Source organism: Ailuropoda melanoleuca, chromosome 4, assembly GCF_002007445.2.
Source record: "Ailuropoda melanoleuca isolate Jingjing chromosome 4, ASM200744v2, whole genome shotgun sequence".
Taxonomy (NCBI): Eukaryota; Metazoa; Chordata; class Mammalia; order Carnivora; family Ursidae; genus Ailuropoda; species Ailuropoda melanoleuca.
In genome coordinates this window covers 69,156,312-69,222,898 of record NC_048221.1, presented here as the reverse complement: position 1 = coordinate 69,222,898, position 66,587 = coordinate 69,156,312, and the positions used below count along the sequence as shown (strand labels likewise).

The following is a 66,587-nucleotide window of genomic DNA, read 5'->3' as shown; positions in this document are numbered from 1 at the left end:
AAAAAAAAAAAAAAAAAAAAGAATACAGTATACAATACCTATAACATACAAAGTGTGTTCATCAGCTGTTTGTTATCCATAAGGCTTCCAGTCAACAGTAGGCTATTAGTAGTTAAGTCTTGGGGGAATCAAAAGTTCTATGCAGCTTATCGACTGGGGGGGGGGTCAGTGCCCCCAACCCCCACACTGTTCAAGGATCAACTATACTGGGGCGCCTGAGTGGCTCAGCCGTTAAGCCTCTGCCTTCCGCTCAGGTCACAATCTCAGGGTCCTGGGATCGAGCCCCACATTGGGATCCCTGCTCGACAGGAAGCCTGCTTCTCCCTCTCTCACTCCCCTTGCTTGTGTTCCCTCTCTCGCTGTCTCTGTCAAATAAATAAATAAAATCTTAAAAAAAAAAAAAAAAAAAAGATCGGGGCGCCTGGGTGGCTCAGTCGTTAAGCGTCTACCTTCGGCTCAGGGCATGATCCCAGCATTCTGGGATCGAGCCCCACATCAGGCTCCTCCACTGGGAGCCTGCTTCTTCCTCTCCCACTCCCCCTGCTTGTGTTCCCTCTCTCTCTGGCTGTCTCTATCTCTGTCGAATAAATAAATAAAATCTTTATAGAAGTAACAAGAACAGCGGCGCCTGAGTGGCTCAGGTCAGTTGAGCATCTGACTCTTGGTTTCCACTTCAGTCGTTATCTCGGGGTCCTGGGATCATGCCCCTGAGGGCTCCTCACTCAACTCAGAATCCACTTGGGACTCTCTCCCTCTCCCTCCGTTCCTCCCACTCATGCTCTTGCTCTCTCTCTAAAATAAATAAGTCTTTAAAAAAAAAAAAAAAGTAACAAGAACAGATGTCCTTGTCTTATTCCTGGTCTTAGAGTGAAAGCATTCAGTATTTCACAGTTAAGTAGGATGTTAGCTGAGGGTTTTTCATAGATGCCCTTTATCAGGTTGAAAAAGTTACCTTCTATTCCTAATTTGTTGAGTGTTTTTATTATCATAAAGAGATACTACCTTTTCTCAAATACTTTTTTTTACATCTATTGATATGCCCAATATGGTTTTTGTCCTTTATTCTATTTTTTTTTTAAGTAGGTTCCACACCCAACATGGTACTTGAACTCATGACCCTGAGATCAAGAGTTGCACCCTCTACTGAGGCAGTCAGGTGCCCCTGTCCTTTATTCTATTAATATGGTCTATCATATTAATTTTCAAATTTTAAAAGTTTTTATTTATTTATTTAAGTAATCTCCACACCCAACATGGGGCTCACACTCAGGACCCTGAAATCAAGGGGTGCCAGCCAGGCACCCCTTAATTTTCAGATTTTAAAGCAAATTGAATTCCTAGGATAAATACACATGGTTGTGGTTGGTTAGTGTCCTCTCGTATGTTTTTGTAAGAATTTTTGAGTAGAACTGGTATTAACTCTACTTTCTATGTTTAATAGAAACAACCAGTGAAGCCATCTGGACCTGGGCTTTTCTTTGTGAGTCATTTTTTGTTACTAATTCAATCTCTTTTCCTGTTATGAATCTATCCAAATTTCCTATTTCTTCCACTATCACTTTAACAACCAGTTATGATCTGGCAACCTCACGATGGCACAGGTAGTACCTTGGCACAGGCACTCCCAAACAGTGAAACTCTTGACTCACTCACCTAAACTACAATTCCTATATTGCTAACAGGGAAACTGAGGTTATGTTACTTTTAACAATTGGTCCTGATTTCAGAGAGCCAAGCTAAACTGAACTCCCTCACCCCCTCCTCAGATGCATTCCTGGTTGCTAATATTTTCCCCATATTTCCTCATGAACAAATGGGGCTGCAAGTAAGCTGAGCAACAAGGTCATGTGCTCTGGGGACAAGGAAACAAGAAACCAGAGAAACATTTTTACCACTACCTGGAGAGATCTGAGGAATTGTTCTACACCCCCTCCTGCCAGCTCCTGTTCTCCTAGTCCAACACATCTTTATGAGACATTTGCAAGTTTTTAAAAGGTACCATATTTGTCACCCTCTTCTTATGTACTCAGAAATAATAAAGCAAAATAATGAGATCGCAGGCTGGAAGCAAACCCTCTACCTGTGTGTCACGGAAAAATTTTTTAACCTTCCTGCACTTCAGTGTCTTACCCATAATGTAGAGATGACAATAACATCTACCCCGGAAGAGTTGTTACAATATATACAAGTGCTGGAAACAATGCATGGCACCTTTACGTATGATATCAAAGTAAACCATGCTGCCAGCAAAACGCACTTGATTTTACCCTCTAAAATAGTTCCAGGTTGTTGAAATGTAGAAAAGAGTACATTTTCTATACTCCCTGCACTGAATATAAGCTCTAAGAACTGAAATTACATAGGAGACGACCTGAGAATAATAAATGTCTCCACTCTGAAGGAAATCAACCTGGCAGAGGAAACAATGGACGGGAGGAGGCAGAGCAGCATAATTAAAAGCACAGCCTCCAGAATCTGGTAGACCTATGTTCCAAATCTGACTCCACCTTATATTGCCTGTGACCTTGAACAAGACACTTCTCTAAGCTTCTATACTCACTGGTAAATGGAGAAAAAAAAAATACTAACTCTAAGGAGTTCTGATGAGGATTAAGACAGTATTTGTAAAGTACCTGGCACATAATAGCCACCGAATAAACAGAAACCACTTTGATTAGTTTTCTTAAATGTCGTTTTAATAAACAAATGTGTTTAACAGGTAAACAACTAATACAGAAACAAGGACCTCATGTTGGTCCAGGGATTCCCAATCCTGGCTATACATGTGACTCACCTGGAAAGCTTTAAAAAAGTAAGGTTGCCTACACTACATCTAAGACAAACAGAATTATACTCTCTGAGGTTGGGGACTGGACATCAGTAATTTTATTATTTTATTTTTTAAAATATTTTATTTATTTCAGAGAAGAGAGATCCTGCACATACACATGGCGGGGGACACGAAGGGGGAAGGGAGAGAATCTCCAGCAGACTCCATGCTGAGCATGGAGCCTGACACAGGGCTGAGACCCGAGTCAAAATCAAGAGTCTGACGCTTAACTAACTGAGCTACCCTGGCGCCCCTGGACATCAGTATTTTTAAAGGCACTCGGCAATCCCAATGTACAGCTGGGAGTGAGAACTGTAACAGCTAGCCAGAAAAGAAGTCCCAATTTTTACCAACTGAAACTAATTTTATTGATTAACACCTACTCTTCTTACAAAATAAGCCCATTAGCTCTGCCCTCCCAAGTGAGAACTACTATTATCTGATGATGAAATGGAAGCTAAAAGAATCTGAACAATTTCTTTCTGGAAGAAGCAGAGAGCCAGGTTTAAAAGTCCAGTCAAGCCCGAAAGCCCATACCTCTTACTCAGATGCAGCTCTAACTACCACTATTTCCTCAGCACGACTGCAAACCTAGTCATGACATTCTCCTCATTAAAATCCTTTATAGCACTTTCCCACTTAGAATAAGGCCCGGACTCCTCAACAGGAATAACTTACTTCCGTATCTGGCCCCACAGTGTGCATGGTGAGGATGAGTCACGTGCATTCGGATGGCTCTGGTGCTGGTCCAAACAGCCAAACCACCAACCACCCGAAGAGACACCACCCAATTTCAGGGGCCAGTCAACTTGACCGACAGGGAACAATGTTAATACTAAGGACTGCAATGGGAATGGTGGCCCCTGAAAGTGTGCAACATGGCAAGACTGGCTCTGTTTTTCTTTCTAGCATCATCTCTCTCTGATTCCCCTTTCCCCTCACACTCACTGTCCCTTCTCTCACTTTATCACCTTAACACATGCTTTTCCCTCTGCATGGCACACTGGTTCCTAATTCTGCAGACTTCAATGTAAATGTCACTTCCTGGAGGAAAGCTTCCCCAACCACCACCACTACCACACTGTCCCGCTCCAGGTCCGACACGCCGCTGTGTCTTCTACGGCACCTCACAGTTCCCCCGGGAGAGCTCTCACACCTCAGTGCTACTGAGTGCGAGAACCACGCTGGTCTTGCTCACTAACTCCCGCCACCTAGAAAGTCCCTGATGTATGGTGAAGTGAGGAGGACCAGCGGGAATACGGAGAAGCTACTCTGTAACTGTCTCACAACCGAAGGTTATTGTCCTAACTCAGGTCTCCTGTTCCACCTCCCTATGGTGAACTCCGTGTGCCATGCTAAAAACTGTTGAATCTGGGTGTTGCATATATGATGATGTGTTCTTCCAATTTTTTTTAGTTTGCAATTTTTCATAAAAAGCTTTTAGGGAAAAAATAAAGAGTTCTATCTCCATCCTTAATCCTGCCTTTCTTGCTATTATTTAGCTACAGGATACCCATCAAGAACCTGTCATAATCACTTGCCCACCATCTGATGGCAGAGCCATCAGGCAAAGAATGCAAACCTGTTGGCAGTATAAGAAAGTACTGAAGAACCCCAGGGTCAGCCAACAAAAAGCAAGAAGTTTCTTCTGCCAACAGCCAGAAACCGAATTGCAACAAAATGCTGGGACTCCATCAACTTCCTTTTACAACCTTTCCTACAGGAGAAGAGAATTGCTGTTCGGGTCTCAAAACAGGAAGAAGAAAAGGATGCTAGAAAGAGTGAGCAAACTGCAGAAGAGAGCACAGCGGTGATCTACTGAGTCAGGGGAGCTGAGTTATATAAACTCAGCTTGCTCTGGTGTGGGCCTAGGAGCCAAGTCATCAACCAGCCATGCATGCTCAATCCCAGCAGCTACCTAGTGTGCACAAGACAACACTATTAACACTAAAGAAAAAGTCCCCAATCACAACAACCATTCCCAAAGGACTGTGCACCATAAACGCTTCTCTCTAGAACACTCTGACAGGGATATTAACTTTTCAAGTTCAATAGATGAAGAAAATAGAACCAAACCCCTCACTTTCTATCCCCTGTTCCCTCATGAACATTCCTGAGGCAAAGGACTATGATGTCAGTGCAGCTGACCTAAGCTCTGACACTTGCCATTACCTCTTGCTGCTTCTCCTCATTGGGGTACGTGTCTACAAATACTCCCAGCCCCACAAATTTGTCCATGTTTCCAAACACAGGCCCTAGAGAGAGAGAACAGATGATGAACAATGAAATAAAGCCAAGAGTTGATAAAGGACTAACATATTACTATGATGAAGGAAAAAGTAAAATTCAAATGACTCCCAGGCCTCTCTTTAAGATGAGAAAACATATGTAAAAGCACCCAGCAAAGTGCATGGCCCGTAACAAGCACCCAGTAAAGTCTGCAGCTGTTTGTTCTTAAAGGCAGGGGGAAGAGAGAAGGCCACTGCAATGCTGTTTAGCACTACAGCTGCTGCCTGGTCCAAACCGGTTGCTAAGGTGCCCCTAAAGAATTCTGCTTCATGAACGCTTGGTGACAACTATGCCCCTGAGAGAGAGCTGAATTCCCAGGTCCCACTTCTTGTAGCAAAAGAGATCAGGTCAAATCAGGTTGAATTTGCCATGTCCTTGGAATAACGGCTCCCACGCAACTCCCGACTCAAGGAGTTCTGAGACCGATCACTGTGCATGCTCAGAAGAAGTCAGGTCACCCAATCATCCGTGTTCGGGAGAGCCGGTGCTTTCACCCAGCCAAGAGGCCAAAGGGAAACCGGAAGGAACTAATAAGCAAGATCTCGCCCCAGGATGAGTGAAGGTCAGCTGCTTTATTAGGACTCAGAGGACTCAGACCCCATGCTAGAGACTAGACAGGCTGGTCTTCATCCGCAGACATCAAGGGAATGGGAAAACTGCTGGCACTGTGGGGATGTATGCTTCTCCAAAAGAGGGCACGTGAGAAAGCAGGCCTGTTGCACCCCACACAAGAGCACCGAGGGTCCCAATACCTGGCTGCATCCGATCCTTTGTGTACCAGATTGCCAAGCCATCCCCATGCAGATTCTTCTTCCCTTGTCCGTGGATTTTGAAGTGCACCTGCAACTCCCAGTCTCTCAGGAAGCACGGCTAGAATGAAAAAGACACTGGAATCAATGAAAAGCATGAAATCTAAAATCCCTCAAGCCCTCATAGCAGTCTAGAGACTTGGAAAATAAAAGTTCAGGTAACACGAGGCAAAGGGTTGAAACTAAAATCTATGACTTGCTAAGTATTTGCATCATAAAATTAAATAGGTTAGGCAGTCCAACTGCATATGATATTTAATATGAAAAGTGAATAAGCCTCCCAATTATTTTCAATATCTCCCATAGAAACAAGACAGTACTCCAAAGTTGGAAAAGACAAGAGACTGCTAAGTTAGACTACTGTGATCTTACAGCAAAGCCCCTCAGCCTAGAGAGTACAGGTGGCTCAATTAACACTCATCTGCAACTTCAGATCACTCCACTGACAGATTGTAGAAAGCCTGGATTTCAGGAAAGGTCAAAGCCTCATTCGTTACATAAGAATTAAAAAAAAAAAAAAGCTAAGTCACTATGCAAAGGTTTCCAGGAATAATTAGCAGATATGTAAACAACTCTAATTAGCTAGACTTGGCCCAATGCCAAGCTGAGGGGCAAGCCAGAATTCCCCAAGAAGGGTAAGTTACAGTCCCCCAAAACATGCCCATGGCCAAGAAGCATAAATGTACCAGAGGAGAACACCACTATCCCCATCGCAGGGCCAGCCTCTGGTGGAAAAACATTAAGGAGGTAGGTACTAATCAGACTCCTGTGTTTATTCTTTGGGGTTTTTTCTTTGTGTATCAAAAGCTCAGAAAAATGGCAAAGGAGGTTAAGCGGATGGTTACGTGCTCTAAATAGCTGAACGCTTTCGGGGCGCCTGGGTGGCACAGCAGTTAAGCGTCTGCCTTCGCCTCCGGGCGTGATCCCGGTGTTATGGGATCGAGCCCCACATCAGGCTCCTCTGCTATGAGCCTGCTTCTTCCTCTCCCACTCCCCCTGCTTGTGTTCCGTCTCTCGCTGGCTGTCTCTATCTCTGTCGAATAAATAAATAAAATCTTTAAAATAAATAAATAAATAAATAAATAAATAAATAAATAGCTGAACACTTTCAAGGAGAGAGCAGGGTAGGTATCTGGCTTAAAGAGGCTCCTGACTGAAGGTCACTATGAAGAAAGAAGGGAATGAGGGGCAGATAGGCCAACAGGTTCAGCCAGAACCTTTAACAGATTGTTCCGGCTCTTGAGCAACATATTGCTAGATCAGTTTTAGTTTTCATTTTTAATTTCTGGGAAATCTTCCAAAAGTGTTAGTATCAGGAGCACAGAGTCAAATGAAAGGGGGGTGAAGCTACTGAATTCACCCAAGAATACTGCAATCTCCAGTAGCTTACCCTACCCTGCGGAGCCCAGTCCCTGTGCTGTCATTCTGGGTTCCCCTCTTTCTACTGCTTCACTTAGATTGCAGGACAAGAGTGAAACTCAGTGGCAGGAAGCAGCCACAGGGACAGTGGGTGGCTGTTATTCCCCCTGGGACAAGGCCAGAGCCAGGGAGGTCCACACTGAGCCAAGAGGTGTCTGCCGCTTCTCCTCGGCCTTCTCTAGCACAGTGCCATACACCTTTGCTCAGGGCTGTGTCTCCTAGAGCTTCTAAGACTTGGCTGTACATTAGATTCACATAGGGAGCTTTTAAAAATCCCTGTGACCACAAGCATCATCAACTCCAGTGGACAGCTAAATTTGAGAACCACTGTTCTAACAAATACATCCTATTCAAATAACTCAGAAACAACTCCAAAGCTCATTCTGATAGATAACAACAACAACGACAACAAAAATACTGCATCAGGGAATCTGAAAAAAGATCCTAAACTAGAACTGTTGCTAAAAGAGTTATGTAGAGGCAGCTAGCAAGAGAGCAGCAGAGCATCTAGCCCTGGACATAGTCGTTTAGTAACCTGAGACCTCCATCACTGAAACTTACAACAGACGCATAATGTAACAACACACATTTCTGTAACCATTTTAACTTTCCAAAGTGTCTTCATGTCTTTTGTCTTACTTTCACAATAACCCTAGTGGGCGTGTAGAAGGTATTATGAAGCTCATCTGGCAGATGGAGAAACTCAGCAATGGGAGAATGAAGCACAGGGACGGCTCACAGTGGGTCTGCGATACAGCTAGATTTGGAACCCAAATTTGTCAACTGCCAGCCCTTTGCCTCTTCTACCAGAACACACCGCCCTGTACTCTGTCCAAGAATGAGTTCAACACTACAATCTGGGTTAAGAGGCCAGCTTGTGCAAATAGCTCACGTAGAAACTTCTCTTATGCCTCTGTTCTGTTAGAATTCTCTGCCACATAAAATGAACAGGAAAAAGAAGTCGTTCTCTTTGCTGAGGTGCATTTATCTATGACCATGAAAAGTCGTAAATCAAAAACCACAAAAAAGTGAAGTTCTTAGCTTATGAGAACCCAAGAGAAAGTATTAAAGGACGCCAAGGTCATTCCCAAAAGTAAAGTGGTTGTAAAAGATTTAGAAAGAGCCCTGGTAACCAAAAAGAAAGCATCATCTTACACTTGTACAAAATCACAGTGCAGCCACACCAGGAGTACTGCATTCACTTCTTGCCGTCATACCTCAAGGAAGACAATGTAGCTAGAAAAGGTCCAGAGAAGGACAAATAAAATGACCAAGGGGCTCAAAGTGGCTTTCACATGAAAATAAAATTTAAAATTAGACTCTTCAAAGTGAAATAACAAAGGGCGGATACTGGGATGAAGTTTAGGATAAATTTAAAAGAGCAGTCTTCTACTTTACAAAGTAATTAAATGTGAGTTAAGTTGTTAACCTCCAAGAAGTAATACTATCAGGTCAATCAGGAATAAAAGACATTTCAGAAAACACAGGGGTGCCTGGGTGGCTCAGTCAGTTAAGCATCTGCCTTCAGCTTGGTTTGTGATCCCAGGGTCCTGGGATCGAGTCCCACATCGGGCTCCCTGCTCAGTGGAGAGCTTGCTTCTCCCTCTCCCACTGTCGATCCCCCTGCTTGTGCTCTCTCGTTCTCTCTCTATATATAAAATAAATAAAAATCGTTTAAAAAAAAAAAGACATTTCAGAAAACAGAATCAAAAATGGATTATTTGCTATAATTGGAGCAATCGAGAGCACTTCCCTAACATATCTGATTTCACTATGAAGGTCATATTCTCTGAAATGAAAATCCTTGATATCCACAGAAGTCAGAGCACTAGGGATAAACAGTAAAATTGAGTCAATATGCCACTGGTAAACTTTTTAGGGCTTTCTGGGTCACCAACATAGGAGGGAGAAAGATTCTTACCACCCGGTTCCACAGGGCACCCTGTTTACTTTGCATATCTGGGGTAAGGCGGATATACTGGGTCATCACCATGGCATTGCCCATCAGATTCCACAGTGAGGAACTGCCTGTGCCCACACCTACGGGGAGGAAATAGATCAGTTCACACTCTTCAACACCAACCCTTTCTGAAACCACCACAGGCCCTCCTAAAGCTGGAGTCATGCTCTTTTTCTCCCTTTCACGACACTCGATTTCCTACCTTCTGTCTTTCATAAATCTCAAATCCTTACCATCTTGACAGCTTCCTTTCACTAAGCCCTTCTCAGGTGAAGACCCCAGTGCAGGCACACCAGAGCTATCTCTTTATCTGTGCTGCAATAACCATAGCTCAGATCCATTCCTCCCATTTTATATGTAAATTTTAGCGTAGAAGAAAAAAACTTTCCCCAGTTCTACCAAAAAGAGCTTGACTCTCAGGCCTCTGGGGCTTAATCACATTCTTTCTTTAAACAATTCAAGTGTGAAGGTACTTCTCCCAGTACCTCAGGCTATAAGCCTCTTGCAAGTGAGAACGCTGTGTCTGTACAATCCACAGTTATAGCAGAGACAGCACAGATGAGGCATTCGATGCATCTGCTGAGTGAATAATCACCCTTAGCAGCTCTGTATACACTCTTGCACTTTGAGCTTTGTCTGCTGTCCCACACTCTAGTGGGGAAACAGACTTCTGTGAGTTAAGCCATCTGCACTGATTTGATCCTCTCTTTGTAGCTATCATAAAAATTTTCTGGTCGATATGCTGTGCCTAAGAGCCTATGAACCCTAAACCGACCAAAGCTAACCAGCCTCTTTCATCAACAGGGTTCCTGGACTTCAGAACAGGTGTTTTAACCGGCAACAGAATTTTTATCTTCTTTCTCAGGCCGGCCGAGTTCTCACCCAGTTCTGCCTCCTGCTTCATTTCTAGCACATCCACAGCTCCATCGGGAGACCGGCTCTTTGCTAGTGGCCTTCAGTCACTACCGACCATTTGCAGTTCTATCCCTTCCCACATTCCTCCTGTCCAACTCCGAGCCCCCTTTGTCCAGGCCTAGCGCCAGTGGCATCCGAGCCCGTGTTGGACCTGCTGGAAACTTCCAAAACGGGGGGCGGGGACAGCTGACCGCTGCCCTTTGGACCCGTGGCTCCCTAACGCGGCAAGAGTCCCCGTGGGCCGCCACCCACCGCCCGCAGTTTCCTTAGGGCCACGAAGACTTTCGCCACCCCAGTCTCTACCCCTGAGCTCAGGTCCCGAAACCCTCCCCGTGCACGACCACCTCGCCCCGGGCGCCTCACCCTGGTAGGGCTTCGACAGCGAGTGCTCCCGTTTCAAGTACTCGAACGTTTGACCCGCCCCGACTTGCCGTGGCCCCTGCCCAGACCCCACCAAAAGAAGAAGGAGCAACATCCTGGACCCATTCCGAGCCGACAAACGCCGCCGCCACCGCTGCCACCACCCAGAGGGTCCCAGAGCCGCCGCCATCTTTCCCACTGCCGTCCCTTCATTAAAAGCCCGCCCCGTATCCCAAGCCATTAGCCCAGAGAACCATCTGCCCCGGGTCCCATTGGCTCTCCTCGAGCCCCCGCCCCCGCAGGTGAGCATCTCACCGATTGGCTGGCTTGGGTATCAGTTGCCTTGCCAACCCAGGAAAGGGGCGTTGGCTAATGCCTGGCCTCCCTTATTTGCATTTGTCCTGCGCTCCACTAGGCCTGTTGGGAGACGTAGTGATTCCCGTTTTGTCTCTGTGTTCTGGAGTAAATGTAAAGAGATAAAATGATTCTCCGAGTTTCACGCAAACGTTTTATCCTCTCTGCCGTTACATACTCTGTGCGGGGCTATCCATCGGATGTAGAACTGAACGGAGAAATAGACAATCGCACGATTACTGTAGCTGGACAATTTTCAGGAAAATTACCAAATTTCTAAAAGACTTGAACAGAACAAGGAACTTGACCTGATGAATTTATATAAACTCCACACAACAATAGCAGAAGACACGTTCTCTTCAAATGTAAAAGAAACATTTACCAAGATAGCCTGGGCAAGACAAGCAAAAAAACCACCTCCACAAATTTAAAGGGAAGGAAAGCACACAAAGGATGTTCTCCTATCATGAAGGAATTACGCTAGAAATTGACAACCGAAAGATTTCTGAGGAATCCCCAAATATTTGGAAACTAAACAACTCATTTATAAATAACCCATAAAGAAGTAGGAAGTGTTGAAGGACTGCAGTGAGTCTTCTAAGAAATGGGACAGGGTTATCAATCCTTGACCTGGGTGCACAGTAATCCACACAAAACAGTGTGAAACCAAAAGAGCGAGAGTCATCCCATCTTCCCACCTTTTCCTCACCAGTTCCATCACCCAATCAATAAATAATCAAGTCCTGATGATTTTATTCCTAATCATCTCTCAAAAAATCCCATCCTTTCCATCCCTTGCTTTGTCTTTCTCCCAAACCCCCAAACCTATGTGTCCCACCGGTTACTCTGATCGCCATGATCCACACGGCCACCCAAGTGATCTAAACCATCTAACCGTGCCATTTCCTGAATGTCAGGGGTAAATGAGTTGATACTGGTAAAGCTCTTAAATAGTGGCGGGCACGTAGTAAGCACTATATCATCATCATCATTATTATTATTATTATTAACTGAGCCCTTGATGGTTGCATCACCTGTGGGGAAGAGATTTAAGCCCCTCAACTTGGCACCCAAAGCCCTCTGTCACCTGGCCCTGGCCCTTCTCTGGCTTTATTGCCCACAGCTTCCTTTCTTCATCTATGTGCTGCAGCTTTCCCTCTTCCCCTCTCCTTTTCCCCAGCCCACTTCCTCCTGGCGGCCTTCCCTGACCTCCTCAGGCAGTGGCAGTTGCCCCACTCTGAGCTCCAATGTTGCCCAAGCACATTCTTACAGAGCACTTGCCAGGTCTGTGTCTGTCTTCCCACCGACTTAACCAACATTAATTCTCTCTTTCCTGAACATAAATATATTTAATAAGAGAAACATGAATGTAAGCCTGTTTTATGAGTGATCAACATTTTAAAATGAAAACTGTCGAGGCACCTGGGTGGCTCAGTCGGTTGAGTGTCTGCCTTGGGCTCCGGTCGTGGTCCTACAGTCCTGGGATTGAGCCCCATTGGGCTCCCTGCTCAGCAAGGAGTCTGCTTCTCCCTCCCCCCCCACCCCGCTTGTGCTCTCTCTCACTTGCTCTCTCTCTCTCAAGTAAATAAATAAATTCTTTAAAATCAATCAGTCAATCCATCAATCAATAAAAATAAAATGAAAACTGTCACAACCATCTGGGCACCTGATTGGCTCAGTCAGGGAAGCATGTGACTCTTGATCTCAAGGTTGTGAGTGCAAGCCCCTACATTGGATGTAGAGATAACTTTAAAATAAAATCTAAAAAAAAAAAATTTAAAAATCAATAAATCAACTGTCACAACCACTGATCAATTTACACAGTCCACACGAAGTAGATGTTTGGTAATACAACATAGGAAATTGCAATGAATCTATTCACATCATACCCTAGCTTTAAAACCAGTTGTAGATCCCAATTACCATAGGATAAAATCCAAACACCTTAGTGTAGCAGTCAAGGCCCTTCAACCTGACTCAAATCAGGCTGTACACATGTCTATTACAATGTGTGTCACCCTGAATTCTGTAGCTCAATTAACAGATTATGTGTTTGTCTCCCTGGCAAGGCTGGAAGCTCCTGGCCACAGGAAGCAGGTCTTACTCATTTCCTATCCCAGGCCTCACCCACTTCCCCATTCCCTAACCTGCACCCAGCACATAGTAGGAGTTCCAATTGTTTTTGAATAAAATTATTTCCATTATATTTCTCTGTCAGCTGGAATTTTTTTATTGTAAATATACATAAAGTCAAATTTACCATTTTTAAGTATATAGTTCAGAGGCATTAAATACATTCACGTTCCTGTGTGACCCATCAACTGGATTTTGGATAGCGTATCTCAGCATACCTCATTGTAAAGTTCACTGTGACAAAGAAAAGGGGAATAAAGGAGAGCGTGACAGACAAAATACACAGGACAAAAAATCAGATGATTTCGTTCAGATTATTGCAATAGGGAGAATGCTCATTAGTGAGGAACATATCAAAGAGAAGGAAGTGGAGGGGGGTGCCTGGGTGGCTCAGGTGGTTAAGCATCTGCCTTCAGCTCAGGTCATGATCTCAGGGTCCTGGAATCAAGCCGTGCATAGGTCTCCCTGCTCAGCAGGGAGCCTGCTTCTCCCTCTCCCTCTGCCCCTCCATCCCTCATGCTCTGTCTCTCAATAATAATAATAATAATAAAGACTTAACAAAAAAAAAAAGAAGAAGAAGAAAAGGAAGGGGGCCTGATGTTACATATAGGCAGGTAAACAAGGGAGTCATCATGAAAAAGGATGGAGATGGTTTTATCTGAATCACTGAGGAAGGGCAAAAGTGGGTTTTATCTCAGAATATTCTAGAGTAGGATAGTCCTTTTAAGTTAGCCATCTCTCAGAACTCAAAACGGGGTGAGAGGGGACACAAAACAGTGAGGGGATTTCTTGACTATAGCTGCTTTCCAGAAGTACAGGGTTCATAAAAAGTTCAACACTGTTACAGTCTTGAGGGTGTGCAGGGAAAGAGAAAAAGGAGCCATGTCCTCCTCCCATGCCACCCTACATGCACATAGAAGCACCTTCTGATAGTTGGGTCAGGTCTTGACCCACCGTCTTTCAGCTGCTTAATATTCTCTTTTTCTCCAGAGAATCATCTCCCATGATCTAGGGCTGTACACCCGCATGGGCGGGAGCATCCGTAGACAATGTGAGTTGTGCATTCCAGCAGTTCTGGATGATTCCTCTAGTTTCTTGTCTTCAAAGCCAAACTTACCGTCACTTAGGAGCACCTTGAAGCCTGATTCCCCTACCCCCACCCCATGCCAGAGGCTCCAAGGCAGCCTCTTGGCCCCATCCTTTCCTCTCCTCCTGCCCTTCACTTCTAAACCTTGCCATTCCATTTAAATCCACCCTCACCCCAAACTTAGGATCCAAAGCAGGGCCTAACATCAGCCCTCCCAAAGCCAGGTAGACCATTTTCCCTCCTCAGAGGTCTGGGTTAGGATTTGGGATTAGGTCCATCATCAGCCCTAGAGAGGAGGCTAACCCGGCCCCACCTCAGCCCCTGCCCCATTCCACCCCAACACACTCCTCACCCCTTGATCCCCCTGCACCTCCAGTTCTCCAAGCAGACCCTGGAGCACAGAAGGGGACAGGAGCTCTAACACTAACTAACCAACTACTTTCCAGTGGCAACTTACAAATTCTGGCCTCCCAACAAGTCACAGTTGAATAGCCTGGAGTGATTTGGGCATACAGATGCCTGGGTCCCACTCCCTAACACCTGATTCATAAGTCTGAGTTAGGTCCCAGGGATTTGGTTTTGAAAATCTCTCCCCAGAGAATGTGATATGCAACCAACTTCCAGAACCACAATGCTTTCACATCCAGTATCTGATTTTGACCTCACATGGACCTGGTGTGGTGGACAAGGCAGGCATTACCACATCTTAATATTAGGACATCTGTACTCAGTTCATAGACTCCATTTCAAATGGGGTATAGCACCTGAACTTAGAGGTAAGATTTTGAGATTTGTTTTAAAATACTCTGGAGCAGGGGTGCCTGGCTGGCTCAGCCAGGAGAGCCTGTGACTCTTGACTTCTGTGTTGTGAGTGTGAGCCCCATGTTGGGCTTAGAGATGACTTTTAAAAAAAAAAGAAAGAAAAAAAGAAAAAAATACCATGGAGGAAAATTGTGTGTGTGTTAGGGAGAGAGTAGGATAAATGAAAAAAAAAAAAAGCAGCAAGATCTTGATAAATGTTGAAGCTGGATTATGGGGATATGGGGATTCCCTCTAGGTTTATCTGTTTGAGAGTTGCCATAATAAAAAAAACTTTTTAAAATCTCCCTTGGAGATGATGACGAAATGTGCTGGGTATGCATTTGTGGTGTTTTCTAAATTTCCTCCAGGGAATGAAAACTGTAATTAACTGTAATCTGTAAAGTTCATTGTGACCCATCCAATATAATGTCATAACTAAAAAGAGAGGAGTCTGCAATCCAGAACAAGAACAGTCAACGGATGAAAATACATCCGGGTGGGGGCGCCTGGCTGGCTCAGTTGGTTAAGCGTCTGCCTTCTGCTCGGGACATGATTTCAGGGTCCTCGGATCGACTCCCATGTGGGGCTTCCTGCTCAGTAGGGAGTCTGCTTCTCCCTCTCTGCCCCTCCACCCCACCCCCAGCTCATGCTCTCTCTTTCTCAAATAAATAAATAAAATTTTTTTAAAAATAAGGAAGAAAGAAAAAAAAAATGCATCCGAGTGTATCAATTCTGTCCAGGGAGACAGTATTTCTAAGTATCCTGTGTTGGTTATTCAAATCAAGTCTACTCTCCTAACATATTCATAACGACTTCCCACTTAACATTCTAGCTCTCTTAGAATTTCTCAGTATATTAATATTTAATTTCTCAATGTATTGAGAAATTAGTATTAGTATAATATCATATTGCTAGTATGAGCATATTTGTATGTTAATTAAGAAATTAATATTTGGCTTTATCACTTCATTACTGTGGGACTTACGCTTCCCAATATGTTTACCCATCAGTGAATTGATAAAAATCAATACTGTGAGGACCAGCTCTCAGATCTGTGGTGCCTCTATGAAAGGGCAAATGAATTAGAGGCTGCCTCGAGGCCTCCAGATGCCTACTTGTCACAGGGAAGTTGGGACAGAAGATTCACCAAGAATCTCAGGATGAAGGTGGGAAGGAGGGAGGAGCATTCTGGCATGTGGAGTGGGAATGAAAACATCCGGCCTTCTGAGAGCCACCTCTACCATATGACCTGGGGCAAATTACACAATCTCTCTGAGCCTCAAATTCTCCATCTGTAAATTGGGTGTTGAAACCTACCACAATGAATTGTTGACAGCATTAAACAAAAGAATGTATAAAGGATGCGTAGGCACCTGGTAGATCCAAGAGTGCTGTAAGTACCCAAATTACTATTGTTTGTAAAGCTTTGTTATGGCTTGTCTTCTTGTTTCCTGAAGTGAGTTCTAGGAAAGTGGATTTGGTCCCTTTAGGAGAAAGTACATGTGTTGGACGCTGGTTTATAAATGGAATTGAGGGTCGCCTGGGTAGCATAGTCGTTAAGCGTCTGCCTTTGGCTCAGGGCGTGATCCTGGCATTATAGAATTGAGCCCCACATCAGGCTCCTCCGCTGGAAGCCTGCTTCTTCCTCTCCCACTCCTCCTGCTTGTGTTCCCTCTCTTGCTGGCTGTCTCCTCTGTCAAATAAATGAATAAAATCTTTAAAAAAAAAAAATAAATGGAATTGAAACCACTGACTGATTTGAGAATATTGCTCAGGGACCTGGGGTGCAGAGTAGAAGTGTCGAATGTGCCAATCCTGTCACTGGGGTTTATAATTAGAAATAGGATAAGCCCTAATTTCGAAGGTCAAACAACTTAAAAAATCCTTGTGGGTGTAATATTCCTCGTTCACTTCCTGCCTATGGAAGATGAACAGACAGAGGAGCCCTGAGCTCTCCATAGCTCAGTCGGTTAAGCGTCTGCCTTCGACTCAGGTGATGACCCCAGGGTCCTGGGATGAGTCCCGCATCGGGCTTCCTGTCGGCGGGGAGCCTGCTTCTCCCTCTCCTGCTCCTCCTGCTCTAAATAAAATCCTTAAAAAAATAAGAAATAAAAATAAATAAACAACTAGACTCATCCATGGCTGTTTTTTTTAAAAGATTTTTTTTTTATTTATTTATTTGACAGAGAGAGACAGCCAGCGAGAGAGAACACAAGCAGGGGGAGTGGGAGAGGAAGAAGCAGGCTCATAGTGGAGGAGCCTGATGTGGGGCTCGATCCCATCACACGGAATCACGCCCTGAGCCGAAGGCAGAAGCTTAGCCGCTGTGCCACCCAGGTGCCCCGCATGGCTCTTTTGTCATGAAGATGTCTATATTCTAAAAAGTGATGACCACTTTTATGATATTCCTCGGTGTCTACATTTTTCAATGAAAATGACAGCTTGGAATGCACTGGAGCTAGACAGGTTTGGGTGTCAATTCTTGGCTCTGTTGATCTCGTTGATCTTGTATGACCTTGGGCAAGTTATTTAACCTCTTTGGGACCCAGGTTTCCATCTGTAAAAGGAGACTGATGTAACATCTACCTCAAATAATTGCTATAAATATTTAAATGAGGAAAGAAATGGAAAGCACAGTGTCTAGCACAGAGCACTCAATAAATGCGAGCTTTTTTAAAAAAAATGTTACTTATCACTTCATATCTGGATTATAATGGCAACTTCTTGGCTGGACTGCCACCCACCATTCAGCCAGCACACTGCCAACCATTAACTTTCCCAATTTTTAGTTTCTATCCCATCACTTCCTCAATAAGAATTTTCTGGCTCTCCATAAGCGGATTAAGACAAAACTCCAGTTTGTAGGCGAATGTCACAACCTTGGGTGTTCCTTTAAAAGAAACTGGGAGTCTCTGGAAGGTTTTGATCAGAGGAGGTTTATAATCTAATTTATGTTTTTAAAGGACCACTCTGCTGCTGGCTTGAGAAAAAACCGTAGGGAGGAAAGGGTAGAAGCAAGGAGACCAAGTATATTGGTAATCTAAGTGAGAAAGGAAGGTGCCTGGGGCCTGGGTGGTGGCAGTAGAAGTGGGGAGAGGCTGCTGGAATTTACCTGTATTTTCAAGTCAGCAGGATTTGCTGATGGATCTGAGAGAGATATAAGAGAAACAAAGGAATAAAGGACGATTCCAAGATTTTCTGGCCACAGCAACTGGAAAGATGGAGTTGCCATATCCTGATAGAAGTGAAATTGCGGGAGATTTATGTTCTGAAGGAAAGATCAATATTTTAATTTTCGTGATGCTAGGTTTATGTGTCTATAGGACTTCTAAGCAGAGAACAGGCATCATCCCAGTAAGACCAAATTCCCAATATTTAAGAAAAGCAGTTGGGGGTCGGGGTTGGAGGAAGTGTATCAACTGATTAGCATTCAGTAGGGAGGATTTACCCTTATCTACTGTGAGAACCAGACTCCAAATGGCTCCCCCTGACCCCTATCACCTGCTTTTGGAGGGTCCCCTCCCATAGTGTATCAATTTTGGTCCATATTACCAATAGTATATGGAAGACGTGGTGGTATATCATCTCTAAGGCTAGGTCATAAAAGACATTGTGGTTTCCATCTTGGATATTATTACAGGCCAAGCAAGCTACCATGTTGTAAGTAGCCTTGCGAAAAGTCCATGGGACAAAGAACTCAGTCCTCCTGCAAATATCCACGTGAGGGAGCCTGGAAGTGGATCTTCCAGCACCAACCAAGCCTTCAGATGACTTCAGCTCCCGCCAACATTTTGACTTCTGTTTGTGAGAAGCTCTGAGCCAGAACCACCCAGCTAAACTGCTTCCTAATTCCTGACCCACAGAAACTATGACGTAATAAAGGCTTATTATTTTAAGCCACTAAGTTCTAGGGGTAATTTGTAATGCAGCAATAGGTAACTAACATACATCTCGAAGTCAAGTGAAGGAGGTGCTGCAAGAAAAATTGGAGGGTCCGGGGGTGCATGGGTGGCACAGCGGTTAAGCGTCTGCCTTTGGCTCAGGGCGTGATCCCGGCGTTATGGGATTGAGCCCCACATCAGGCTCCTCCACTATGAGCCTGCTTCTTCCTCTCCCACTCCCCCTGCTTGTGTTCCCTCTCTCGCTGGCTGTCTCTATCTCTGTCAAATAAATAAAATAAAATCTTTAAAAAAAAGAAAAGAAAAATTGGAGGGTCCTGAAAGAAGAGAGACTGGCATTTTATTCCACAATCAGTGGAACAGTAGACTTCCTGTTCTGCCTTGCGCAGTCTATACTGCAACCATTGGGAGAACTCTTCCAGAAGGGGCTGCCTGACAGGCAGAGTGTACCCCAACAGCAAGAAGGTGGAGGCAAGGTGTCCCAACAAGGGCTGAGCTGAACTTCCTACTACCAGAAAGCAATAACTGGACACAAACCACACTCATCAAGTGACAAAAACCACAAAGCGGGGGGTTCAAACTATGGGAGATTAAGTAAAGACAAATTACCCTTCTTCCCCTCTTGCCCTCTCAGGACCCAATACTAGAGAAGTTTGACCCTGAAAAGGAAGAGGGAACTATCCCAGAACCAACACATGACTCCCTTCGCTGGACACCAGACACACACACACACATGGACCTCCCCACCCTGAAACTGGCTGCAGTGATTGGAGGATTGAAGGCTGACCAAGGCCCTTCCCCCCTCCAAGTCCCCAGAGCAGAAACTGGATCCCAAGCCTGGATGAGAGGAAGGGGGTGTAAGCGATGTAAACCAGAAATGAGATAGGAGTTCCTAACGAACCTTAGTGGACTTCTAATACTAAAAGTCACACTAAAGCTGTGGGATCTATCTAGGATCTCAAGAAGGAAGGGAAAAGGGAAATTTGATAGAAATTGGTTGCAAGATTGTCATATTAAGTCTCCACTGAGTGGAGATTCCTCAATCAATCGATTACAATTCTGTTTCTCTAACTGGAGCCCTTTAGAGGGGCAGCACAAGGCATGGGTTAAGAAGGTTTGGAGTCAAGACAGGTTTGAACAGTATTGAAATCCATTTTTGTGTGATCCTGAACAGCTTTCTTAAGCTTCCAAATCTCTCTTTTCTGATCTGTAAAGAAGAATAACGGTACTCCCTCTCACAGGGCTATGGTGAAGCTAAGAAAGACTGCAGGCAATAGGGAGAGGAGACATGGCAGCAGACAGCTTGAGGCCTCTGTGATCTCCAGTTAGGGACCCTCTCTCCATATAAAAGCCCACACCAGACTCCTGATTGGCCCTTCTTGGTGTCCTGTCCACCCCCGCTCAATTGTTATGGCCTGAGGTACTTTTGTCCAGGCCTGGTCGGTTGTCCATCTCCACTAGAACCCATGGGAATGGAGGTGGGACAGGTGTCCAGAGAATAGGGAGGAGACTGTTCCCTGAAGAAGGGGACAGGGAGCTGGACAGCTCAGAGCAACGGATGCCCACTACAACTATCTTGTAGATTTCACCATTCCCTTCCTCTCGTGGTTGCCTAGGAAATGAACACATCAGAGAATTTAAATGAGGATAGAACTTAATCCCCTCATGCTGGAGATAAAGGCCCCAAGGCCCAGTAGGATGAGCCAGTTGCTAAAGGCCCTACAGGTTATTTGGTGCCTTGGCAATCGTTTTGGACAAAGCTGTAGAAATCTGGACACTCGGGAATGAAAATCTCAAAGGCTGTCTCCCTTTCTGGGTAGGGCTGGGAGACAATAAGATTAAGTCATGGGGAACTTGCCTCACTGATCTGCCTGGGGAGATTTATTGCCTCATGTGGATTGTGCCAGGCACTATGGGCGTGGGTGTCATTTACACAGAGAACATTCTAACTCCCACCAGCCCTCCTAAGGTTCCTCCAAAGAGAATTCCAGTGCATGCCCATGAACAATGCACGAGAGTGTTTTTCAAATTGAAGATCAGTCAAGAAATTGATTGAGTTGGGTGAAAAGCAGACTTTTTTTTAAAGACATAGGCTAGGGCGGAAATTATATTAAGGGGTAGATGTAGTTTCATGAGATAGTCTCGGTTGCAATTTTATATATAAAGCCACTGGCTAAAAGCTTCCTCCTCATTTCCCATTCCTGGCCCCCACCAGTATTATTCCTACCCCCTTTTTAAGGGAAATCCAGTTCATTCCACAAATGCATATGGAATGCCAAGCATGCCGGATACAGATGACTATGACACAGTTTTTGTCCTTGAGGGACTCTCAACCCAGTGGGAAATGGCCTCCAGTGCAGAGTAGAGACAAGGAGAAAAGGAAGAGTCAGAGGGTGACAGATTACAGAAAAACAGTCCCTGGGCAGGGGCATAAGGGAGGAGGGGGACCTTGTGTTTTCTATTCTATATTTTGAATTTGTTGCAATGAACATGTATCGTTTTGGCAATTTTAAAAGCCGGGTAAAAAGATAAAGATACAGGAACGAATAAATCAATGAAATGTAACGTGAAAGTCCTAGCCTAAGGGAAGGAAAAGAAACACATTTAGGAACAGCGCTACCAAACTTGGGCTCATTTAGTCCTCTTAGTACGACACAAGTGTCTCTTGATCCTCATTCTAAAAATGGAGAAATCAAGACCCTACGAGGTCAAGCACTTTGCCCCAATTCACCAGCTGGTAAAGGACAGAGCCCAGGGCATTTCTGCTACAGCCTGTTTCCATTTGGCAACTAAGAAGAGGGGTCAGAAACAGAGGGACAATGACTCCAAGAACTTTGTCCTTAAGCTTTTGTAAACACTCAGCGTCTGTTATCTTGTTCTTCCTTATTTTTTTTCAGCGATTAACAGTTAATCTCTTAACATAAAAAAGGATCTTTGTGTTTTGGGAGGTAGAAGGAAAAGCTTGCTGGGGTAGCCGGTCCTGGGAAAGGGGGACGTTGGCCAAAGGCAGGGGAGGAGGGGAGCTCCAGTGCACAAGAGGAGGAGGGAAGCAGAAAGGCGAGCAGGCAGAGTCTTGGGCCCACTCGGCCTCCCCCAGACCCTGCGCTGCCTGGCACTCCTCACAGGGTCCCTGCTGCAAGCGGGGGCTTCCCAGCAGCCCTTGCCTTGTGGGTCATCAAGTCTCTTAGATTCGAGTGATAGGCTTCCCTCTCTCTAACTTGCCAGCTTTTGCTACCTGAGTCCCTGAGCCCCGTATACACTGTGACAACCCTGCCTTGCCTCCAGTGGTTCGACCTGCGCCCCAGCCTCCTTTCTTCCCTGGACCAAGGGGTCCAGGATGTGGTCTTGTTTAGTGCCTTCTTCCCCACCATCCTCTACGGATTTTCTCTCTCTGCAGGAAAGAGAAGAGAAAGAACAAGAAGACAGTGACTGGTCTTGGATGGAGACACAGTGGAGCTAAAGAAATCTGAGTGTCCTCTAAAACTCCCAGCCCTGTTATGTCCATCACCATCACGGTTACCGATCAGGTTTATTGAGCTCTCGCCATGGGCCAGGCATCAGCTCATTCGGCCCTCCAGAATGTCCCAGAGTCCCAGGTCACACAGGCTGTCCCTGGCCAAGCCAGCCCCGCAGCGTGCCTCCTGAGCTGTGCCTGAACCCCCAGGCGGGGCATCCTACCTCCTGTAGTCCTGTCCCAAAGGAGAACAATTTGTCCTCTGGCCACAGAGCCTGGAAGCCTACCCAGTTAATACAAATGCTTCCTCCCCTTTGCTGCCCTGGCATTCCACTTCCTGTGCCGGGCACATCCTTTTATGGGCCTGGATCCGCTCATCTGATGCTTTCTTTCATCCCCTCCTCGGGCTTAATGAAGTGTCTCTCTCAGGTAAAAAATGATACCAGGTCCTCATGCCCCCGCTTGTTGGGATGACCTGAGTTGGGATTTGAGCCAAGGTACCATCTCAACTAACCCCATGCTTGGGCTGTGCCTCTGTGGAGGGACAACTGCCCCTTCTCTCCCGAGACAATGTAATAGCACAGATAGAACCCGCAAATGCTCAGGGTTATTGCAGACTTACAGATAGCTGGGGAACAGGCCACTGCATTGCTCCCCACCAGGCTCTTGAACCCCAGGACCTGGGCATCGTCCAAGAGACTTGTGGGGTTATGACGGCCACAGGCTCTGAGCTCCACCAGCAGATGGGCAGCTTCTCTGGCAGCAGCTCCCCATCTTGGACACCCAGAGGTTGAAGAGGACTAAGAAAGCAGCCTGGGAGGATCGCAGCCTGTGGGGAGTAGTGCTGGGGATCCCAGTTTGCTATTCAGGACCTTGTTCACCATTGGATCCTCAGCCTCCGCGCCATGCCAGGTACAAAAGAAGGGACAATAGACTTAAGGCTGTCTCCCTGCACAGAACCGGAAAGGAGTAGGCTCAACCCTGGGGGTGGGGTGGACATGCTGCCATAGAGCCCAGAAAGAAACTGTCAGGTCCAAAAGTCATGGATGGAGTGCTTTGAGCTGCTTGGGAGTCAGGTGTCAGACCCGTTGGAGAACAGCCTCCACCTGACTCCTTACTTGCAAATGGAGACAGCTCAGGTGAGTAAGGGCTTCCACCCTGGGGCAGAGAAACAGGTCTGACCCCCAAAGGAGACAGACTTCTCGTTTGCACATCACTTTCTATAGTTCTCTCAGCCTGGTTCATGGAAGTCACACATTTGTCCAGGCTTCCTGACTCTTCATAGACATAGACCTCCATCTCTATATTGTCCCCACCACTCGGTAGGAAAGGTCTTTCAACTCTGCAGGAAAGGTCTTTCAACTCTGCAGATGAGGAAAGGTTAAATGCCCTCATCAGGGATAGAAGCCCAGCAGGGAATGAACCTGGACGCCAGTCTGGACCTCAGATACCTCCTCAGACATTTTCCAAGTTACAGAGCTTTTAACTTTGGTGGAGAGATTCTTGTCTCCTCTGCTGGATTGAAGGCTCTGTGTGGGCATTCGTTGAATCTGTGGGTTTTGTTTTGTTTTGTTTTAAGATTTTATTTATTTATTTATTTATTTGAGAGAGAGAGCACACAAGCTGGGGGAGCAGCAGGCAGAGGGAAAGGGAGAATCATAGCAGGGAACCATAGCAGGGCTCTATCCCAGGACACTGGGATTATGACCTGAGCCCAAGGCAGAAGGTTAACTGACTGAGACACCCAGGGGCCCCTGTTGAATCTGTTCTCTTCACCTAAGGATGGATATGAATGCAATGGTGGATGAGTGGGACTAAATGAACTAAATTAGCAGAGACTAATTCTTCCTACTGGACCCTCATTATTCCTCCTACTTTTACCAAAGTTTCTCAAATTTTATTTTTTCCTTCCCTTTGTTGGCTTCTGTCATTGAACTCAGTGCATATGGAGAGAGCTTCTGAGCACAGACTGTTTGAAAAGAGCAAAATAAAAATAGCCGATTGGTCGATAATAGAGTGGTAAAGTCTCTAAGTACCACGGTGGAGGGCACTAGTCTTAAGGCTGGCTGGGAAGAGATGAGGTGGGGGGGGGGCAGAAGCTTGAGAGCTTGGCTTGTTCTGAGGTGATACAGGCAGGCTCCTCCTGGTCGGTGGAGATGGGAAGGAACAGCCAGTCAGAGGTTCTGCTTTCTGCTGTTGTTGTCTTGGCCAGTGCCCATCCCAAGCTCCCGTTCCTCACCAAAATGGCCGGCTAGATACTCACTGTGGAATAGGAAGTGAGGCACATACCTGCAAGGGACTGCTTGGATCTGCCCTAGTATGCAGAACTCCCTGCTGGGGGTGCTGAGCTAAATCGGGCCTTTCCACCACCACATCTCCTCCCGTAACACTGTATGGGATTGTCCCTCTCTGCTTAGCTCTTTCTGGCTGGTATTGATTGTTGCTTTTATTGTCAAACAGTATACCACGATAAAAATAAAACACAAGTGTTTGTGCAGGGAGAGAGTAAAATGGATTCTGTGTCTCCACCTCTGGCAAACAAACTTGTTCTGAGACCCAGTGGTCAGCCTGGTACCTGATTCTCCTCTCAGTGCACCTCTGCAATTATTGTAAGGACGTTTGTCTGTCTGTCTCTTCCCCCCTGAAAGGGCAGGCGGCTGCGGTCTTCCCCACACCTCCTGACTGCTTGGTGCTCACTTCATAGTTGCTAACTGACACCAAGGCAGGGCCCTTCAGGAAGCAGTCATTTCAGGGCCAGGCCTGGCGCCACACCTCTCAGCTCATTTTCACATGCCTCTGCCCCAGCGGGCCAGTCACCACAATTTGGGGTTAGGGGTTTGGTCTGGTAGGGCAGGCAACAACAACATCAGCTACATAGAACATTCGGAGTTGTTCTGTCCTGTTCAATGCCTAGGCCAGTTGTTCCCATAAGCTTGGTGAGGTGGTGCCCTATTATCATTCTTATCCCCATTTTATAGCTGAAAGACGCTCCGGTGTGCCTTACCAGTCACACAAGCCTCTCCTTAAAATTGCAATGTGGAGGGACCCCAATTTGTGCCTAGCTTCAATTTCTTCATCCGTTTTATGGACAAATTACACTACCTCTTAGGGTTGTTTGAAGGATTCAATCAATATTACGCATGCGTTTACTTGTTTACGGTCTGTTTTCTGGTCTAGACTGTAAAAAGCGGGCAGGGACTCTGGCTTATTCACTGCTGAATTGTCAGAGCCTGGAACAAGTGTCCACCCGGCACATAGTAGGTGCTCAGTATTTGTGTCCTAAATGGAAATGACAGGAGAAAAGCCTAGGCAAGACCCTGATACTTCTGCGAGTACATTCTATATCCTTAGCTCCCCAGATTCTCCTCCAACCAGACAGCCGGTGGCCAAAGGGTGTTGGCCTGGGGGCTAGGCCCGGGGGAATCTACTTCTGGCCTTGGGACAAGGTCAGCAAAACTCCCGGGCCAGAAAAGTCTCCAAGGGGCAGTCTGCAATGCCGGTGGACCTGAAGGCCTCCGTCAGGCCTCAGCCCTCAGGTTCCCCTTTCTTTTTTTATATGGGGGGGAAGCATTTTTTCCCGCCCCAGCACAACGCAGTGCTGCTTCCGAGGTTCCAGATGAGAAGGGCCACCCTGCCCCAGGCAACAGTCCTCTGGGGAAGGAGCCCGGCACGCGACGCCCGGCTAGACTGCAGCGGACGACCGGCAGGCCAGGCGTGCAGGCCCGGAGGAGGAGAGCGGGCCACACCGACGCCCAGAGGGCGGAAAGGCCCGCAGGAAAGGGCGTGCGAGGAGTAGGGCGGGGCGAGCGTCCGCCCGCGGCTCCCGCGCTCAGGCGCCGCTCCACCTTAAGTTCGGGACCCCCTTAAGGGCAGGCACTGGAGCCGCGCGCCCGGAGGCGGGGTCTCCCATGCAAATGAGGGGCGTGGGTCGGCGGGGCGGGGCGGGCGGGGCGCTGAACNTGATGTGGGCGCGGGGGGCCCGGGGCCAGGGCGACCCCCAGCGGGGCGCCATCCTGGGCATGAGGCTGGCGAGCTGCAACAAATCGTGTGGGATGAACCCGGATGGCATCATCTTCGTGTCCGAGGGCAGCACGGTGAACCTGAGGCTGTACGGTCAGAGGCTGGGCTCCATCTCCAGCAACCTGATCTCCTTCACCGAGGTGGACAACTCCGAGGCTATCCACAACTCCACCAACTGTCCCGAGCTCACCAAGGACCTCGTCGTCCAGCAGCTGGTCAACCTGAGCCGCGGGAACACGTCCGGGATGCTCGTGGTGCTCACGAAGTTCCTCCGGAGGAGCGAGAACATGAAGCTGTATGCATTGTGCACCCGGGCCGGGGTGGACGGGCCCTGGCAGAGGTGGACCGATAAGGACTCGCTGCTCTTCATGGTGGAGGAGGCTGGGAGGTTCCTGCCCCTCTGGCTGCACATCCTCCTCATTATGGTGCTGCTGGTGCTGTCGGGCATATTTTCTGGTCTCAACCTGGGGCTTATGGCCCTGGACCCCATGGAGCTGCGCATCGTGCAGAACTGTGGCACCCAGAAGGAGAGGCGCTATGCCCGTAAGATTGAGCCCATCCGGCGCAAGGGCAACTACTTACTCTGCTCGCTGCTTCTGGGAAACGTGCTGGTCAACACCTCCCTCACCATCCTTCTAGACAACCTCATCGGGTCTGGGCTCATGGCGGTGGCCTCCTCCACCATTGGCATTGTCATCTTTGGGGAGATCGTACCTCAGGCCCTGTGCTCCCGACACGGCCTGGCTGTGGGTGCCAACACTATCATTCTCACCAAATTCTTTATGCTACTCACCTTCCCCCTCAGTTTCCCCATCAGCAAGCTCCTGGATTTTGTTTTGGGCCAGGAGATTCGCACCGTTTACAACCGGGAGAAGCTGATGGAGATGTTGAAGGTAACGGAGCCCTATAACGACCTGGTGAAAGAGGAGCTAAATATGATCCAGGGTGCCCTGGAGCTACGGACCAAAACTGTGGAGGATATCATGACCCAGCTCCAGGACTGCTTCATGATCCGCAGCGATGCCATCCTGGACTTCAATACCATGTCGGAGATCATGGAGAGCGGCTATACCCGCATCCCCGTGTTTGAAGACGAGCAGTCCAATATTGTAGATATTCTCTATGTCAAAGACTTGGCCTTCGTGGACCCTGATGACTGCACCCCCCTCAAGACCATCACCCGCTTCTATAACCACCCAGTGCATTTCGTCTTCCATGACACCAAGTTGGATGCCATGCTGGAGGAGTTCAAGAAGGGTAAGGCCTGATGGAGCTCTCCCTGTTAGCCGGCTTTGTGACGCCTCTCGTTTGCTTGCCTGTTTTGTGTCGCCTGGTCTTAGTGTTTCAGTGTGACTGTCCCTTTGCCCATCACTTCCTGTGCCTCTGAGGTGAGTGGTATTTGGGGCAGCAGGAACAGTTCGTAAGCATGTGCCATCTGCCGGGTACTGGGCTTTGTGCTTCAGGTGAATCAGAGCCGAGACACGCTTGTGCCCTTGGAGGGATAGAGCAAGGCCTCAGGGAGCTCCTGAAGCAGGACAGAGTAAGGCCAGTGCCTTAAAAGGGGCCATGGAGATAAGAGTGTGGGGCCCCGAATCTGATTGGGGTGAGGTGGGGAAGGGGCCGGGGGACCTGGGAAAACCTTCACTAGAGGGAGGGAGCATTGAAGGAAAGCCTGAAGATGTGGGGAGACTGGTACCTGAGCGGGAAGCAGAGGCTGTGCTTGTGGCCCAGCAGGTGGTCCTGTTGAGCTGGGTTTGAGCTCTGCTGCTTGGTGGTCAGCGGGGCGAGGCTGAGTCATCTGGGGCCTTGGGAAGCGCCTGAAGTCAGGGCGGTGCTTTTGCCTGGAGCTTGGAGCTGTCGGAAGTTTTTGTTTTTGTTTTGTTTTATTTTTTTTTTTAAGATTTTATTTATGCGACAGAGATAGAGACAGCCAGCGAGAGAGGGAACACAAGCAGGGGGAGTGGGAGAGGAAGAAGGAGGCTCACAGCAGAGGAGCCTGATATGGGGCTCGATCCCATAACGCCGGGATCACGCCCTGAGCCAAAGGCAGACGCTCAACCACCATGCCACCCAGGCGCCCCTTCTGTCGGAAGTTTTTGAACAAGAATGATGTTTCTGGAGTTCCTAATCCACAGAAGCTGAATTGGGAGGTCCCTGGTTGGCTCCCCACTCAGAGCAGTGCCAAGTAATGCTTTCAACGATTCAGCAGAAGCTAGCAGATCGAGTTTTGGTTATTGTTCTGACTTTTCCCAGGCGCCAAACATAAGCTTCCCTCCTGTGGTCTGCTGGAAATCTTTAGCTGGCCTCACAGTGCCTTGTGTTTTTTTCTCACATGGGTTCTTGGCCAGTTCTCAGGTAGTTAGAGAGGCACTTGGAGGTTTTACTCATCTGCCTCAAAGCTCAGGGCACACACCCCTTTCCTTACTTTCAGCAAAACTTTCCTCCCACCTCTGCCACTCAGAAGTCCTCAGTGGCAGTAAACAAGCCAATTATGGAGTAAAACCCTCCTAGGCCCAAGGGAGTGAGGAGGCAGAAAGGGAAACTCTTTATAAAGGAATGGGGGAGGGGAGGGAGCACATCTTAAATCCAGGACTTTGCTTCCCTTCCCCATAGGTAGAGCTCCTGCTGGCTTTAAGGCAGCCTGCCAGCCCGGGGCTGGGAGTGACTTCTGCACTCCAGAGGGGAGCAAGCCTCAGATGCTTGTCAAGTTGATTATTTCACGAGAGGAGGGGAGAGCCAGGAGCTGAATGGGTCATTGGGGATGGGGTGGGATAGATAGGAGCAGGCCTTGCCAGGTTTGCTCTGAAAAGATGCTCTGGTCAGGGCCAGAGTGGGATACTGCTATCCTCCCTTTTTCAGAGGGGCAGACAGAATGAATCTCACCATCAGCACTGAGAAGGACTTGAGTAACAAGTCCAAGTGCGAGACAGCCTGGTAAGGTGGCCTCATTGCAGAGACTGAAGGGACATGGACATCTGGTGGTGATGGCACCGTGCTAGGGGAGCTCTGCAGATGCGGGCCCGGGAACCTGTTTCTCCCAGGTAGCCGATCCTGGAGCAGAGCAGTGAGGATCTGTGCCCCACCCCCACCCTGCAGCCTTTTGGCCCTGAGGACTTCTCCCATGTTGCTTGGTCAGGAACCTGGTTAGGACTCACCAGGGCGGCTTCCTGCTCACCACCTCTGTGGTCTTTGGGACTGTTGCTGGTGACACACCCAACAAGCACGTTTGCATCGTTCAGTTTGAATCTGGAGCCAACCGGTATGGATTGGCTTGGCCAGGCTTTCCAGCCCTTGATCGGGAGGGCTGAGCTCTTGTCAGGTGAGAGCTTCCTGGGTTTTGGCAGGGCCATCTTTGCACTTACCTGATAAAAAGAAGTACCACTTCAGGAAGCTGGGAGAACAGAGCTAGCATCTTTCAGGTCAGAGCACTCCGAGTGGAATTCTCCAGATGCACATTTTAGTTCACTGGAGTCTCCTTAACAGAGGCTGGTGGTCCGGGCTGGAGCCCTAGCCCTAGCCCTGGAGGGGGTGGTGCTACTTCCATGGAAACACAGGCACAGTCTACCCAGTGCAGCATGAAGCCATGGAGATGTCAGTGTGGTATGATGGCCACCCCTCTGGCGTTTTGTGGTTCCATCCTAGCTCATTGCCACCCTGGGCTGCCCAAAGTATGGCCTCTCCCAGATCTTTTCATCTGGCATTTACCTTTTTAGTGTGAGGCCCTCTTGGACATGGCAAACACTTTATGTCTTCATCTTAAAAGATTCTCTTTACAGGGGCGCCTGGGTAGCGCAGTCCTTAAGCAGCTGCCTTCGGCTCAGGGCGTGATCCCGGCGTTCCAGGATCAAGTCCCACATCGGGCTCCTCCGCTGGGAGCCTGTTTCTTCCTCTCCCACTCCCCTGCTGTGTTCCCTCTCTCGCTGGCTGTCTCTCTGTCACATAAATAAATAAAATCTTAAAAAAAAAAAAAAAAGATTCTCTTTACAAATCTGGTGTTTGGAAGGCTTCTTTTGTAGCTCAGAAAAACAAGTGAGCAAGGTTAACATGGCTAGCATTGTCAGCAGCATCAGAACAAGAGCTGGGGGCCTGCCGGTGTAGCCGAGCATCTCCCTGAGAGTCCTTCCTATGCTTTAGTGGACTCTCCAAGTTCGGTAAGGGCCCTGACCTCTGCCAGAGTCTTTCTGCTCTGGGTGTAATCCTCTTTTAAGGTCATTTGATCTCCTCCTTGCTCCTCAGCATTGTGAGCTCCTCGTGGTAGGGACCAGACCTTATCAATGTTTTCACCTCTTAGTGCCTGGCAAAGAGATGGGTCTTTAGTAAATGTTTGTTGAATGAATGAATGAATGAATGAACAACTAATGAATGACCTGCCGGCCTCCTTGCTGTTCCTTGAACACACCAGGACACTCCCACCTGAGGGCCTTTGCCCTGGCTGTTCCCTTCAGGCTGGAATGTTTTTGCCCAGATATTACAGGCCTCACTCCCTCCCCTCCCTTGTGTCTGCTTTAGCTTCACCTCAGTGATCCCTTCCCGTTGCCCTATTTAAAACTAACTTCCCGTCCTCCCTGACCTTCCTGATCTCTACTCTGTGCTAATTTTTCTTTTTCTCATAGCACAAATCACTTTCTGACAACTCCATAATTTACACATTTACTATGCTGTTTTTTGTCTGTCTCTTCCTATTAGAATATTAAGTTCCAAAGAGCAGAGCTCTTTGTATCGTTCACTGGCATATCCTTAGCCCCTAGAATAGTTCTGGGCACATAGGAAGATAAGATCATAATAAAAGGTCACAACGAATGATCTGTTAGATTTGGGACAGAATTATCCCCATTCCATACTGTTAGAATTTCAAGGAGCTGATATCCAGGGGACTTGGTATTTCTAGTTGCACCGAGGAAGACAGGAGGGGCTCCTACGATGACATGTATATTAATGGTTTAGGGACTGAGAAGCAGAGTTTGGGGTCTTGAGTGTTATACATGGTTCTCCTTTGCCTCAGTTTCTGTGAATAAGCGGGTTTTGACCATCAGGCGTATACATAGCTTCACTCATTGGTGTGAGTCATGAAGGTGCTCCTACACACACTTGGAGACGGGCTCCCGGCGTCCGTGCAGGCATGGGCTGAGCTTCCCTTGGAGACTAAGGCAGGGCTACAGTGTCCCAGCTGCTTTGCCTCCCAGCTCAAGGCATTTATCACTAGGTATTTATTGAGCCTCATACTCTGTGCAAGACACGGAGCTAGGCATCACGGGATCTCAGGAGTTAGACCATCTGGTTGGCTAGAGCTGTAAGGCCATGGAGAAGCTCATGCCCCTTGACCTTCGTTCTTCGACTTACACCTTGCCTAGAACTGTTTGCGCCATTGGGCGTTGTGGTCGGCCTCGTCTATAGCTCAAGGTCTTAGAACAAAGGCTCCCTGGGCTACTCCTGGCCCAGTTGCATTTTTGTTTTACCAAAGATGCCCTCCCAGACTCTGGAGGCAGAGTAATGAATAAACTCTCCCAAGTAGAAGTAAGAGGACCCAGCCCCACAGTGAAGCCCACCTTCCAGCTTCCTGCTGTCCCTCGGCCTGTGGCATTCCTGCTCCTCCCAGTCACTGGCTCATCTGTGGTCATCTTATCTTTCCCCACCTACTTTATAACCGTCTAGCCCCCTGTAAAGACTTGGGTTTAAACTCCACCCAGCTTGGTCTCCGACCCATGAGGTGACTTTGGACCTATTACTGGCCTCATAGAAAGTTAGTGTGTTTTTATTTTGAAGGGGAAAAGGCTAGAAATATTTTCACTGAAAACTTCTCCCATATTTCCATCTGTGCAACACATATCACACTTCTTCCACGTACTTTTTTCTTCCTGAAACAACTTTATCAAGTCAAGAAAAAAAAACAGTGCATAATTTTTGCATTCACTTTTGGTTCCTACCATTTGACACACTTTAAGTATCTTATTTCCCTCCATTTGCTTGTTCATTCATTTGTTGCAACAAACATCTAATTTTTTTTTTGAGGCCTGTGTGTCACACAACTGTGCTCGCTGTTGGGAATCAGAGAGGACTAAAACAGCCCTGTTGACAGAACTCACAGTCTAGCAGGGAGACAGACCTTGTAAACAAAGCTTACTGTTCCCAGTTCAGGTAGGTGCAGTGGGGCAGAGGAAGGCCTAGGCCCAAGAGATGCTTCTTTTTTTTTTTTTTAAGATTTTATTTATTTATTCGACAGAGATAGACAGCCAGCGAGAGAGGGAGCACAAGCAGGGGGAGTGGGAGAGGAAGAAGCAGGCTCATAGCAGAGGAGCCTGATGTGGGGCTCGATCCCACAACGCGGGATCACGCCCTGAGCCGAAGGCAGACGCTTAACCGCTGTGCCACCCAGGCGCCCCACCGAGAGATGCTTCTGAAGTCAGAATAACAGGACTCGGTGATCATTTTGGAGATGTTGGAATCAGGGCCAGGAAGCAGTTGTGAACATCTGAGGTTTCTAGCTAGGGATTCGGGTTGATGATGATGTCATTTAACAGAAGTGGGGAGAGGAGGAAGCAGAGACAGTTTGAAGGGTTGGGGGGGTAGTGGTGGTAAATAATAGCGATGTGACCCTTTATTGGACTTCTCTGTGCTCACCAGAGCCTCTCACACTTAAATGTACACCCGAACTGCCTAGATGTTTTGTTAAACCGCAGAGGTGAACTCAGTGGGTCTGGGGTGTGGCCTGAGAGGCTGTATTTCTGGCAGGCTCTCAGATGATGGCCACGTTGCTGGTCCTGGGCCACACAGAGCAGCTCAAGGGTGAGGTCCGTCCAGGCAGGTGTGCAGCTGAAGGTGCTCATGTGGGACTTGGGGGTAAGGCCAGGACCAGGATTAAAGGTTTGAAAGTCAGCCGAGAGAGCCGGCTGCACGCAGGAAGCGTGTAGAAGCCCAGTTAAAGTGGCTCCTTGGAGAGATGAAAAAGAGCCAAGCAGGCGTGGTTTGGGGAGCCTCCTGGGGAAGCCAGATAGGGTGAGGGCCAAGCACAGACTGTGGGGACGGGACATTACGTCACAAGATGCTGGGAGAGGACAGCCTCCGGAGCGGAGAGGGAAGGCAGCCACACACCTGGTCTGCCACAGCTCCACCTGGAAACAGTCTCCAGCTGAGCTGGTGATATGATCTTGAGAAGCTGTCCCGGGGGCAAGTGTATCTGAGAGAGTGACAGGAGCTGCCTGCGAGGGCAGAGGTGCCAGCCAGGCCTCTGACAAAACACTGGCCAGGCTCCTGGTCACTTTATCTTCGCGAGGTGCTCGTGGGCATGGAGCGTGGTCGCGGGGGATAGGGTGATGCGCTGCTGGCCCGTGGGCAGCTGCACGTCTTCCCCTTGCTGGCCTCGCTCAGCCGGTGCTCCGGCTTCCCTAGAGGAGCCCGGACTGAGCACAGTTTCCACAGCCTTCTATTGACAGATCTCGTCCTAAAGCTCTTACTTGTGCCTCCGAAGGCGCTGCCTTGTGTCTAAGCCCAAATAAGAGCTTAGATCATCCCGAGATCACGCTAGTGTTCACTTTTCAAAAGTCTTAATATTTTCAACTAGAAAGCCCAGCTCCAAAGTTTTCCTGAACACCTCTCGTCAGGACAGGAGGTACCGAACAGATGTTTAATCTTGAAAATACTCAAGTGCACAGAAACACAAAAACACAGGACTGTGTCCTGCAGGAGAAATGGGTAAGGGGCAGGGCCTTCCAGATAGCGGACGCCTTTCTGGTCAGTAGAAGTCAGGGAAGACACTCCCAAGGATCCAGCTGGATCAGCAAGGGTGAATAGACACGACGTTTTTCCACTTCTGTGCCCCTTGTTCTGGGAGAACTTGGACAAGACCACGGGATGAGAAATGAGCTGCTCAGTCTTTGGTACCAGCTTCGGGCAAGACTGCCTCTGCATGTTGTGACTGCTTCTCAGGCCTTCCCGTGGATGTGAGAGTTGTGGAATTTGCCAGGGGTGCCTTAGATGGCCGTCAACTAAGACAAGAGGGCCCAGCTGCCATTTGATCCAGCCCCCTCCTCTCCTCCGAGCCTCTCCGTCTGCTGTCAGGCACAGCCCTGCGCCAAAGTGCTGGCCCACCCTGTCCCTCAGGTTACCCCTCTCGTCACGCCTGAGTGTGCCAAGACATCCTGTCGTAAAAGACTTTGTGGATGCATAAAGGACTCCTGGTCCATTTCAGACTGGAGTCTGGACTCCCGAGTCTATTCTTGTTCCATTTGTTACACGATTTTCTTTTTACTAGTGGTTATTATAAAAAAGATACATCTCATCGTCAGACCTTTAGAAAACACATAAATCTAAACAAAACAACCCATGAGGCTGTCATCTGGAAAGAACTACTTTTAATATTTTGATTTATTACAATAACCTTTACAGAAATTGTCTCTAAAAGTCATGTCACAAACAGCAAGATCAAAACCATTTTCATCTTACAGCCGTGTGAAGTTTCCTATTAGCAGCTCATGTGTATTTTCACATTGAAATCATTGTCTACACTGCCCTGCTTTTTGGAACCTAGTTTAGATTGGTTCTTCAGATTTCTCCTCCAATAAGACAAGAAATCCCTTTCTATCCCTGGGCTTCCTGGGAGGAGCATCTTGGAGGGTGACCGCAGATGGAGGGCTGGGCAGCACTGTGTGGCTGGTGAAAAGGTGAGCCCAGAGGGCTGGGGTGTGTAGCCTCCAGCCTGGTTTTTTTGTTGTTGGGGTTTTTTTGTTTGTTTGTTCGTTTTTTTAGCCGCCAGCCTGTTTTGCTGGGGGTTAAACTTGGTGTTGCTGGAGCATTCCCCAGAGGTTATAGTTGCTTCCATGCTGCAGGGCCGATTTACTGTGACCTGGGCATGGTTCTTGAAAGACTGGTTTCCCCAGACTCTCTGGAACGCCTGGTCTCTGGCCAGCGGGCAGCCAGGAGCTGTGGTTGGAAGGGGGCTCCGTTCCCCCTACCCCAGGCAAGCTTACTCCCACACATACACGCATGCCCCCCCCTACCAGATAGACACAAGGACAGGCTCACACCCACACACCTACATCCCCGCCCCCACACAGGCTGGCAGACACACCCGGTTACCCCTGCAAGCAGGCTCTCTCACACGTGCACACACATGCATGTATGCAGACACGCACAGTCACCCCGAGTCCCGTTAGTCGAGGGGCGCCTGCGTGGCGCAGTCGGTTGAATGTAGGACTCTTGATCTCGGGGCTCCGTGCTCAGCGGGGAGTCAGCTTGGGATTTTTTCTCCTCCCCCTGCCCCTCCTGCCTGTGCTCTCTCTCTAAAATAGATAAATAAAATCTTAAAAATAAATACATAAAATTAGTCTAACTCTCATCACACTTCCCTAAGAATAAGTTTAAAAAGTGGATAAAGCTTATGCAAGTGGAGCTTATTTCATGAAAGGCTCAAAATAGTGACTGACTCGTGGTCCCTGCAAAATTCCTCTTTGGTTCCTGGGGAATTGGTCATCCACATTAATGACGGCATCCAGCTCAGAGGGCTGTGGTGAGGACTGCATGAGGTAAGGCATAAAGAGTGCTTAGCTCAGTGCCGGACACCACTGTCCTCATGCAATAAATGTTAGCCATTTTAACAATTGTTATTACTATCCAAAGGTGCCCCAGTTGGCACTGATACCAACCCGGGGTGCGGTGGTTCTCATCTCCTGGCTCAGGTGGCAGGCTGCCCCACTGTCTGGGTGTGGTGCCTTTCTTGGAATTCTGAATACATTGAGGTCAAAAGAGCCCATTGTGTAATTACATGCCAATTCAAATACCATTTTATCTGGGTCCTCGTGTGTATATTAAGGGTAACAGAAGCCAGAGCTTAAGGAAGAAATGTATGGAAGAGAAACTTAACACTGAGGAGATTCTCCTCATTTACTGAATTGCTTCCTGCAGATTGGAGAAACGTAAGCCTGCCGGGCTGACTGGCCGCACATTTGCCTTCTCGCTGCAGGAGCATAATCTGAGAATCAGGGAAGCCGGACAGGGCAGGGGTGGAGCCGCATTGGCACCTCTCCTTGGGTTGTTTCATGGCAGGATTCCCCCTTTGTCTGCTCCCTCCCTGATGTCCCAGTTGGGGAGAGAAGAGGTTGAGATAGAAAAGCAGCAGCGAGTAGAGGGGGATCCAAGGGAGCAGAGATTCCCCAGCAGGCCCAGTCTCCCCGGAAATGCCAAAAGGCTAAGAGCGAGCAGAGAGCAGAAAGAAGGAAGAAATGCCTTCATTAATGGTTAACCTTTATTGAATACTTAATTAATCCCCCAAATGCTATAGATAAGAACTGAGACTCAAAGAGGCTAAGAATCTGTTCCAGATGTGTGACAACTAACTGGCAACCCCAGCTCTTCTCCTACAGGGGCCAAGCTCTTAACCCCTGCTCTGTGTCGCTTTTCAGTAAGATCGTGGATATTAAGAAAGATGGGAGAAGATGGGGAAATTTCAGTAATTCCAGGCTGGATAATTTATTGTCAGTTCTAGATTTTTTTTTTAATTGAGGTACAGTTGAGATGTAACATGATACTTGTTTCAGGTGTACAGCATAATGATTCCATATTTTCATAAATGTTTGTTTGCCACAGTAAGTCTAGTTAACTATATCCATCCACTCACCACACATAAATACAAAATTTCTTTTTCTTGTGCTGAGAAGTTTTAAGGTCTCACTTTTTTTTTTTTTTAAGATTTTATTTATTTGATAGGGAGAGAGAGCACAAGCATAGGGGAGAAGGAGAGGGAGAAGCAGGCTCCCGGCTGAGCAGAGAGCCCTACCCATCGTTGGATCCCAGGACCGTGAGATCATGGCCTGAGCTGAAGGCAGCCGCTTTAACTGACTGAGCCATCCAGGCGCCCCTAAAATCCAATCTTTTGGCAATTTTCATATATATGGTATAATATTATTAACCGTAGTCACCATGCTGGGCATTACATCCCCAGAACTTCTTTATCTTACAACTGGAAGTTTATACCTTCTGACCACCTTCCCCTGTTTTGTCCACCCCCACCTCCTGCCTCTGGCAACCACCATGATTTGTTTTTTTGTTTTTTTGTTTTTTTTTATTCTACAGAGATAGAGACAGCCAGCGAGAGAGGGAACACAAGCAGGGGGAATGGGAGAGGAAGAAGCAGGCTCATAGCAGAAGAGCCTGACGTGGGGCTCGATCCCATTACGCCAGGATCACGCCCTGAGCCGAAGGCAGACGCCCAACTGCTGTGCCACCCAGGCGCCCCACCATGATTTGTTTTAAAGGAAACTTTTCATTGAAGCAAAGTGCATAAATCATAAGTATACGACTTGATAGTTTTTCACAAAGGAACACCCCTGTGTAACTGTCGCTGAGCTCAGGAAATAGAACATTACCGACACCGTAGGAGTGTGTACCCTCTAGGGTACCCTCCCAGTCACTGCCGCTGTCCCCCAGTCATCATGGTGAATTTTTTCTGTTTCTGAACTTTTACAAGCGAATCTTCAGTATGTGTCTTTTGTGTCTGGTGCCGTCTGCGCCACATGTTGTACAGAGCTGTAGTTTGGTCCTTTTTGTTGCTAGATAGTATTCCATGATAAACTATACTGGGCTGTTGATGACATTTCAACTCTTTCCAATTTGGAGCTGTTCATGGCCACTAAAAATGTTCTTGTGCATGTCTTTAGGTGATGCTATGTAGGTATTTCTGTTGGGAATATACCCAAGTGTGGACTTGCTAGGATATAGTGTAGGCACAGATGAGACAGTTTTCCAGAATGCTCTTTGCTCTTACCAGTTTACACTTCTGTCCCCATAGCTGTGGTATTGTCAGCTCTTTATTTATTTATTTATTTCATTTTAGCCAGTCAGGTAGGTGTGTTGTAGTTATCTCGTTGTGATTTTATTCTGCATTTCCCTAGTGACTGATGATGTTGAACACATTTTTGAATGCTTAGTATCCATTATGGGTTAGTGCTTTTTATATCCTGTTTAAGATTCTTTGCCTATATACAAGTTAGGAAGCTGGTAGCCTGTGTTATTTTCTAGAAGCTGTAATGTTTGCTTTTCACATTTGGATCCGTAATCCTTCTGGAATTTATTTCTGTTTCTGAGGTGTTACAGTCTGATTCTTCTTTTAAATCCACATGGATGATCCAGCTGGTCCAGTACTGCTTACTGCAAAGACTGTCTTCCCCGCTGAGCTGTGGTGTATGTGTGGGTCTTTCTGGACTCTTCTATTCCATGGGTCTGTTTGTCTGTCCTTGTTCTAGTACTACATTGACATGCTTGCATTAGTTTTCTAATAGGTTTTGATATTTGGTAATAATTACTCTGTTCTTTGTTCTTCTTCAGGATTATCTTGACTATTCTTTAGCTTTTTTCCTGAGAATGTAATTGAATTGCATGAATCTAGAGCCCCACGTGAAGACCTGATATCTTCATAGTGATGAATCTTCCAGTCCATAGACATGGTTACCCCTCTATTTGTCGATACCCTCTTAATTTCTTTCAGTAATGTTTTGTCAGTTTCTGTGTAGAAGTCTTACACATCTTTTCTTAGATGTATTCCAAGGTATTTGGTGATTTTTAAGAGGTGTCTTTAAAATGTTGTTTTTGAGAATGTTGGTTGCACATTGTTCCGACCCAGGTGTGCTGCCGTGCAGTTCTGACGCTCACCACCCCTGGTTAGCATGAGACCCCACAGGCATCAACACACACTCCCCTCGCTTCACATAACCAATCACAAGCCACCCCCCCCCCGATTGGCTGTAAATTTAGGGTTCCCATGACCCTCCCCCAGGTTTATTGAGTCACTAGAATGACTCCTAGAATTCAGAGAAGTGCTACACTTGTGATTACAGTTTTATCCTAAAGGATACACGTAGGATGAGGTCTGAAACAGCCATGGCTGCAGAGCTTCCCGCCCTCTCAGGCTGGGGTTGGGGTTTTTCAGTCTCTGGGCACGTTATTGTGTTTACAGTGAGAAGCACCACTGAGCTCTGGGGTCCGGAGGGCCTTTTTTTTCCTTCCCCACCCTCCCCAGGTGTGGTCCAGAGTTTTTATCAGGATTTCAGTACCTGGGCAGAATGATTAAGTTACTGGCTCCATGATTGGACTCAGTGTCTAGCTCGCTGCCTTCCCTGGAGGTAGGTCAGCTCCAAGTTCTGACCCTCCACTGCTTGGCTTTCCTGGTGACCAGCCCTGCCCTGAAGCTATCTAGGGGCCCACCTGGAGTTGTTCATTAGGATAACAAAGCCACTTCTATTACTCAGGAAATTCCAAGGAATTGGGGAGCCAGAGTCCAAGACCAGATGTATTTTTTTTTTTTTTAAGGTTTTATTTATTTGGCAGAGAGCACTAGCAAGGAGAGTAGCAGAGGGAGAGGGAGAGGGAGAAGCAGGCTCCCCAACGAGCAGGGAGCCCGATGTAGGGCTTGATCCCAGGACCCTGAGATCATGACCTGATCTAAGGCAGACGCTTAACCAACTGAGCCACCCAGGCGACCCAGATGTATTCTTTATAATATAACACAAGTATGGATAATTTTTGTATAGGGACCTTGAATCCATTGGCCTTGTTAAATTCACTCATTAATTCTAATAGTTTATTTTAGATTCTTTTGGATTGTTTACACACCTAATTATGTTGCCTGTGAATAATGGCAGTTTTATTTACTTATTGCTACAATCTTATACATTTTATATCTTGTTCTTGCTTAATTTCATTGCCGGGGACCTCTAGGTGGGTGTTGAACTGGTTGGTGCCTTATTCTAGGTCTCAAGGGAAAGCTTTCCAAATTTGTTAGGAGGTATGATTTTACTGTAGTTTCTTGGTAGATACTCTTTATCAGATCAAAAAGGTTTCCTTCTTTTTCTAGTTTGCTAAGAGTTTTTATAATGAATAGATGTTGAATTTTACCAAATGCTTTTTAAATAACTGTTGAGATGATTGAATGATTTATCTCCTTTATTCTGAATTATACCGATTGATTTTTGAACGTTCACCCATAAACACTTATTGCATAACCGGAATAAACCTAACTTAGTCATGATGTATGATCCTTGCCACACATCATTGGATTTGATTTGCCAATATCTTTATTTAGAATTTTGGCATCTGTTCATGAGGGAGAGAGAGGTCTGCAGCTGCTTTTTCCAGCCATTAAACAACCAACCACCCAGGAAGACATTACAAGATATCTCTGTTAGGGTTTTTATTTTTGTTTTATGGCAGGAAAAATAATTGTTTAGCAGTTAAGTCCTTTTCCCTCTTCTAATAGCCCAGTTTGGGTGAGCAAGTTTGAACATATCAAGTAATATTCTTGCCCTCTCCCACCTCTTTCCCTGCTTCTACTTGTAACAGTATAAGCCCCACCTCAAATGTTGCTGCAGTTTTTCTCCCTCTTCAGGTTTGGAGGTGAGGTCTAGGATGATTTTTATAGTTTGTAAGCATTTGGACGTGGTATGTGATTACCAGTTACCAGGGGGGGTTCACCAAAATAAAAAAAAAAAAAAAAAGCTCTTTCTTTTTTTTTTTTCTTTGTGTGTGACGGGGATGGGGTTACTGGGTTAGTTGAGTAGAAAACTAGCCCTAGCCTTAATGTATCTTGATGTCAGTCATCTAAGCATTTAACAGAATTTCCGGTTACGTCTTCATGACAAACAAACATGGGACATGTGGGCTCATTAATAATGGTCCATCTTTTAGACTGATTCTTCTGTAGGTTACTAGCTGGTTGCACAAACAGGGCCAAGGAATGGGTGACTCACAGGGCAGTGAGGGAGTTCCGAGTCTGTAAGCAGTTGAGAGAGGTATATTAAGGAAGGGGCTCCTCCTGAGTGGGGGACTGGGGTGGGAGGCTAGATGGCCAGGAGCCAGGATAATAGAGGACAAGGCCGGAGGTGCTCCTGAGAAGAGGGGACTGGTGGAAAGGGGGAAGCAGTTTGCTATAAGGGTCCAAAGTCGAAAGGAGGCTGGTGGTGCTGATGGATGGCTGGGGACCCCTCTTGGTACCTCCTAATCTTTCGCTCGCCCTTGCCCTTACCATTCTCAGGGAGGCATTGTCAGCCCGGCCAGCATTTTCTCTGCACGTCATTTTCTTCTGCTGCGTAAAACAGCTCTAGTTCTGTGCATTCCTCCCTGCTTTCTCAACTGTCCCTGGCTTTGTCCTCCAGGAGAGGTTTCCACAGCCCTGAGGACAAAGACATCAGCATTAGATCTGACCTCACTCCTTAGATAACCTTAGAAACTCAAAACTCCAAACCTATCTTTTGACCCAGTGATTCTCCTTCTAGAAATGTATCTGAAGGACATAGAGAAATAACCAAATATATTTATTACAAAGATTTTCATAATGGTGCAAAAAGGAGGGGGACACAATTTAAGAGCCCAGTGGGGTTTGGGATTTTTTACACATGTGTCTAATGAAATATTATGAGGCTTTGCAATTTTTAAAATATTTTATGACATGGAAAAAGAGAGAATGTGAAATATTTACAAATTATTTAATTTAAAAAGTATTTAAAAATAAAACCAAAAAATAGTTAACAGTAGTTGTCTTTGGAAGGCAGGATTGTAAGTGATCTTAATGTCCTTTGCACTTTTGTTGCCAATGTCAGGAAAAAAAATACACACACACACACATATTAGGTGTAAAAATCATTATAAGAAAATTGAGGAAATTAGAACACTTGATGTTAATGATCTTAAGGAGTTATATATTTAGTTGTGGTATTGTGGTATTGCTATTGTGGTCTGCATTTTAAGAGTCCTTATCTTTTAGAGATACTAACCGAAATGCCTGTAAATTTATAGATGTTTACAGATAAAATCTGCGATTTGCTTCAAAATAAGCCAGTGAAGTGGGTGGGAGGGAAGAGGAAACAAGATCGGCTGCAGGAGTTGGAGTTGTTAATTGTTTAAGTTCAGTGAAGGGCCCTGAGGGTGTAATTATATTATTTCCTGTACTTTTGTAGATGCTTGATATTTTCCATCATAAAAGGTTAAAAAATTAGAGACTGCTGGCTAAATGAAAAATCAAAGGCACGAAACCCTGTCCCTGGGTGAGACACCAGTCTTAGTGTTTCCTGACATCCGCTTGTCAACGGCTTCACCCTTGGGGTGTTTGGGAAAATATTATTTAGAGAGGCCCCATTTCTTTTTTTTTTTTAAGGTTTTATTTATTTATTCGACAGAGATAGAGACAGCCAGGGAGAGAGGGAACACAAGCAGGGGGAGTGGGAGAGGAAGAAGCAGGCTCATAGAGGAGGAGCCTGATGTGGGGCTCGATCCCACAACGCCGGGATCACGCCCTGAGCCGAAGGCAGACACTTAACTGCTGTGCCACCCAGGTGCCCTGAGAAGCCCCATTTCTGAATCCCAGCTTCCAACCCCCCTCAAAGTGTAATGATCCTGGACGGTACTTCCCTGAGCCTCAGTTTCCTCCCGTGAATAGTAGATGTGCGAGGGATAGTGCCTGGGCTCCCCTCCTCAGCACATGCTCACCCCCCCACTGTTCCATAACTGAGGGGGAGGTGGGCCCTGAGGGGGACACCCGAGTAGCCACTCTGAGAGGGGACAGCGAAGGTCTGCCTACCCTTTCCAGGCTTGAAAGGGAGCTCTCCAAACTTTTTTGTTCATGCCACCCTATTAGGAAAAATGTTTTTAAAAATTTGTACCTCCGTTCATTCAAAGATTGTATATATGTACCGTTTAATAATATGTATGTTTATAAAACAAACACAAAAGCTTTTAAAGACATAAAGGTGAAATAATCATTATTTTAAGATGGCTTGCTAGTAGTTTCCACTTCATGTTATCTCTAGCACATACATTATACTACTTTCTCAAGGCACAAAGTACCCTTGTGGTGGGATTCATCGTAACTGACAGCGGCTATAAGTCTGCGTTTCAAATCGTTCTCTTGACAATTTTGAATTATTTTGGCCAACCACTCCTCAGCTCCCCCGTTGCTGGTGTTCCCCCTGCTGTCTGACAGAAGGCTGGCAGTGGGAGGAGAGGACCAGCTCTGGATTTTGTAGTGCAGTGCTTGCTTTCTTCATGTTCCCTTCACTCTGGGATTTCCTTGCAGGGGTCTTGTTAAGTGAATGTCCATTTTGTGAGCATTGATCTGGTTAAAGGTGCTCAACGTAATCTGTAAACCCGTGTCACTGGGCGCACCACAGCTGTAGCTCCTCTCACTTGTCTGGAGAGCGATGGGGTGAGGCCAGGAGCCCCTTCCCATGGGGACTGGCTGCTCAGAGCCCACTGTCAGTCTGTACGTAAACAAAACCTGAAGTCGCTTATTTATTTTGGAATACAAATAAATGTGAAGGAGTCTGGGATGACTACCCCTTTTAGAGATCCTGTTCTGGAAGGTCCCAGAGAGGCTGTGTGCGTGTGCAGTGTCAGGCTGTGTTGTTGTCCTGCTCAGAACGGCTGGGCAAGTCTCTTGGTAAGTCTAGAAATGCTTTTCTATTTTGGCAAGTGGGCTGCAGTGTCTGCATTTCCATTTCTCTTTTCCCTGCAGCTGCCCTCCTGTCACTTCCTCTCTTTTTTTCTTCCTGCTTCTCTCAGTTTTTTCCTTTTTGTCTTGCCTTCCGTTTTCCTTTTCCTTTTAAAAACATAGACCAGCTATAGTGGCTGTATTTATTGATGGCTTACTTACTGGGCACCTGCTGTGTGTTTAGCCTTGGATCAGGCATTGAGGAAAGAATCAAGAGCCACCGGGTATAACATGCTGGCGGGAGTGGAAATCGGGAGCCCTACCAGGCAGTTGGAGCTTGTGGTCGGATTTGGCCAGCGCACAAACCCTTTGACCTAGTAGCTCCACGGCTGTGGATGTATCGGGATCTCACATGCATCAAATGATGGCGCGCAGGGATTTTCGTGGCAGCATTGATTGCAGTAGAAGGAACTGGAAACAAGTGTGTGTCCATCAGCAGAAGGGAGAGGGTTAAATCCACCCTGGCATCCACCAGGGGACACTCCACAGGGGAAGTAGAGGGAGTTCTGTGCTCCGGTGACATGTTGAGTGTAAAACACAAGGTGCAGAAAGGTGTAATATATTTGTAATTAAAATGTAAAAATAGGGTGCCTGGGTGGCTCAGTCCCTTAAGCATCTGCCTTCTGTTCGGGTCATGATCCCCGGGTCCTGGGATTGAGCCCTGAATAGGGCTCCCTGCTCAGCTGGGGTGTCTACTTCTCCTTCTGCCCCTCCCTCTGCTCTGATCTCTCTCTCTATCACGCTCTCTCTCTCTCTCGAATAAATAAATAAAATCTTTTTTTTTTTTGAAGATTTGAAGATTTTATTTATTTGACAGAGAGCACAAGCAGGGGGGAGTGGCAGGCAGAGGGAGAGGGAGAAGCAGACTCCCTGCTGAGCTGGGAGCCCGATGTGGGGCTTGATCCCAGGACCCTGAGATCATGACCCGAGTCAAAGGCAGATGCTTAACCAACTGAGCCACCCAGGCGCCCCAAATAAATAAAATCTTAAAAAAAAAAAGTAAAAATAAAGTAATACATTTATTGTAGAAACTTTCAGAAAGGAGGATAATGATTAGGAAATGAAAGGCCCCCCCTTTTCCCACCACTCAGAATGTGAATATTTTTGCTGTGTTTTCTTCTACTAAGTCAGCAATGAACCAACTATATTGCTTTCTCCCGCCCCTCAATATGAGACATCATTATTATCTTTCCTGATTATAAATGTAAAAACAAGAAAGTAATATGTGCTGATTTTTAAATGCGTTAAGCAAAAGCAGAAGAAACCGGGGTAGTTCACTTATTTTCTTGTTTTGTAACTTTTTGCTTTACGCAAATGGTGAACTGCTATCTCTTTAAATAAATTTCTGTCTACATCAGCCTGATTTTTAGGGGCTGCAGTACTGTGTCATAAACTACACTGGACGGACCCTCCTGGGCACAGCTTGCACACCAGCCTGGGTCTTCCCTTTGTATTAAGGTCTTTCCTAGAAATGGAAGAAATGGCTGAGGCTAAGGTCTTGCACATTTTCCATTTTGACGCGTGCTGCCAAATCCTGAAGAAAAAAATGTCATTGTTCTCTCCAGTACTGCACTGTTTTAGTCTCTGTGGTCTTACAGTAGATTTTAATTTATATTAAAATTTAGGATCTCCTCAGTGTTCTTTTAAGTTGCTTACTGATTCAGCAGCTCACTCCCTGCCCCTCCCCAGTCTGGCCCTCTCTGCTTAGGGATACTTCTTTTTGTGTGTAGCTCTCCCACCTGCTTGTTGAGGGGCGCTGGGGTGGGGCGGAGGGTTGTGCAGGGGTGTGTCTCCTGCTGCTGTGCTCCTCTGCTTCCTTGCCTACGCATGCCGTGCCGCGTGCCTCACCTGTGTCTTCTTGCTGGGATGGGCTGCCCCTCCTGCTGGTCGAGGTCAGCACTATTAATAGCTTAATCCTGCCCCTGGCCTGGGTGGAAGGAGGAAAGGGGGATTCCCAGGAAATCAGGGTGCCCTGTCTCCTGCAAGTGCACACCCATGGCCCGTGGCCCCGTCTTCTGGCACCCAGGCCAGCACCTCTCCCCAAGGGAGGTGTCTCAGAGCTCAGGGCCTGTGCTGGAAGCCTGGGAGGTCAGGGGCTGGGATTTGCTGGGGGACTAGCAAGGAAAAGGCCCAGGACACCATCTGGGGTAGTGGGAATCCCATGTCTGATCTGGGGCCTCTGGATCTTCTGCATGAGAAGAGGCAGCTGGAGCTGGTGAGTAGGGCCCTCTCCGGGACCTTGTGGACTTTGAAACCCAGCACCTCATGTGTTTTTCTTATGGTCTTTGAGAGATTATAAAGTTTTTTTTATGGGGGGAAGAGGACATAGCAGTTTGCTAAGATGGGCACTGTGGAAGGCGGAGGACTAGGCTCTCTGGGGTCCCTGGAGACCAGCTTGTACGTATCCAGCAAAGAGTCTGGGGGTCTGCTGTGTTCCAGGTGCGAGGTGGGAGGGGATGGGGTTATGGCGTGGAGAGGAGTGAACTCGCTGTCTAGGCCTGGCTGAGTTGGACCCCAGTCAACTGTGTAGGCAGCCATTCAAGTGCTGGTGAAGGGTGAAGAGAGAGCTGGGGCCGGGCTGGGCAGTGAGTGCTAACGGCCCCCAGGGCGGAGCCCCCCAGGCTGGAGCTGAGGGTGGGCAGGTAAAGAAGAAGGGCTGTGGGAGGGACTCAGTCAGCTCTTCTGGGGCCTCTTACTCTTTGCCCCGTTCCAGGTGGGAGAGGGCCATGAAAGAGGCCTCAGTGTGGTTCTCTGACTGGGAGGAGACCTGGCTGGACAAAGGTCGATGAAAGGCAGAGTGGGCAAGCTTGCCAGCCAGGTGTGGCCCAGAGCAGACCGGAGGCGGCCTCGGGGTGCCTCCTTAACCACAGCCAGGCTGCCCCTTACAGGCAGTATCTGAGTGTAGAAGTTCCTGGGGGAGCAGTAGGACAGTCTTTGTCAAAGCTACTCTAATGGATGCGTTTCTTTCTGATTATAAAATTAGTACTATCGACTATGGAAAAGTTGGAATTTCTTTTCAGAAAAGTATAAACAAGAAACAAACCCTCCTGAACCCCCCATACTTTTAGGGTTAGTCACATGAAACTGATATTTTGGTTGGTCAAAAATAGTCAAATATCAACAATTTCACATGGATCAGCCAAATAGGAGTATTTTGCTATATTTCCTCAGTCATTTTTCTTTGAGTAAGGACTACTTTGAAAAATGGGGGCTTCTCAGCTTTTGGGGTAGATGTATTATTTACATTTTCATGTTCCATTTCTCACCCCAGCCACCCCCAAAATCCCAATTATCCAGTTGAATGGACACTAATAATAAAATGAGATAACTCATTAAAATAAAAATTCTGTAGATTTAAATTTCATACAGTGAGGATCATAAATATAGGTCCTCAGTTGGCCCTTTTATTTTAAAAGTAAATTAAAAATGATTTTTGAATTACAGAAACTTCTTAATTGCTAAAATTCAAAAGAATTCTTCTCTAATCTTCATCCCTTTCCCACTTCTCATTGATTACATTTCTCCTAAGGAACATCTGCGGGAACTGAGTCATTCATTCCACAAACGTTCATTAAACACTTGCTGCGTGCTACTCACCATTCTAAGTTTTGGGGACACAGACTAAAGCCCCTGCTGTAATGCAGCTCAAAATCTCGCAGAAGATGGGCATAAACAATAAATATAATGAATAACCATATTATTTCATATATTTTAGGTGATTTAATGACTGGGTTTGGGGTGCTAGAGGAGGGGGTTGCAGTTTTCACGGAGGCCCTCAGGGTAGGCCTCACTGAGAGGGCCACATTTGGACAAAGACCTCAGGTGGAGGCAAGCTCCCCAGTTATGTGGGGGAGGTGCAAGCCAGGCAAAGGGAGCAGCCTCTTCTGTGGGGAACAGCAAGGAGGCCTCGTGGCTGACCTGAGCACTGGAGAGAGAGGAGTAGGGATGTAAGAGGGTCAGCACCAAGGGCCCTGANGGTACCTGGGGGGGGGGGTGAGGCTGTTACTTGGAGTGAGACAGGAGCCGCTGGAGGGACTTGGTGAGGCATGAGGTGACCCGACGTCACCCCTCTTGCTGCTGTGTTGAGAGCCGACCCGGCGTCCAGGATGAAGCAGGGAGCTGACTAGAGGCTGGTCTAGCTATCTGGGTAAGAAGGAGATATGTGTGGCCCAGAATAGGACAGTGGTAGTGGAGGCCGCCAGAAGAGGCTGGATTCTAGGTGTCCCATGCAAGCAGAGCTAACAGGGTCTGATGGAAGTGTTAGAGAGAGAAGAATAGAGAAATAGAGAGGCAGAGTTTACTCCCCCATGGCCTGATCTACTGGACAGACAGAGATGGGCTGGGCTGGGGGGAGGAAGGGCAGGAACTTGGTTTTGGCCACGTGGGTTTCAAGGTGTTAGGCATCCGGGAGGAGCTAGCTAGCTATCAGCCAGCAGTTGGGTACAGAGTTTGAAGGATGCAGGAGAGGACTGGGCCCTAAGTGTTTATTTGAGACACCTTGACATACAGTTTGTATTTAAAGTCATGAGGTAAGAGACCAGGTCCAAGTACTGAGCCCTAGGACGCTCTCACATAAGGAGGTCAGGGGGAAGGAGCAGCCCCTGAGGTCAGAGGAACGCCAAGAGAGCTGTGTGCTAGAAGCCAGAGAGAGGAAGGGTTTCCAGGAAGCGGGAGAGTGACCCTTTGTCAGAAGCTGCAGCCTGAGCAGGGGACCCCACCACTGAAGGTCACTGGTGACCTTGGCAAGAGAGGCTCTTTGGCCAAGGAGGAGAATCTCTGGCCCAGCCCTCTCCTGCACCCTCCAATCTCTATACCCAACTGCAAAGAACAGTAAAAACAAAACAAAACAAACCCTTTGGGCAGACAAATTAGAAAAAGGCAAACACAGTTCAGAGTCCCATGGCTGGGCCAGCGGAGGGGAACCGACTGTTCCCCAGCCCAGCACCTGTGTATGGGGCCAGCCACAGTCAGCTGCCAGCACCCTGGGCTCTTAGTGCACAGAGCAGGGGTGACTGTGGGTGGTGCCCCAGGTGTGTACACCTACAAGTTACCTGTCTCTAGAGGGCGCCCGCACGCACCCCTATGCCCCATGCACAGCCTCCAAGGGAAGGCCCGAGGGCTGAGAGTGGCCGCAAGATTGGGCTCAAGAAATCAGCTCATTTCTGCAGGATGGGTATTTCTGTCCTTTAGAGAAGCCACAAGCCTTTCCCCGTGTGGTCCAGTGCGACCCGTGACTGTGTGTCGGGATTTCTGGTGAGCCTGTGGTTAGCTGGAGGTTCAGTGGGGAGGAGGACGTTTTTCTCAGGTAATTGAAGCTGTGTCTCTTCTGCGCAGGGGCCCTGACTGCGAGGCTCTGAGCAAGACGCTGCTGACTGAGCCACATCCAGACACACCCCGTTCCCCGGGACTCAGTCTGTGCCAGTTTAGGCACAGAGGGCCCTCGCTCACCCTAGACTCTCACTAGGTTCCCTTCGTTCCCCTTAATTTTGTTTTTCCCCTGATTTTTTTCTCAAAAAAACTCTAGAGTAAAACTTGCCCATCAAATAGAACAATATTAGAAGGGGACAGAGTAAGGGGTAGTAGGGCCCTTCCCCCAGACTCTACTTAACCCAGGAGGTGACTGCTGTTACCTCTTCCATGCATTTCAGGGCAGTTCAGCACCGCCCCCCCCTCGCCCCCCAATCTCTGCATAGGCAGCGGGCACCAGGCATTCTGTCCCTCTGCTTGCTCTTCCACCAGCAAGCCTGTGTTGGGCGTCGTTCCACATTCTGTCTGTCCATTCAGCCTGCTGCCTTCTCCCCAGAGCAGTGGCGGCCCCCTTCAGTACTCCCGCTCCATTGCTGTTGATCTAGGTTGTTTCTGGTTTGAGGTTTTTAAAAACAATGTTCTGTTGAGCCTCTTTGCTTCTGTGTCTTTCTGCTTTGGAGAAGATGATATCCAACTCCCTACCAGTGGAATTTCTGAGTCCAAAGTTAGGGACCTTTGGTTTTGAGTCATGCTGCCCAATTGGCCTCCTCAAATGCACCCCTTTACCTGCCCACCAGCCAGAGGACCTGTGAGGGCATGCTTGTTTCCCCCAGCACTGGGCATTACCAGTCTTAGAGCATGCCAGTCTGGAAGGTGGTAAAAGCCACTTTGCTCTAACTCTGCTTGCCGCCTGATGGCATAGTTTAGCTGACTCCCTTAGACCACTGAGAGCATTGTTTCTCTCTCTGGAAGGCCCTCCTGGGTGGGCAGCCTCCAGCAGGCAGAGATGCCTGGGGTCAGACCCCAGGGTCCTGGCTCTGAGTGGCTGCTTCCCTGTCATTGGCTCACATCTAGAAGACCCTGGGAAGTCTTTGATCGAGTGTAGCCATGGTTCTTTCTAGGTCTGGTCTAGGTGCATAGTTCTAGCAAGGGGCTGGAAGTGTTTTTGACCACAACTTAGAGCTGGAGATGAGTGTATCACAGTGACCGGCACGTGATAGGGAAAGTTGCATAAAACAGTACTCCCCCCTCATCACATGTGGTGCACTCTGATACCTTGTTCCTTTATTTTATTGTTTTAAATGCTGGTCCTGAGAACTGGCACCTCTCTGGAGTTCTGAGGAGCACATCTTGGGGTTGGGGGATCTGCAGTGGCCTTGGAGACTTGGAAGACACTCTCTACAGAGAAGTCCTTCGAGTGGGGCCCTCAGACTGGGTTGTGAAGGGGAAGCTGCCCAGGAGACCGTGGCTGGACCTTCTCAGCTCTCCCAGGGCTTTTTCCCTTAGGCTGCTCCAAACCTGTGTTCCTTTGTGGGGTACACAGTTCCATTCAAACGGAAGTGCGGGCCAAACCTTGGCTGTCTCCCTCCTGTCACACACTGGCACAAGGGGCATAGGAACAGGGTAGAACCCTGGAAGGAAGGCCTGGAAAGCCCTACCACCCTGCAGAGCTTCTGTGGAGGGTCCCTCCTCTCCTCCCTCTGCCTTCTGACTTTCTCTTGCTTTAGGTTGAAGGGGTGGCCCTTCTCTAATTATAGTACTTGCCTGGCCTAATTACAGCCTGGGCTAATTTGTTAATGGTTTTGGGAACTGAGAGCCTTTGCCTTGGGCAGTATCACGGCCCTTGGGTACATGCTGGGGCATTTGCCAAGGAGAGCAGGGTGAAGGAATGTGAGTGGCCCTTGAGGCCTCGTGGGCAGTGTCTGAGGAGCCCCATGTCCAGTTGGCGCACACACGTCTCCAGCCGATGGCTGCACTGTCCACAGGTTGTCAGTGTGGGTCTTTCCCTCCTCCAGGACTTTCAGGGGACCTTGATAACAGGGCACCAGGCAGGACCTTGCCATTTTCATTCTAATGAAACAAAAAGACTTTAACAAAATGCCTTAAAATTTAAAAAAAAAATACTTCTGGTTTTCCTTTTCATAAAAGCAATATCTGTTTGCAGCAGAAACTTCAATAAATACAGAAAAGGGAAAAAACCACCCATGACCCCACCCCAGTGACTCATGACCCCAAATGTGTTAACATTTTGGTGGAGGCATCTCATGACTGGGCCCTTTGCTCCTCTCTGACTCATTGCATTGTCGCCCCAGGGAAGTCGCACCTGGCCATTGTGCAGAAGGTGAACAACGAGGGTGAAGGTGACCCCTTCTACGAGGTGCTGGGCCTGGTCACCTTGGAGGACGTCATTGAGGAGATCATCAAGTCTGAGATCCTGGATGAGTCAGATATGTACAGTGAGTTCCACTCTTTCCATCGGCCTGGAACCCCTTTCCTGCTCACACTCTACGTGTCCCTAGGTGGGAAGGCCGCAGTGCAGGGATGTGGCAGCCCAGCACCCTGAGGCCCAGGAGCTGAATGCCTCACGCTGGCTGGGGTGAGCAGAGGGCATGGTGCTCGGATCAGTGAGAGGAGGTCACTTTTGTCCCCCCTGGCCTTCATGCCTCAGCATCGAGCCAGAGACCCCACCTTGATGCAGACACTGCTTCTCGTGTGTGTGGAAGAGGGGACTGCAGAGCTGGGAGCTGGCGGGCAGCTTCTAGTCTGTTCCTGAGTCATCGGGGACAGTGTTCTCAGTTCTAGCTTCTTGCTCTTGCAGCTGACAACCGAAGCCGGAAACGAGTATCTGAGAAGAACAAACGCGACTTCTCAGCCTTCAAAGATGCTGACAATGAACTCAAGGTGAAAATTTCACCTCAGCTCCTTTTGGCTGCTCATCGCTTCCTGGCCACGGGTAAGAGCAAGAGGAGGACCCTCAGGCGTTCGCAGGATACTGTCACAGAGGGGGAATTCTGGGCCTCTGGCTACTTTCTCCCATGGGACAAGGGCTGTGGCCTGTGAAAGGTTCAGGGAAAACGTGGCTGCTTCTGAAAGGGAGCGAGGTGGCTTCCCTTCATCCCTGCGGTGCTCCCTGTGATTTGTTTTCTCTGTTGTTGGGTTGTCATTGCAAACTTCTAGGAAGCATTCAAATTCTGAAAATAACTACTGGGAGAGCAGGGAGGATTAAAAAAAAAAGAAGAAGAAAAGGAAGGGAGGAGGGGAGGGGAGGGGAGGGGCCTGGATCCGTTTCTGTTCTCGTCCCCGCTGCCCCCCTGCCCCCCCCACCTGCATATGCAGGGGCCAGCAGGACTTGACCTCTAGATCAATGACATTCCTCTCTTCTCACTCTTGATTCATAGCCCCTTTGGGGACCTGGGGTGATTGATTTGAAAAGCTCCTGCCTATTCCCTTTCTCCCCCCAAATCTGACTTCCTTCCCAACCCTCACTTGCTAAAGTGTGTTAATTCTTTATTTTTCCTGACAGGATATTGACGATGGTGCTAATGATAATAATGGTGACATTTATGAAGCACTTTCCATATGCCAGGCGTGTGTCTGAGTGCTTTACATGTATTATCCCATTTAACCCACCATGACCCTACCAAGTGTGTGTGTGTGTTTTTAAGGAGTATCTATATCCAGTGTGAGGCTCTAACTTGTGACCCCAGATCAGGAGTCGTATGCTCCACCGACTGAGCCAGCCAGGCGCCCCAACCCTATGAAAAAAAAATTTTTTTTAAGAGTTATTTTTTAAAGATTTTATTTATTTATTTGACAGAGAGAGAGACAGCCAGCGAGAGAGGGAACACAAGCAGGGGGAGTGGGAGAGGAAGAAGCAGCCTCCCAGCTGAGGAGCCTGATGCAGGGCTCGATCCCAGGACTCTGGGATCATGCCCCGAGCTGAAGGCAGACGACTAACAACTGAGCCACCCAGGCGCCCCAAGAGTTATTTATTTTAGAGAGAGACAGAGGGAGAGAGCACGGGCAGGGGAGGGGTAGAGGGAGAAGAGGGAGAGGAAGAGAGTCTCAGGAGGGCTGCGGAGCCCAATGCAGGCTTGATCTTACCACCCCGAGATCATGACTGGAGCTGAAACCAAGAGTCAGACGCTTAACCGATTGAGCCACCCAGGTACCCAACCCCATGAGACTTTTAATCCCCATTTTACAGATGAGGAGACTGAGACACAGGTTAAGTAATTTGCCCAAGGTCATTCACTGTCAGTGCAGGAGCCAGCATTCCAGCCCAGGCAGGCAGACGCGAGTCTAACCAGTCTGGATCCAAGGGTTGCTGCTTTCCCACGGAGGTGGCAGAACCAATGGGCAGGAGGGCCCGGGCGGTGAGCCAGCACCGTGACCGTGTTCCTGGTGCTGCCCGGCCAGGGCCGGCTGCGAAGTCGTCGTCTTCTCTCTTTCTACAGAGGTTCCCCAGTTCAGCCCGTCTCTGATATCGGAGAAGATCCTGCTTCGGCTGCTCAAGTACCCAGATGTCATTCAGGAACTCAAGTTTGACGAGCACAACAAATACTACATCCGCCATTACCTGTACACCCGAAATAAGCCGGCCGACTACTTCATCCTCATCCTGCAGGTGAGCGGCTGGCTCCATGCCGGCCCTCTTCACCTGCTGAGGTGGCTGGGGGACGCAGGGCTTTCCTGCGTGGGGCCTACCCCCGGGCCTCTGCTCCGCCTTGCCTGGCCTCTTCCTGAGAGGCCACCCTGGAGCCTCCAGGTCACGGCCCCTGCGCTCTTCAGGGCTCCGGAACCAACTCGTCCTCACTCTCACTTCTCCCTCTTGCCTCGTCCTTTTTTCTCCCTCAGTTGAGCTTTCCTTCTCAAGTCTGTTTGTCACCCTGACCCTGTGTCCTTCCAGGGGAAGGTGGAGGTGGAGGCCGGGAAGGAGAACATGAAGTTTGAGACAGGCGCCTTCTCCTACTACGGGACCATGGCCCTGTCCTCGCCCACCTCTGGTGAGTCGCTGGGCTGCCTCCGTGCTGCCCTCCAGCATACCTGGTTTGTGGGGAGACTTAGACTGGCACCCCAGAACCTGGGGCAGTCCAGGTGGTTCAGAGGAGAGCGAGGCCAGTGAGGGCCAGAGCTCTCAGGGCCTAGTGGGGGCGGTGTGGAGGAGCAGGGCCTGGCCCCTGCTGACGGGATTGCAAGCGTGGGGAGGGAGAGGTGGGAAGAGGAATCTGAGCAAAAGGTGAAGGCAGATGAGAGTGTGTCCTGAGATGCGAGACCAGCCTGCTGGAGCCGCCGGGTAGGGGGAGCCGTGGGGAGTCAGGACATGTCAGGGAGCATTTGGTTGTGATAGGAAGCAAAAAGCCATGAGTGGCCTTGCAGCAGGGGAAGTATGATAGCAGACTGGGCCAGCTGAGCAAGTAGCCGTAGCAGCAGGAAGAGTGAGAGAAGGCAGGTGGAGGGAGGTGACAACGTCTGGCTCACGGAGACCAGGGCAGGAGAACTGAGGTGGGGAGTGAGGCCATCCAGGGTGTCCATGGTTGGGAGTCAGGCCAGGGCCTGTTTACCAGGCAGGTTAGGCTGCAGATGGGCTTGGCTTTTCAGGGGGCTCAGCTACTGCCTTTTGGTTAAGGGCGGTTCTGATGGCATAAAGGGACTTGGGGCAAAGAGGGGACTGGACACACCCTCCAAGAGAGGTTGTGGGAAGTCCAGGGAAGGGCCACTTTGGTCACTCTGGTGCTTTCTGCTTCTCTAGTCCTGGGCGGCTCAGGCTCACTTTGCCAGAGGGGCCTTGTGGTTGGAGTGGGCACCCTGCAGGCAAGACCCTAGTCATGCCAGATCAGCTTCTTGCTAGTTGCATGGCCCGTCTGAGCCTTGAGTGGGGCCCTGGGTTGCTGTAGGCTGGAAAGTGAAAGTCCACTTTGTTGCTGGGAGCAGGCCACACACTGTGGTGTGTGTGGCTCGTGGAGAGCCTCTGTGCTTTGCCTGTGCGCAGGGGGTCAGGGCGCCCCTGTATATTGGTACAGCTCAGCTTACCCCCTGGCATGACACAGCTCTGCCCCTCTCCCAGCATAAGCAGGCTCCAGGAAGGAAGCAGTGGGGAGACAAGGCTCCAGAGCTGGGTTTTGGAGCAGGGGGCCCCTGCCTGGATGCCTTGGGTCTAGGGAGGACTTCTTGGCCCCTCCCAAGAGCACCTCTCGCCAGCCAGCTGGGGGAAATCTTGTCCAGAAGGGCACATGGTTGTGGGACATTTCTTCCAGGCATTTTTTCTCTGCAGCGATGCTTCAGAGGCTTGGACCAGAGTCCTTGGCTCTATCCTTTGACCTGGAGGCACTCATGTCCCACTTGGAGTGGCCAGAAGGGAGAGAAGACTTCTGGGGGGGGCTCTGGCTTCACTGTGGGAGCCTCTGCCCCTCTTTGAGCAGAGCTCATTGGTTTGCTCCCTCGCCATCAGAGCCGAGTCCCCCTTTCCATTGTGCCCCCTCCCTGCCCAAGGGAGACTGGCCCCCAGCTGGTCTGCTTCTCCATCCTGTTCCTGTGCCTCCATATTCTGCCTCCTCACCCTACCCATCGCTGACCTTTTCCTCTTTTGCTCCAGTGCCTTCAACCCAGGTCGGGTGTCCGCCTGGCAAGCGGAACTCCCTGCTCTCCTGGCTCTCAGGTAACACAGCATGGCTGGAGAAGTTTGCACTGCCACCTATCGCCTGAGCCCACATACCACAGCTCTATTAACCTCTCCCAGCAGCCACTGGGGCTCCCCACTCACATCTCGGGCCATCCCCCCTCTCCGTTTACACTTGTGGGCCAGCCTGATTTGCACCAGCTCTGCTTGGCCTTGGGCCCAGTTACTGGGGGCTTTGTCCTGGTCCTGGAAGGGCTTCCCCAAAGGTCCCTAGTTCCTTGAGAAGACGCACGCACACACACGCACACAAACACACACACACGCACGCATGCGCACGCACGCACAGAGACACAGCTAGAGTGGGAAGGGATGAGGGTTGCTTCCGGCCAGGCTGAATGAGCCCAGCATTTCCTTGCATCCCTGATCAAGGCCACTCACAAACATCAGGATGCCCTGTCATCTCATCAGCTTTCTCCAAAAAACTTCCCTCCTTTCTTCACAGGCTTTGCTCTTTATTCTGTTGCTGTGGGTGTCTGCCTGCCAGGGGGAGGCAGCCACTGGGCATCAGAAGTGTGGCCCTGGGCGGACTGCCCTGTGTGAATGCTGTCTCTGCAGTTGCTAGCTAAAATGATTCCGGGAGCTGACTTCCTCTCAGTCTTTTGTTCCCTCTTGTGTAATGGGAACAATACATGTGCCCACTTCTTAGACTTGTCAGGAGCAGTGAGAGAATGGGTGTGAAATGTTCGGTTAGAGCTCAATTTTTATTTGTTTTTTCTCGATTACAACTGAAGTGTGACATTCCAATTGGAAAGTATTGAGGGAAAGGCCCAATGCCACATGCGGTTTCTGGCCTTTGATATGTCACACTCCTAGGCCTTATCCCAGGCTCACTGGAAACTGTGTCGGTTGACTCAGTCAGTTCACGGGACTCCCATCCCACTCATATGGAGGCAGCGGAGAGTGGCAGAAGGTGCTGGTCTCCCCATCAGAATTCTGGCCTGGCCTGGTGAGCCCTGGAGGACGTTAAGAGCATTTACAAATGCCTTTGCGCTCCAGTTCGGTGTGTGCCTTACAGAAGCTCCTGAGGCCCCGACGGTCCTAAAAACCTATCACCAGAGTCCACCGTTTCCCATTTTATCTTCATTACAGCAGGGTCTTTCTCCCTTTCAACTGTCCCAAAACAAACTTTTCTACTGATTCTCTTAAAAAAAAAAAAAAAGTAAAAAGGTGACGTAGAAGTCACTCATCCCTTTCAGACAGCCAGCTTTTGGTTGTGATAGGAAGTGGGAAGCTGCTAACAGCCTTTGAGTGGGTGATTCTGTGGACCACGTTGGTCCTCCTTGGCCAACACCTCAGCCCCCTTTTCTCTTCTGTACTTGCTCTTGTTGCATACTGGCCAGGAGTTTATGCTTCCATGGCTTGGATGCTGCTGTTCTGATCTAATAGAGGAACAGAGATGCTTTTCCATCAGCTTTCTTGTTCGAGCCATACAGTGTTCCCCCAAGCACACGTGCCTTCATTTGTTATCCCCCCTTATGTACAGTCATTGAGGTCTGCGTTCAGAGTAACACCATGATGCAAACCTCTTTATGAAAAAACTTTCTCTGTGTTTAAGATTATGTCCTTAGGATATCCTTTCAGAAACGGAATTGCCAAGTCAAAACACCCCTATCTTTTTTACATATTTATTATTCTGTTTCATTTTTTAAGATTTTAATTAATTAATTTTCATATTTTTGAGAGAGCTAGTGAGCGAGCACAGGGGAAGGGCAGAGGGAGAGGGAGAAAGAGAATCTTGAGCCGGCTCCATATCCAGCGTGGAGCCTGCCGCAGGGCTCGATCTCATGACCCTGACATCATGATCTGAGCTGAAATCAGGAGTCACATGCTTAACCAACTGAGGCACCAGAGCACCCCAGATTTTATTTTATTTTATTTTTTTTAAAGATTTTATTTATTTATTCAACAGATATAGAGACAGCCAGTGAGAGAGGGAACACAAGCAGGGGGAGTGGGAGAGGAAGAAGCAGGCTCATAGCAGAAGAGCCTGATGTGGGGCTCGATCCCAGAACGCCGGGATCACGCCCTGAGCCAAAGGCAGACGCTTAATTGCTGTGCCACCCAGGCGCCCCCAGATTTTATTTTTAAGTAATATCCACACCCAGTGTGGGGCCTGAACTCACAACCCCGAGATCGAGAGTCACACACTCCACAGCCTAAGCCAGCCAGGCACCCCTTATTACTCTGTTTCAATCACAAAAGCAACATAGCTTATTTAGAAAATTGAGAAAAGGGAAAAAAGTCTTAGGAAAATTAAGTATTGGGGTGCCTGGTGGCAGAGTTGATTAAGCGACTGACTCTTGGTTTCAGCTCAGGTCATGGTCTCAGAGTCCTGGGATCAAGCTCTGCGTTGGGCTCCGCGCTCAGTGTGGAGTCTGCTTAAGATTCTCTCTCTCCTTCTGCCCTTCCTACTAGCGCTGTCTCTCCATCTAAAATAAATAAGTAAAATCTTAAAAAAAAAAAAAAAAGAAAAGAAGTGTCATAATTTCATTATTTAGAAACAGACTTTTTGTATTTTGGTGTATTTCTTTTTAGGGCCTCAGTTTTTAGAAGGGCACGTCACTAATTTGTGTTGTTTTTAAATTCAGTTTCTGGAGTGTTAAGGAGCATTAATTAAAAGCACTCCATCATCCAAATGGTGAATGTGAAATATTAGGTAATACCCATAGTATGGGTGTTTCTTTTCTAGACCTTAATCAGAGGTGTTACTTAGGGTAAGTGACACACACACGATCCTCTAATGATTGTGCACTGTCTGGTCACAGACTATCCAGACTCTGTTCTCCTAGTTTCAGGAATGAAGCTCAAAGACCGAGTAGTACTCGGGTCAGTCTCAGTGAAAGCTGTGTTGGTCATTCAGTCACCCGGACTCACTATGTTTGCTCTCTTCACCGAGCTGTTGGTTAGAATAGCTAACTAAGTAGTTAGTTAGTAACTTAAGTGCTCAACTAAGTAAATAAGCCTAGTCCACTTCCTGTTTGTTTAAAAGAAGCCAGCATGCCTTCACAGTTAAGTTCTTTGCGCATTTCATTGTTTTCTAAGTGTTCTCTAAGTAAGAACTCATGATGCACGCTGTGGGTACAGTCCCTTTCTGAAAGTAAGGCGTCTGCTCCTTCCTCATTTGCGACTGAGTCGTGCCCCGTTCTTTGCAATGGGCTGCACGGAGTCCTTGTTGACCCTGGGGGACTGGGCATCTGCACCACTACCCCCCAGGCTTTGCCTCGGGGCAGGGGACTTGGATCAGGCTGCAGGAAATCGCCAGTGCGAGAGGCCTGGAGTTCTGGGAGCTCTAGGCTCCTGTGAGAGGGACCTGCTACCCCTGTCCCCCTTGTCAGACTGTTGGGACCAGCAGACACGAGCGGGCAGGACTGTTCCACACAAAACAGGTCATGTGCAGAACACACTTTTACCTCTTACAAGCATGTTAAGATGTGAATAGGGCGTCATGTTGAGAGGTCAGTGCGGATGCGTCGTGAGAGGGTACAAACTGTATGTTCTTCCTTTTAATATAATTTAGAAGAATGCAGTGTATGTCCCTTGATACAAGCTGCTGTGGAGACAAGGACAGTGCCTGATCCCCCGTGGCGGGGTAATCATTGTGTTGCCCTTGACTGATGAGTTGTTGGGGAAATGAGGGGTTCTGTAGACATAAATTTTGTGTCTTTGGTTTTTGTTTTCTGCTTTGGTAGGCTTTTTAATACTTATTGCACAACACCTCTAAACAAACTCATTTGCTTTGATGAGGTCAGACCTTCCGCAGTCGGGGCTTGTTTGTCCTTAAGAACTGTTCCGTTCCGGTGGGGGCCCCACTGCCACGTGTCCGTGGGACAGGTTAGACAACAGGCTGTGAGGGGCACCGGGGGTCCTGGCCTGACCATGTGTCTCTCCCCACAGACCACTCCCCGTCCCACCCCACCACCCTCAGTCGCTCGGCCTCCCTCAGTTACCCGGACCGCACGGATCTCGCGAGCACAGCCACCTTGGCGGGCAGCACCAACCAGTTTGGCAGCTCCATCCTGGGCCAGTACATCTCCGACTTCAGTGTGCGGGCGCTCATGGACCTCCAGTACATTAAGGTGAGTGCTTCCCATGTCTCTGTCTCGGGGCAGCGCTGTCTTCCTCATCCTGGGCATTGGATACCTCTGCCTTGGGAATCAGTAACTTCTTTCTTTCATCCGCCACACACAGCACAGAGGGCCCAGACCCGAGATGGGTGTCCTCCTTATTCTTGCTCCTCACTCTTTCTGGCTCGTCACGTCCTCTCTTCTGGACTCCCAGCCCCAACCCTGGCTAGCATTGTTTCCCCGGGTCTTACACGGTTTGCCCCTCAGGCCCAGCTCTGTGTGAACCTCATCCTTTCCTCCTTCAGATCACTCGACAGCAGTACCAGAATGGGCTGCTGGCCTCACGCATGGAGAACTGCCCTCAGTTTCCCCTGGATGGCTGCACCATCTGCACGGAGAACTTAGCCGGGAAGTCCGAGCTGCCCGTGGTAGATGAGACCACAACTCTTCTCAATGAGCGCAACTCTTTGCTGCACAAAGCCTCCCATGAGAGCGCCATCTGACAGGAGGGCCCGGGGCCCCCCGCCAGCCCCGCGGGGGTCTCCCCAGTGGGCCCACATGAAGATAGGGAGCCTTTTAGGCCAGAAGGGGTGCAGATAGCCTGTCTAACTGAGTAGCCAGATGGCCCCTAGAGTGTGGGGAGTTCTGGCCTCTGACAGGGACCTCTGAATAGCTCCAGAGTAGCAGCTACCCGGCCCTGGACTGGCAGGGCAGTGGGCCAGCTACCATGAGCAAGGCTGTTTTTTACTGACAGAATTTCCGAACTAGGCTCACTGCTCCTCTTTTTAAATATTGTTTGGGGAAAGGAATGGGGAAGGGAAGACAGGGTTAAGGAACTTTATTTAAAACAAAAAAATTTTTTTTCCACAAAAACTTTAATTAAAAGGGGTAGGGTTTCTCACCCCAGGAAGCAATAGCCATAATCTGCTCCCAGCCGTGACCTTCTGGCTTATGTCCCTGACTCAGGGAGCCCACTCTTCCTCCTCCTCCTCCTCCAGAGATGGTATCCCAGAGGCCCGCTGGAGGAAGGTTTTCTCTTGGGAGGAAGACAGTTCCTTCCAGGAAGCAAAGAACCAAATAGCGCTGAGAACAACTGCCTGGACACATGCACTGAGGCTTGTCTGACGTCGCTGAGGCTGAGGGATTCTGGGTAACTGTGATGAGGGACATGGTACTCCCAGCTACAGAGAGGAGCATACCTACTCCTATCAACCGCTGGATCCTGGAATTTCCTAGAACTCTGCTGATGGGCTCTCCTGGTGAGTTGGGCTAGGCTGAGGACTGTGCTCACCCCTGTCTCTCCTGGTTTGACTCAGAGTGTTAAGCAGGGTCTCACACCTTTAAGATTGCTTACTCCTGCTCCCCAGGCCCTGCCGTTACTTTCACCAAAGGTTTCCCCCTAGGTGGGAGAACATCCACGTTACAGGTGACTTGTCTGAGATACTCCTTTCAGTTCCAGGAGGGAATCTGGTCATGGGCATCTGTGTTGTTAGCAATTAAGACCATCTCCCTTCCCACCCCACAGTGAAAGTCAAGTGTCAGTCACTGACCTATGAAGCCCCTCTTTCCAGACTCCCTCCTTCTCATCCCCAAACCCCATTGCCTCTTGGGGATTGAGGACAATAGAACAGATAGGAAGCCCACCTAAGCAGATTCTTCATGCCCTTTCCTCTGTGACTGAGGCTTACCCAACCTTGTTCACACACTTATAAAACCCGGGAAAGGAGGTTTCCACCTAAAAGGCACACAGCTGGCAGCCCTGTTTCACCCATCTTTGTAATCCTAGCCTGAGTTGTCATCCTGGCCTTTGCTGAAGCTAGTGGTACTGGGTCCTGAGAGCTCCACCTCCACATGAAATTCTGCCCCAGGGCCTTTGCCTTGGGGCTGAGTGAGGCCCTGCTGCAGAGCTCCAGGCTTGCCACTGTTGGGGGGCTGTGGGACTAAGGGCCATGTTGGCCCTTTTGTCGGGTGGAACAGTTGCTGGGGGCCCAAGATCAGGCGAGGGAGACTCTGCACACCTTCCACCTAAGTAGTATTTATTGACCCTTTCCTCAGCCAGTGACTTCTGTCACCCCAAGTGCTCTGTTCTTCAGGTGCCTGGAGAATCCTGACTCTTGGGACCGGAAGGTGTCTGCACCAGCTATACTTGCCCCTGGCCAGTTCTGAAGTCTTCCCTAGTCACAGAATTTATTCCCCCAAGTCTGGAGAGAAGGTGGTGACACCCATGGGTTCTCAGTCATGAGGAAAAAGAACACCAGTGCTTTATTCCCTGTTGGGGGAAACCCCTCAGTTTTCTACAGGAGCAGCTTGCTTTCTGAGTCCACATGGGAACTTGCAAAGCTGTGTTCCTGAGAGATCTGAGTGCCAGGTGGAGCAGACCCCATTGGCCTGAACCAAGTGAGTGTGTGAAGTAAAAGGAGCAGGTGCACACACTCCCACAGCTACCTCTTTGCACACACAGTTACTACCAACAGATGGTCCCTCAACCCCTCCCTTTCCCCACTTACAATCACTTCTTGCAGAGGGTCATAATTATTTCCAAATATTACTGGTCCGATGACTTCCTCCTCCCAGTGCAATTTTTCACTTCCTATTCCAACCTCTGGTTCCTGGGCCGAGCCGTACCCTGGAACTGACCCACCCCTGCATGTCTTCCCATGTAAGGGAGACAGTTGCAAATGGCCTCCAAATGGGTAGGCAAGTCACAGCCACCGTAGCGAATAACTCATATTTATTTTGCATAAGATTTTAATTTGTATATTTTTGTGATTTATTTTGGCATTGTTATGAGTTTGACTCTCGGGGAGTTTTGTTGTTATGACTCTTGTGTCTTTTGTCACAAGACAATGATAATATTTGCTAAACAATATATGGAATTTATTTTTGATTGGTAATAAAAAATGAAATATGAAGTCTTGGTGAGTCTACAGTTTGCCTGTGTGAGTTCTGTCAGTATTCAGTACCTGTCATAGAGATAGTGGCTGTGGTTGGCTGTCACCTATGACAGGGCAAGGGGCAAGTATTCTGGGACTGTGTAACAGTAAAAAGGAAGCAGAAACGAAATTTACAAAATATAATCAAGGCTGTTGTCCCAGGAGCTAGAGAGTGGCAGCTGCTGTTAGATGGACGGGGCAAGTGTGCTCAACTGCCACAATTAGGAATTTGTAAAAATGGACACCATAGTCTTCTGCCTGCAGGTACTGGAGGGGGCAGTTGGAGGAGGCAGATGGCCCCTCCTCTCCCCGCCAGGGGGTGAAGGAGAAGGAAGCTTGATCCAACAGTGTGATCGCCTTGTTTCATAACATGCAGTTGCCTTTTTGTTTTTGCTCGTGAGTTGGCGGTGGTCTCAAAGTTGGACAGCTCAACCCCTGAAGAGCCCACCTGAGAGTCACGTCACTGCATCCACTCCTGAGGTGTCTGCTGTGCAGACTCATGCGGTGCCCATAGGTCCTGTGGCTACGGTGTGTGATTGAATGTGCTGGGGCAGGGTCCCAAGCAAGCCAGGCTTACCAGAGCAGACAAATTGGGGCTAATGTTTAAAAAAAGGGATGCACTTCGGGAGAAAAAAGGACATTGCAGATAAAGTAACAGATGCAAAAGCTGGTGTACAGGGGCGCCTGGGTGGCACAGCGGTTAAGCGTCTGCCTTCGGCTCAGGGCGTGATCCCGGCGTTATCGGATCGAGCCCCACATCAGGCTCCTCCNTCCGCTATGAGCCTGCTTCTTCCTCTCCCACTCCCCCTGCTTGTGTTCCCTCTCTCGCTGGGTCTCTATCTCTGTCGAATAAATAAAATCTTTAAAAAAAAAAAAAAAAGCTGGTGTACAGGTGGACATGAGAATAAATTTCATTTGACCATATGGTCTCCACACGGGTAAGCCCCTGCTATATGCCAGGTGCCCCCAACCCCTCAGTGAGTGTAGTGAGGAAGCGTCTCTGAGGGAGACAGTCACACCAGGACCTCTTGATTTCCTGTCTCCTCCACATGGAACACTCTTCTCCCAAGTCTTTGTGAGGCTCACCCCCCACTTCATCTAAGCTTCCGTTCAAATGTCACCTCCTTGGAGAAGACTTCCCTGGTCGGCGCATCAAAAACAGCATGGCCCCAATCCCTCTGTCCATTTCCTTATCTTCCTTTGTTTTTCTCTATAGCACTTGTTGTCAGATATTAAAATGAGGATTTATATATTGTCTTTTGTTCCCACGCTAGAACCTAAGCTCTGGCAGGGCAGGGCCTTTCTCATTCCCACATGGTCCGAGCTCTAGAATGGTACATGGTACATTGCAGGCACTCAATGCAGGAAATACTTGTTGAATGAATGAATGAATGGGTGTTACAAAAAGGTAAGTACTGGATGCTATTAGGGAAGAGCACATTGCTCCCATAACCTTGACTCAACCTAGTCAAGATGATTGAGGAATACCAGCTGGAGTAAGTGACACTTGCAGACTTGAGAAATAAGCAGGTTAGCCAGTGAAGTCACAATAGTTATGAGTTTAAAACTCAAGGATAAGTATTTAGATGAGACCTGGAAATGTCTTGAACCAAATAAGCAGTAAGGAAATTAGCCCAGGGTGGGTCAATGAGGGACCTGAAGGTCAAGTGGCATGTGTCTCCATTGATGCAATGACAACCCAGGGGATGAGGGTAAAAAATGGCACAGAGCCAATGAAGAAAGAAGCTGGAGAAGTACTGTTGAGGCCCCTATTGTTAACAGAAAATTGCTTCTTGAACAGCCTCACCCTACTGGATTCTTTGTTTTTGGGTATCCACAGTTTAAATGACCATTTCTGTTTCCAAGTGCAATCCAACTGTCCTACCCAAAGATTTTCTCCAAAAAATGAATTACCGGTTGTTTTCCAAGGGCACCTAAGACCAGATCCATAAGGAGTTTTTCCTGTCTTTGCTCTGGAACTGTTCTTTGCTAATTAATAACTTTTTAGGCACATAACTTTCAAGTATGTCGTCCATTCTATTTCAATGTCAGCATTTTACCTGGACTTGGAGACAGAAGTGTGAACTAAAGGAGCTGAATCCATAGTTTTTTTTTCTTCAAAGGAGGCATGCTGATCAGTGGAAAGGCTCAGAAGTGTCATTATTGCTTCTGCTGGTGGCTTACTCTGTAATCTGCAGTAAGGCATATAGCGCCCTCTAGATAAAAACTGAAAACATGGAGATTTGGTTGGCCTACTCACAGCGCTGAATTTACAATGTTGAAGAGACATTCTTAGCATCCTTTCAAGAGTTTTTCCACAAAGTATTTTTTCTTTTGGTCATTTGCCATGGATTTGCTCATTTTTGCACACTGCCTTCCACACATTTTACTTAATTGTGGCGACAGTGCCTATACTTTTTATTACTTTCATGACCATAGACGCCTTATGAAGATTTTAAAAGACATGTATACGAGCACCCTTATCAAAATCTACTTTCACTAAGTAGTTTGAAAATACATAAAAATGTAAAGAAAATACAAAAACAATCTGGATCCCTGTAGAAAAGCCTTGTTCAGCTTGTCTATTTCCTTCCAATCATACAGAAATTGTACACAATGGGTGAAAAACATTCCATCCTGTCAAGGAACCATATTGTCTTCTAAAATAACTCTCTAGTAAGGATCCTCTTGAGTAGTTCTTGTTCCCGAGGAAATGGTTTCCCACAGATTATCTGCTAGAAGTGGAGTGACCAGGTCACAGTACTTTCTGACAGAGCTGCCCTCTGCTAACGTGGCTGGGATGGTGACCAGGGTATTAGGCAGGTCGTGTTGGAATCCTTCATCCATGCGAAGTCATCCTTCACTTTTTCTCCTGTGAAAGCAGCTATGAGGGTCCAATGAGGTGGTGATTTCGTGTGTTTACATAATTACCATCGTTCTCCCTGGCAGGAATGCAAATTCCTTGAAGGCTAAGGGCTGTGTCTGACGTCCCCAGACCTATAGCACAGTCAGGCCCAATCTTCAAGAAACTCGAGCTTCCCAACGTTCGGTCACCGTTCTTTTGGCTCTCCTTGTCCCTAACCCAGTGGTTCACGGGGCCCTTTCCTAAGAAACGGTACGTCTGCCACACACTTGAAATCTCTGCCTGCAAGCCGCACCGGTCCGCGCCCTGAGTCAGGGACTTCCCGGAGCACAAGTGCGGCCTCCGGGCGCGCCGGCACGGCCTGTGGGAACCGGACGCCAGGCTCGCCGTTGCGCGCGTCCAGGCGCTGGCCACCTCTCGCCCTGGGAGTCACGGCCGAGCCCCGCGGAGCCAAGAGCCCCACGCCCCCGGCCCGCCCCGGGATCGCGCCGCTGCTTGTTTACTCCCCGGCGCAGCCTAGTCCGACCCTGGGGCCCGCCCTCGTCCGCCGCCTATTGGCGGAGGAGGCGCCAAGGCTAGCGACGATTGGTCCGGGGGAGGCGGAGGGGTAGGCTGCGCGGGAGGCCGAGAGGGGGCAGCAGGCGATGGCGGCGGCGGCGGCGGCGGCGGGTCGTCTAGGCTGGTTGCTCGCCGCGCTGTGCCTAGGCAACGCCGCCGCGGAGGCGGCGTCGGGCCCGCGAGTGTTGGGCGTCTGTCTGGAGGAGGACGGAGCTGCGGACGCGGGGTGGGAGCGCGGAGGAGAGGTGCGGGCGGCACCGGAGGCCACCTTCCGCCTGCGCCTCTTCGGCTCCGGCTTGGCCAACAGCTCTTGGTCCTGGGTGGCCCCCGAGGGGGCGGGCTGCCCCGAGGGCGGGCCGGCCGCGGCGCCCGAGGAGGCGGTGGCCCCCACGGGCGAGTGGCGCGCATTGCTGCGCCTGCGCGCCGAGACCGGCGCGCCCGCACTC

The 66,587-nt window shown here is 48.4% G+C and overlaps 3 protein-coding genes across 9 annotated transcripts in view; 2 read left to right on the top strand and 1 right to left on the bottom strand.

The window, feature by feature from the left end:
- The window catches only part of LMAN2L (lectin, mannose binding 2 like), a 25,643-nt gene extending 14,842 nt beyond the window's left edge, over positions 1-10,801 (bottom strand). For 6 of the 7 annotated variants that reach the window (XM_034659051.1, XM_019808085.2, XM_034659052.1 and 3 more), the window contains exons 1-4: positions 10,586-10,801; positions 9,269-9,387; positions 5,872-5,989; positions 5,003-5,085 (exon numbers count right to left, since the gene is read on the bottom strand). In XM_034659051.1, coding sequence (XP_034514942.1) covers positions 5,003-5,085; positions 5,872-5,989; positions 9,269-9,387; positions 10,586-10,772 — 507 coding nt within the window. In that variant the 5' untranslated portion in view covers positions 10,773-10,801. Of the gene's footprint in view, positions 1-5,002; positions 5,086-5,871; positions 5,990-8,502; positions 8,584-9,268; positions 9,388-10,585 lie in introns of all 7 variants that reach the window. The other variant, XM_034659053.1, reaches the window with a different exon arrangement.
- Positions 10,802-26,272: 15,471 nt separating this feature from the next.
- On the top strand, positions 26,273-62,699 carry CNNM4 (cyclin and CBS domain divalent metal cation transport mediator 4). The gene is made up of 8 exons (XM_011234198.3): positions 26,273-27,587; positions 51,357-51,500; positions 51,863-51,997; positions 53,502-53,671; positions 53,954-54,050; positions 55,640-55,702; positions 59,618-59,799; positions 60,093-62,699. The coding sequence occupies exons 1-8, from the start codon at positions 26,273-26,275 to the stop codon at positions 60,288-60,290; spliced, it is 2,304 nt and encodes a 767-aa protein (XP_011232500.3). The 3' UTR covers positions 60,291-62,699.
- A 3,506-nt stretch (positions 62,700-66,205) lies between these two features.
- The window catches only part of CNNM3 (cyclin and CBS domain divalent metal cation transport mediator 3), a 16,464-nt gene continuing 16,082 nt past the window's right edge, over positions 66,206-66,587 (top strand). Inside the window, exon 1 of the mRNA XM_034657269.1 lies at positions 66,206-66,581. Coding sequence (XP_034513160.1) covers positions 66,228-66,581 — 354 coding nt within the window. The 5' untranslated portion in view covers positions 66,206-66,227. The remainder of the gene's footprint in view (positions 66,582-66,587) is intronic.

What these genes read in the sequence shown, in the direction of transcription:
- CNNM4 (XM_011234198.3), top strand. Translation starts at nt 26,273, where the DNA reads ATGTGGGCGCGGGGGGCCCGGGGCCAGGGCGACCCCCAGCGGGGCGCC. An exon ending in GGATGAGTCAGATATGTACA is followed by an intron (nt 51,501 to 51,862) that starts GTGAGTTCCACT and finishes TTGCTCTTGCAG; the next exon opens with CTGACAACCGAAGCCGGAAA. An exon ending in CCTGTCCTCGCCCACCTCTG is followed by an intron (nt 54,051 to 55,639) that starts GTGAGTCGCTGG and finishes CTTTTGCTCCAG; the next exon opens with TGCCTTCAACCCAGGTCGGG.